General features: G+C 38.3%; 1 protein-coding gene across 1 annotated transcript; it reads left to right on the forward strand.

Moving 5' to 3' along the window:
- The first annotated feature begins 30,856 nt into the window (after positions 1–30,856).
- Positions 30,857–58,381, forward strand: PI4K2B (phosphatidylinositol 4-kinase type 2 beta). The gene is made up of 10 exons (XM_054582005.1): positions 30,857–31,291; positions 36,318–36,454; positions 38,119–38,319; positions 38,918–39,049; positions 40,486–40,639; positions 41,953–42,014; positions 44,530–44,629; positions 49,209–49,342; positions 49,881–49,940; positions 56,024–58,381. Exons 1-10 carry the CDS (start codon positions 30,985–30,987, stop codon positions 56,195–56,197), a joined length of 1,461 nt encoding a protein of 486 aa, XP_054437980.1. The 5' UTR covers positions 30,857–30,984; the 3' UTR covers positions 56,198–58,381.
- The last annotated feature ends 4,334 nt before the right edge of the window (positions 58,382–62,715 follow it).

Consider the following 62,715-nt stretch of genomic DNA (forward strand, 5'->3'; position numbering starts at 1 on the left):
AATGTTAGGGAGGAAATATTCCTCTAACTAGTTTCCCCCTCTGAAGCATCACTGTAGAATAATAATGCCTTGTATTCATGCGTCAGCTTTCCAATCACCAACTTATTTTAAAGCCATCACAAGAGAGATCTTTTAAATCATCTGCCCTGAGGCAAATGGTACATTTCTTAAAATTCCTTGAATGTTGAAAAATGTACTTTTGAAAACCACATTCCAAGTTCTTTGTAGCTTAGAAACATTTCCTTCTCAGGATGTGAGGTGATGTCCAGCTGAAATATAGTCAGTGCAAACTGAGGCAGCAAGCTGGTGAGCAGATTGTTAAGACATCAAGGAAAATCTTATGCCCATGTGACACTGTGTCATATCTGAATTTTTAAAAATTATGAAAACTATGATTTGCCAAACACTGCCCTGAACATTAATTAAAGAATACTTTTCTTTTTATACTCTTGAAACTCTGAGATCTGGTCCATTTTTAGAATTTGTGTTTGGAATATTCTTGGCTTCTCAAGGACAAAAGCCATAGTCTGTTGATTTTATATATTCCACATTTAGTACATGATCCAATGCATAGAAGATATTCAATAATGCTGAAAGAATGAGGTATGTTTTTCTCTAATGCACTAATCAAAGGGAATTCAGGAGGGAGTGGGAGGAAGGGAGGGGAAGGGAAAGATACTTCTTTGCCCGTTTCTCCCTTTTTGCTGATAATTTGTTCCAATCCATAGAGTTAACCAAGGTAAGTGAGGTGAGGGTGGGACTTCTCTAGGCCAGAGAATGCAGTGGAGAGTAAAAACGTGCAACTGTTCCCCCCAAAAGCTGGAGATCTTCAACAAACAGGACCCAGTTCCAAGGCAGGTTGCTCTAATTGGGCATTTGGAGCCACTTAAAAGTTAATAATAACTGCTGCACCAGACCCTTTATTTGAATTATTCCATTGAATCCACACAACAATCCTGTGAAATAGAAATTATTATTTGTAAGGGACTGTGTTTGTGCTTGCTCATCATTCCATCCCAGCCACTCCCACATAGTGGATGCCCAAATAATAGTATCTCAATAAATGAAGCATTGAGTGAGGAAAGCTCCGCCTTTGTGAGTAAAGAACTGAGGCTCAGAGAGGGAAAGGAACTTGCTCCAGTGGCACAGACGGTCGGCGGCAGAGCTGCGATCTGAAGGTCTGCCTTCTGAACAACTGACACTGCTCACCTGGCCTCAGCCCCTCACTTCATCTCCGCAGACAGGACGTGGCTTGGTTTTGCAACAATGGAACATCACTGATTAGCTGAGATTCTGGGGCTCATTTACCAGATCACTGTATCTCCAGGATAAGCTTGTTTCTTCAAATAACTAACAAGTCATGACTAGGGGACACACTGATGTCCTGTGAAATTGTTGTAGACTTAGCCTCCGCATTCACAGCAGAAGCTGCACTTTCAAGAGCAAATCATCGCCAACACGTTGCACCTCACAGTAGGCAGTTTCCGGAGAATGTCCCTAGGCCGACGATGTGCTCAAAGATAAAAAACGATACCCAGAGACTGGGTCTCATTGACCAAAGCAGGCCAGTTACTTATTTTCATAAACTTTTTTCTTATACTGAGGAAGTACAACTAATGGAAAGGAGGAGGGAAAAGAAAAGCTTTTCCTCTACCCTCTTATGTCCAGTGACTGGGACCCTGCAAATTAGACTGACAAGACAGATGAACAGGAGAAAGTTTTATTATTATGCCTATGGCCTTTTCCAAAAAGTGAAAACCCAAAGAAGTGAATGGGCCTGAGAATGAAAAAAGATATAGATATATATATCTGAGGTAGATATATGTATCTCATTTTTAACAAAATATTATAAATTGTGGAGATGTGGCAGGACAAAGGGAAGGGGGTTTGGGTTAGGGGCAGTAAAGTGTGGGAAAGTGATTAGGAAGTGTGGGAAAAGCTAATGGAAGGTAAGAGTTACTTTAGTGAGGTTGGTTTGCAGACCTGGCTGGGTACTGACTTTCTGTCTTCTTCATGGCCATTAGTGTTCTTGTATATATGCCGTGAACATAAGTGTAGGAAAGGAAAGGAAACCTGTGGGTTTTCCAAGAACTCTTGTGAACTCCTGTGGAACATACAGGACGTAACTCTGTCACCTTCTACTGGTGCCTCCACCTTAAATCAGCAGCACCATTTTATTCATTACGGTATCTCACTTGCTTTCCTTCCTTCCACCCCATTTTATTTTATTAAGTATTTTCATTGGTCATTTCTTCTATTCTCTTTACTTTTGCAAGCTTGGTCAAGTTTCTGTATATTCACAGAATTTCCCCCTTATTTTAGCCCCTAGTTTTCTGAAAGATCTAGGCTTTGGAATTCCTCTAGGATTTACTTTTCCCTCCTTCACCTGTATTTTTAGGGTTAAAAAATATGCATTAGTAAGCTGTTATGTGCCAATCCCTTTGTTAGGAACTATGAAAGATACACAGGCAGGGCCTCTCACTTCTGTAGGCTTCAAGATGTTGACAGTTTCATTACTTTATGGCAATAGCTTCCAGTCAATTACCACTCATCTTTGTACATTTTAGCTCACAAAATTAAGTTCCAGTCTTTTTTATTCTCTTTCTCCTTGTAGATTTACAATTTTTTAAAAAGTCATTTATTGTAGTTTTTAGTGAGGACTTTGTAGAGAACAGAGTAGAATTATGTGCTCAATTTTCCATTTTTAACCAGCATCCTTTATTTTTCAACTAATATAGAACAATTAAACAATGTTTATGCCTCACAAATAAGATATTTTCTTGCCCACTTCCTATAGGCTTTTAGAATTTTTTACTTATTTAAACAAAAATTGGTCATATAGTTGTTCAGAAAGACAATCTTTCTGAAACAGATTGTTTCTATAGATCGATTTCTCTAACCACAAGCTAATAAAATTATGTCAACAACAAAATTATGTCAAAAAACTTATGTAATTGAGAATTTTAAAACTATCCTTAGAAAATAAAATAAAATTAAACAACCTGGATCTAAGAGAGAACTCAAAACTCAAAAAGTATATGGAAATTAACAAGGAAAATATTTCATACCTAAGCACATGCATAGATGTAGCATTATACTCAAATGGAAATTTATAGACTTAATGCTGTTATTACTTTTAAAATCTAAAAACATAAAAATGGTCAATTTAAGAAACTAAATAAAGTGAAACAAAGAAAGTAATGCATAAAGGCTAAAACTATGAAATAGAAAATAAAATACAATAGAAAATACCCTACACTTATTATGTAAAGAACATTGACTAGGTTCTGGTCAAGATAGCAAAATTAATATTTACACTCATTAATAGTAGCAAGTGGTAAGCAGTCTTATAACTTCATAATTCTATTTTCAATTAAACAGATTTAGCACTTGAAAAAAATAAAAATGAACATTTAATATTAATAAATAAATTAGATAACTAATGAATTATTAGCAAATTAACCCAATAGCATGTTGAAAAGATTGTATACCACTTCCTTGGAGATTTTATCTCATCAGTGCTAGAATGATTCAACATTATGAAATATATAAGTAAAATTTACTATATCACTTTAGAGAAGAAAACTATAATTATATCAATAGATGCCAGTAGAACTGACCAGAGACGCTGAACTGCACCCAGCACTCCTCCGATTTTAAAGCTTATTCCTCATCTGAATTCTCTTTTACAACAGAGATGATATTTCTCCTAGGATAGTAGAAGCAGAATGTCCTGACTACAATCTCTCTTACCATTCTCCTCCCGCCAGGAATATTTCTTACAAAACAGTAAATGCATAGCTGTGTTTACTAAAATGCCATCTCCTCTGCTTCCTTCACCATGAGTCTCCGCAGGCATACAGTGAATGATTCCTCTGCAAATGCAAATTATCACATGGGCCCTCTGGCTTGTGCACAAGAGATTCTAGAAATCTATAAATGGGGAGAATGGCCATCTCAGAAAATGGCACCACTGCTCCCCCATGTACTCGGACCAGAAAACAAATGAGCCACTTTGATTTTTTCCCCACCCCACCCCCCTCATCTGACCCACCAGTGTCTTAGTCATAGACTGGATGGCTTGAACGACATAAATTGCTTCCTCACAGTTTGGAGGCTGGAGGTCTGAGATCAGGATGCCAGCACAGCCAGGTTCTTGTTATTCATAGCTCTCTTCTTAGTGCCTGGAAGGTACTTGGCTCATAGTAGATGCTCAATAAATAATTGTTGGATAGATAAGTGGGAATTGATTTCCTTGTTGTCATTTCTCTGTCCTGACAATCCCTAAAGGTGGGGGTCTTCGATTTTGAGGTATGAGTGGGATCACAGGTCAGGTTTCACAGGAAGCAGTGTATCAGTGTCTGTGCAAGGAAGGGGAGAAAGTAGGACTGGGCAGAGGGACAAGGAGAGCTGCGCCACGATCCTAGTAGGAGCCTCAACCAACTCTACCAGGAATTCTGAAAACAGATTGCGCCTTTGAAACTGTTGGAGCTTAAAAGTTGGAGCAATGAAACAAGACAGCCTCTTAGCTGATGCAATCCCTTTAGACATCTAAGGGCTAACTGCCAACAGCACACCCAACAGCTGGGAAGATAGCCCTTCACTTCTGAGTGGCACAGCAAAACTTCTTCCGCAAATGGGAAGACATGTTGCTTAATCGTAGTAACGCGGGGAAGTCTATATAGATCTTTACCCAGAAACCTCCTAATATGGCGTCTATTTCCTTGGCAACATTGCAACACTCCTGGGACTGGTTCTTGGCCTGCCAAATCCAAAAGTCAGATGGTGTGAGCACAGAGAAAATAGGACAGTAGCAGTGGTGGGCTCACATTAATTCAGGTTCACAGATAGCAATGCATACGACTGGATGCCAATTTAGTTTACAATGAATGACATAACTCTCACTAAAACTACAGGTATCAGCATGACTAGTCCATTATTTCCAGAACCACCTACCCATGGTATTCCAAGCTGCATACTTCAGAACCCTAGGTTCTGCCATTCCTGTGGACTGCAGAATGGATGGTACGCCCCCTGCCCCCACAATTGTTCCGTGCACTGGTGCCAAATTACTAGTAGGTTCATTGTTGAACATCAAACCAGAGGGAGGAGAGTCAGGAAGGGAGAATTGAGTAGTGGTCCTCAGATAAAGTGGCTTGAGGCATTCTTCTCCTCTGCAAAAATAACCTTGCCAATAGAACCACAGTATTATATGAAATCTGTTGGTCAAGTTTACATCCCATGTGTAGCTTTTAAATGAGACATGTTTAACATTTCAACATGTTTATAACCAAGAGCAGAGGGCTCACTTCACTGATGAATTCATTGCCTCTTTGCATGTAAGAGAGCTGAGATAATTAAATGCTAACTAAAGAAGTAAGATAAGCTATGGCTTCTTTTAAAATATTATTCTAATAAGGCTTAAAAGCATTTTTTATTTTTCAAAAAGCATAACAACTATATGCCAATATATACTATATTCCTTTTGGTTCTGTGCTAACTTTGGTAATTAGGAAGAACAATAGTTTGCACTTAGTTTGATGAGTGAAAAGTTTAACTCAGGAATCACACAGTTAGCAGTTCAAGTCCACCTCTGTGGGCCCTTTGTGATCCAAGACAAGTTACTTTGTTCTTTAAGCCTCAGTTTTCTCATCTATAAAATGGCAATAGTAATAACCAATTCATAGTGTAGCTTTGAGGATGAAATAAAACTATTGCAATATGGGAAATGGGCATATAAAACAACACTGCATCTAGCAGAATCAGGGGTTAGCAACCTTCTTCTGTAAAGGTCCAGATAGCAAATATTTTTGGCTTTGAGGACTACAGTGTCTCTGTCCTGACTCTTCAGCTCTGTAGCAGAGTGTAAAAGTAGCCACAAATAATATGTAAATGAATGGGCATGGCTATGTTCCTATAAACCTTTATTTACAAAAGCAAGCAGTAGACTACAGTTTGCCTGAGACCATAGCTTGCCAACCACTGGACCATGTGAACTGACTAATTTCATGGCACCATAGTACTATTTATGCACAACTCTTTCCATTTATTTTGTTGTAGACTCTGAATTGATGCTCAAGAATTCCTAGAGTTCATCTGCTTCTCCTTGCTTCTTCCTTAATGAACATGAAATATCATTAGCGCTAAGGGAAAAAAATGACTTCTATCCCTGACCCGTTCAAGCTCATGGGGAAAAAAAAAACTTTTCCAAGTATTCTTACTGGACTCAACATATCCAGTGTATTTGTATAGACATTTTACATTTTCAAATGTGCTCAAAAGTACCACATACTAGGTTTAATACCTGTGCCACCACAGTACTCTTGAGTTAAGTGCTATTAACTGCAGAGCTCTTCCAGTTGTGGATGTTAGCAACCAGTAGGTGGCGCCATCCTTTACTACGTGAGCGCTCACCCACTGGCAGCCACTTCAATTTGAGGAAAGAAGACCCCTCTCAAGCCTTTCAAAATAGTTATTTATACTATTTAAGGTGAAGTTACTATGTAACCCCCCTTAGAATTTTACCCCAATAGCTTTTATAAATGTATTTAAAATGACTATTTCCAGTTTCTGATGGGTTGACTTGTGCTCCACCCACCCTCCCAAAAAAGGAAAGGGGTCTTATTTGGCCTTATTTGGAAAGGGGTCTTTGCTTATGTAATCAAGTTAAGTATCACCACATGATGTCGTCATGAATTGCCTGGGTAATTACCTACACCTAATGACAGGTATCCCTAGAAGAGTCAAGAGACAGGGAAAAGCCACATGGAAATGTAGGCAGAGAATGGAGTGATGTCGCCACATTGCCAAGGAACGCCTAGAGCTGCCAGAAGCTAGAAAGGGCAAGGGAGGATTTTCCTCTAGAGACTTTGTAGGGTGCACAGATGTCAACCCGTTGATTTTGGACTTCTGACTTTCAGAACAGCAAGAGAATAAAGTTTGTTGTTTTATGCCAACAAGTTTGTGTCATTTGTTATGCTAGCCTTAGGAAACTAATACACAGTCCAAGTAAATAAAACCAAGGCCGAAACAAGGCAGTTTAACAAAATCATAACATTTTGAACTCAACTAATTAACCAAAATGTTCTCCCTAGTAAACTGTACATCTTCTATGCATATATCATCTTGAACGTGAATGTTCATATCATTTGTGAGGCAGAATTATATTGCATTATATTTTGATTTCCCCAAATATAACAAATATTGTCTCTTTTCTACTCCCATACATCATTCAGGAACAATGAGTCATTCAATCATCCCCAACAACTTTTCCAAGTGCAATATTAGAAACAAAGCAGGGACCACATAGAGATAAGCACGCTTTACAGCATCTCTGAATGAGCCATTCTTGTCAAATTTATTGTGACCTTGCATAGACGCTCAGTCAAATACATTCAGCAAGCATTAATTGCCTGTTTACCAGGTACCAGGCACACTACTCGGTGCTAAGGAGTCAAAGATGAATCAGGTGTAATTCTTGTGGTTCAGTTGAGAAAATCAAAGCTGACTGAGAGGGACAAAGGAGTCAGATAGGTGCATGTGACGCACGAAAAAGCATGATGGTAAGGGGAGCACAGAGGTGCCCCTCACCCAGAGGGGCAGAGAAGGAGGAGATGGAACCAGAGCTGAATCTTGAAAGTTTGGTCATCTGGACTAGAGGTTGGGACACATGGTGCAAGGTGGCAGAGTTAGACCATAGAGGTCTGGGGAACTGCCCAAGGGTCAGTGTATCTGGATTGGGGAATTATATTATGGAAAAGCTGGCGATGCAAACAGGGCTGCGATGGTGACGGGCCTTGGTAAGGGGTTCAGATTTCAGCCTCAAAACAGTGGAGTGCCGTTAAGAGGTTTGGTCTCTGTTGCTGAGTGCTAATGATTAGATTGTTTTTTGGAAATGTTCATTGGCTGGCATGTGGATTCTGGCTTTCACTGGGGCAGGAGCAGCAGGGAAACCAGGCGAAGAGGCTGCTGCAGCCATCGTCCAGCAACAAGAGTGAAGAAGAGGAAAGTCCAGAGCAGGTATTGAAGGGCCTTTAATACTTCAGCTCTAGATACGAGGGTGGGGGAGGGGAAAATCATATTCAAGATTCTGTCTCTCAAGTTTTTGAACTTCTGAAAGATTAAGAACTGCCTTTTTATTCATTTCTGTGCCAGCCCAGCCACTTGTACAAAATAAACCTCAATTTGTTAGTGGTTGAATCAAATTTCCGAGGTTTCCATCAGAAACTCAGGTCCCAGGTACTTTCCACGGTGCTCCGGATACCCTTCACTTTCAAGTACATAAAGCTGTTATGAGAGATAATTTACAGCTCTCAGAAGGGCCTCCTGTTTTCGTTCGTCTGCCCATTTAGCAGCTTCTTACTGGATTAATGGCCTGGTACATGAATCACGATGGCTACCCGTGCAGAATTAAGTGCTGGCTGGAGGTTTCAGGAGAGCCATCGCTGATGCCACCTGGAGTCCCAAGCAAAGGTCAGCCACGGCTGAAGCTCCCCCGCCCCAACACTAGGTCTCTCACAGGTGTCTTCAACATGCATATTTATACTCACTCGGTAGCAAGGACCCCTGTCTGTCTCTCCAGCTACAACCCCGAAAGAAATTTCTACTGTACGGCACTGCCACCGAAGCCTTTTTAAATCATCTTGTGACTGACGGAACAAGCATAACACTGTGCTCCTGGGTACAACTGCTGGGCACAACTGCATCACAGACTGGCTCCCTGAAGCCAGAGTGCCTCCAATCTGCTTCATCAGGTGGGTTTACACCAGGAAAAGAAGAGAACCAGAGAACATAGGAATGAAAGCTATGCAGCAGCAGCAGCAGAGGTAGCAACAGCCTGGTGTCATTCAGGAGGGAGGGGTATCTCGGGCTGGGCTGCGCTGGGCTGGGCAGATAAAGCCTCGCAGAGATGATTTGAGTTGGGTTTCTACCAACAGGATTTAGCCAGTGCTTGGAGCAGGGGGAGTGCTATAGTGCTCTTGGCGATTTGCAGCTGGGTTCATGCATGCTTCACACATGGCATCGTATGAGATTAACATCCCTGACTCCTGCCCACTAAGTACCAGTGGATCCCAAATTCTCCCTGACACGCAGGGTTTCTAACGACCCCTTAGAGGACTATGCTTTCCTGGGTCTGAACCACTGATGGAGAGCAAAAGGGAATGTTAGAGGGCGACTCAAATGGAAGACACTCAGGCACGGAGGAGGGGCCCGTGAGACGCACGCCCCACCCCTGGGAGAGCACTGTGATTGTAGCAGAGGATGTGATAGGAAACATTTAAAACAAGTTAAAAGTGAGGTCTATCATTAAATGCTAATCACAACATGTTCAAATGGCCCCAAAAGACCATGTTAAACACTGATGTCAGGTGCAATTAAGAAGTCAAAGGCATGTAGAGGATAGGATGTGAGCTTTGAACTCAGACCTAATTTGAATTCCAGCCTCACCACTTGCTAGCTATTTCCTTGGGCAAGTTACTCATGTTCTCTCAGCTTGCTTTATAATTTTCAAATGAAGATCCTACTTCCTCAAAGAGTTGGTGGAATGTCTTCAATATGATATTAAAAATATCTGAGCCTCAAAATCTGAGCTTTGTAAATCAACTTAAGTGTTATACCATTGTATAAAACTCTTTGTAAACAAATCCTTTGAATTTTGGTTACATGTTGTTTAAAGTAGTTGGGTTTTTGCCCTCTTTTTGTTAATCAAAATAACGTTTATTGAATTTAAGTGTCCAGTTTGGTGAATTTTTGTAATTTGTACAATCATTTAACCATCACCACAATCAAAATATACAATGATTTTCTTCACCCTAAAAAGTTTCCTCATGTTCATTTATATTCAGTCGTCTCCCTTCACTCTGGCCCCAGACAATCATTGGTCTGTTTTTATCATTAGAGTTTGGCATATTATAGAATTTTATAGAAATACTCATCCAGTGTAGAATCTTTGTGTTTGACTTTTTCCACAAAGCATAATATTGAGATGTATCTGTGTTGTTGTCTATATTTATATTTCCTTCCTTTTTACTGCTGAGTAGTTGTCCAAAGGACAACTTACGCTGTCCTTGGTTTATCCACTCAACAGTGATGAACATTTGGATTATTTCCAGTTTGGGGCTATTATAAATAATGCTGCTACACCAATTCATGTACATGTTTTGTCTGGGCATATATTTTTATATCTTTTGGGGAAATACCCAGAAGTAGAATTTCTGGCTTGTATGGTAATGAATCTTTAAGATTATAAGGTAATGCCATACTGTTTGCCGAAGTGACTATATTCCTACTAGCGAAGTCCAAGAGCTAAAATTGTACCACATCCTCGCTGATACTTGGTGGTGTCAGTCTTTTTTACTTTATCCATCCTACTGTATAGTGATATCTCATTGTGATTTTATTATTTTATTTTTTAAATATATTTTATTGATTATGCTATTACAGTTGTCCCAATTTTTTTCCCTTTTGCCTCCCTCTGCCTGATACCCCTCTTCCCTCCAGCAGTCCCACCCCTTAGTTCATGTCCATGGGTCATGCATATAATTTCTTTGGCTTCTCCATTTCCTACACTATTCTTGACATCCCCCTGCCTATTTTGTACCTTCTAATTATGCTTCTTAATCTCTACACCTTTTCCCCCATCCTCCCCTTTCCCCCTCCCAGCTGATAACCCTCCAAATGATCTCCATACCTGATTCTGTTCCTGTTCTGGTTGCTTGGTTTGTTTTTTTAGATTCAGTTGTTGATATTTGTGAATTTGTTGCCATTTAAGTGTTCATAGGTTTGATCTTCTTCTTTTTCTTAAATAAGTTCCTTTAATAATGGCTTGGTGATGATTAACTCCTTTAGTTTTACCTTGTCTGGGAAGTATTTTATCTGCCCTTCCATTCTAAATGATAGCTTTGCAGGACAGAGTAATCTAAGTTGTAGGTCCTTGTTTTTCATCAGTTTGAATACTTCTTGCCATCCCCTTCTGGCCTACAAAGTCTTTTGAGAAATCAGCTGATAGTCTTATGGGAACACCTTTGTAGGTAACTCTCTGCTCTTCCTCTTGCTGCTTTTAAGATTCTCTCTTTATCTTTAACCTTTGGAGTTGTTTTAAAAAGATTTTCTTTATTTATTTTTGGAGAGAGTGAAAGGAAGGGAAAAAGAGAGGGAGAGAAACATCAGTGTGGTTGCCTCTCGCATACCCCCTACTGGGGACCTGGCCCGCAACCCAGGCATGTGCCCTGACTGGTAATGAACTGGCCACCCTTTGGTTCACAAGCCAGCACTCAATCCACTGAGCCACAACAGCCAAGGGCTAACCTTTGGAATTTTAATTATGATGTGTCTTGGTGTGGTCCTCTTTGAATCCAACTTATTTGGGACTCTCTGTGCTTCCTGGACTCGTATGTCTATGTCATTCACCAAATTAGGGAAGTTTTCTTTCATTATTTTTTCAGATAAATTTTCAATTTCTTGCTTTTCCTCTCCTCCTTCTGGCGTCCCTATGATTCGGATATTGATACATTTGGAGATGCCCCAGAGGATTCTTATGCTAGTCTTGTTTTTTTTTAATTCTTTTTTCTTCTTGCTGTTCTGGTTGAATGCTTATTTCTTTCTATGTTTCCAGTAATTGACTTGAATCCCACTTCCTCCCTTCCACTGATGGTTCCCTGTAGGTTTTTCTTTATTTCACTTAGTGTAACCTTCATTTCTTCTTTTATGTTGTTGCTGCACTCAATGAGTTCTTTGAGCATCCTTATCACCAGTGTTTTGAACTCTGCATCTGATAGGTTGGTTATCTCTGTTTCATTTAGTTCTTTTTCTAGGGCGTTGTTCTGTTCTTTCATTTGAGTCTTCTCAAATTGGCAGCCTCCCTGTGTTTGTTTCTGTGTATTAGATAGAGCTGCTTTGACTCCTTGTCTTAGTAGCATGGCCTATTGTAGAAAAGGCACCTGTAAATTGGTGGGGTGGAGCCTTAAGTAATCACCAGGGTAGAGCAATCTTCTTCACTGCTTTGTAGCTCTTGTGTGTGGGAAGGGCTTGCAGAGGAGACAATGCTGTTGCCTGGCTTCTGGAGGTTTGCCCCATTTTTCAGTCACTTCACCCACTTCCTGTATGTGACTGGCACCCTTCCAGCTGTTGCCCTGGTAGGGAATCCCAAAGTGGGTGGGTTTGCGTGCATTCAAAGTCCATGTGGGCCCTTTAAACAAAGACCCCTGAAAATCTGGCAGTTTCTTCTGCCACCACAACATCCGCTGGTTTTTACAGCTAGAAGTTATGGGGAGTTATCTTCCTGGCACTGGAGGGGCCTGGGCTAAGCAGTCGGGACTGGGGCTGACCTCGGTTGCTCCCAAGGTGTACCTCCCAATTTTTATCCACCATACGTGACTGTGGGACTGTCCATTCCACTGCCACCTCTCTGTGCCACACCTCTGTGCCACACCGCATCTCCAAGACTTTGCCCCTCCTACCTGTCTGGATGAATGTGGTTTCTTTAAATTCTTGGTTGTCAGACTTCTAAACAGCTCGCTTTTCTGATGGTTCTGGGTGTTATGTATTTTGAGAGCTAGTTGTAATTCTTCCTATGGTGGTGTAAAGAGCCGAAGTGTGTCTACCTATTTCTCCATCTTGACTGGAAGTCTCTCATTGAAATTTTAATTGACATTGTTCTGATGACCAATAAAGGTGAACATCTTTTCATGTGCTTACAAAAGTTTTTAATCCAAGTATCAAATGAAATGCCAAAATGTAGTTATTGGAAGCAAGATTTGCAAACAGGGAGGCTAGCAATTTATCCTCTCATAAGCACAGGGGATACAAAACAAATTAAACAAGGAGCCCTTAAATGGTATACAATATTAATATTGAAATTCTGTAATTGCATTTTGGAATATCTCAACTTGCAGGATGACTCATTTCTTGAAGCAGCTACTTTTAATTAGATAAATTTATGTTCTGTACTGGAATTAAATGAAATTTAGGAGACCTATAATTATGCAGCATCTTAAGTAGAGACAACTTATTTGATGAGGTTTCTCTTATGAAATATTTGTTGAAGAAGGGTACTCTGAATTAAGGCAAAAAGGGCAATATCTGTGAAAATATTTGGGCTGACATATTTATATATTTCAACATGCAAAAACTTAAAATCATGAATAATATCCTTGTACAGTTTGCTAGGGCGGCCTTAAAAAAATACCACAGACTGAGTAGCTTAAACAACAGAACTTTATTTATATTCTTGAAGTCCAAGATCAAAGTGTCAACAGGTTTGGTTTTTTCCTGAAGCTGCTCTCCTCAGCTGGAAGATCGCAGCCTTCTCACTATCCTCACATGGTCTTTCTTCTGCCCTTGCACATCCCGAGGGTCTCTCTGTGTGTCCGATTTCTACTTCTTTTTTTCTTTTTAAGATTTTATTTATTTTTAGAGAGAGGGGAAGAGAGGGAGAAATAAAGGGAGAAAAACATCAATATACAAGAGATACATCAATCGGTTGCCCCTCCCACGCTCCCAATCAGGTACCTGGCCCACAACCCAGGTTTGTGCCCTGATCTGGAATTAAACCAGCAACCTTCCGGTTCATAGGCCGACACTCAAGCCACTGAGCCACACCAATCAGGGCTGATTTCCTCTTCTTAAGGCTACTAGTCAGATTGTGTTAGAACCTACCCTCACAAGCTCATTTTAACTTAATCGCTTCTTTAAAGACCCTATCTGCAAATATAGTCTCATCCTCAGCTGCTAGGGATTTGGGCTTTAACATGAATTTTAGGGAGATGCAATTCAGTCCACAACACTCCTCCCTGTAGCAGACCAGTTTCTGACATCTCTTTTATTTCCTTATATTAGAAAAGAAGACATGACCACCAACATCTCGTGAGGGGTATATCATGAGTCAGAAAGTGAACGCCCTCTGCCTGGAATGCGGAATCACCTTTGGACTGTGTGCTTTTCCACGTGTCATCACTGACCTGCCACACTCCAAAGTCTGCTTATTTAGAGCTATAATATTTATCTGACCCTGTCACATTGGCATATTTTTAAAAAATTGTTTCTTCTGTTTATAAAAGTAATGTATGCTTATTGAAAAAAAGAAAAGGAAAGATCAGATAGTGGTGAAGTATACAGAAGGAAGTAAGAATCACCTCCTAAAACATACCACCCAGAAAGAGCCACTGTTACCACATTGGGGGTATGTCCATCAAAGTGTTTTCTCTATGCAAACACTTTCATGCTTTTTAACATAAAAAAGTAGAAATCACAACATATACAATTTTTCAGCTTTGTTTTTTCTACTTCACGTATTATGGTGAACGAGACATTAGGCTGAAGTTTTTCCTCCTTTCTTCTTGAACAAAAGGATTTGTGGTAGAAAACAGGGACTGAAATAGCCAGGCCACACTCCCCAAACACACAATCACCACCGTTACAACTACATCATGCTTGAGGAGGATCAAATCTTGCCCTCCTACTTCTTATTAAGACTTTAGTGAAGCAAAGGAGATGAAGGGGAAAAAATGATGATGAAATGAAATAAAGGCTATAAAATGTATAATAGCAATTAACTCTTTGTCATTTCTCCTTCAAAAAAGTTTAACAGCAGGTACAGGATAGGCACTGCCCAATCTAGTGGCAACTATAAACTGTTGTCCCACATGTGTGGGTGCTGTCTGGCTCAGTATCAGCCCTGCCATTACCCCTCTTCCTGCAGAGTGGATACTTTTTCCTGGAACTAATAAGGAAAGAATGTGTTTCATCCTGCTGGGTTTGCTGAGGAGACAAATGTAGGTAGCTATCCTCTCACCGCTAGAGATCAGCCTGCCTGAAAATGGAACCACCATAGGGGAAAACAGGGAAGACACAAGACAAGCAAACCTATCCTTTGACAACATTCAAGCCTGGATCCAGCCATACCTGAGGTCAGTAAGGCCTAGAGTTTTAAGTTATATGAGCCAGTCAGTGTTTTGTTTTGTTTTGTTTTGTTTTGTTTTTGCTAAAATGTTAAGCTGGATTTCTTATTGTGGAATAAAAGAATCTTATCACACTCATATATTCTTCCCCCTTTTAAAGTTCCAATGCCAAAAAACCATTATATGCCTCACATAGGAATAGAGAAAGATTTGTATCTAAGAAATGAAAATAAGCCTAAGGAAAGTAAATGAAGTTCATGGGTGAACATACCAATTTCCTAGGCAAAAAACTCCTGAAATTATCACCTCTTATACCCGTACTTACAGCCTGCAATTTTTAGAAAAGCATGAATAGCAACAGAAAAAGGAATTGACCACCAAGATGCATGGAGAGACATCAGTATACTGAGTATTTTATCTCTCCACTAAAAAGATTTAGTACTAGCTGCAGTGAAGTTTCATATCCCTAAAATTCATTACAGCTATAAAAACACCACCATATTTTCATAAGCTATTAAAACAAACAGTTAAAAATAAAGCCCATTTGGTATCCAATATCCTTCATATGATCTTTTTTTTTCATGTATTTGTGAAGCAACAAAACTTGATTAACTGAAATACATCTTGTAACTGATTCAGATTTCCACATTCTCATTCTCCCTTTAAAATAATAAGCTACAATTTCTCTAGCCATATCATTTATAACTTACATAGGCTTGTATTATAACAGGAAATATACTCTTTGTATCTTCTCTTTGTCTTTCTCAGATGGTCTTTTCATTTTAACAATTCCTGATGAAATCTGCACAAACATTGAATGGCACGGGTGTGAGAATATTATAAAGGAAGGGTATTAACATTTATTTGCACTTATGTGCCTATTACATCACATGTTTTTTTATTTTATAATATTTAATACTAACTCTAATCTTTGGAGCAGGTTTTATTGCCCCCATTTTTCTAACATGAAAGCCTTTACCCAAGTTTTACTCAAGTTTACAAAGCTATAAAACAGCCATGGTAGACATTGTTAGTTGTTCATCCATAACAATTTTTCTTCTTTGCTGGTTGAACATGTTTTCTCATTAAATTGTTGAAAATGCTGAGCACACTTTATCCTAGAGTTCTCTGCTGCTAAAGCATGAGCATATGACCCACTCTAGTCAATGGGGCCTGAGGAAAAGCCTTCTGGATGTTTTTTGGAAAGTTTCTTTCCTGATTAAAAAAATAAAATACACACATATAAGAGGAGCCCTCTTTCCCCCTACTTTTTGTTTTTGGATGCAATCTTGTAATGATACAATACCTGGAGCTGCAGCAGCTTTCTTGAGACTATGAGGGTACGAACCCGAAGATGGAAGTTAACTACTCTAAAACTATGTAAAGATAGTGAAAAGGAAAATGGTCCTTAATGACATCTTAGAAATTCTAATTTAACTAACCCTGAATCTCCTCTACCTCAAAACTTAGAACAGTGCCTGATGAATATTAGGCACTTAACAAACATCTGTTGAATGAATAAATGAATGATTTTAACTTTTCTAAATGTGGTGGTTTAGTATGGTGGGTAGGAGTACAAAGTTGGTTCCTGAGTTGTCTTTCCTTCCATTTGTGTCTCTTACAAGATCTGTTAACTGGGGCTTGCATCTTCCCTCTTGGAGTCTCAGTTACCTTCTCTGTAAAGTGGTGCCATAGATTGAATATTTGTTTCCCCCCAAAAATTCACATGTTAAATTATACCATTAACGGGATAGTATTAGGAAGTGCGGCCTTTGGCAGGTGATTAGGTCACAAGGGTGGAGCCTTCATGAATGGGATTAGTGCCCTTATAAACACTACCGCAGAGAGATCCCATATCCCTTCTGTCACATCAGGTTCCATGGAGAACACTGTTGTCTATGAACCAGGAGGTGAGATTTTGGCAGACATCGAATCTGCAAGTGCCTTGATCATGACCTTCACTGCCTTCAGAACTGTGAGAAATGAATGCCTATTGTTTATAAGCCATTTAGTCTACAGTATTTTATTATAGCAGCCTAACAGGACTAAGACAAATAGGGGTAATGTTATATCGGAGGATATAGTCATTCATTCTTTCATTATGTGCCCAGGTCCATCCTCAGCAGTGTTATCAGGTAGCACAATTTCATGCATAATATGGACACAAAATATGTTCACTTTGCTTTCCAGGTTTTGAAGATGCAACGGAAAAAAAGACAGGTAAGATATTTTTGAAATCTTTTGTCCTAGTGCAACATCATTGGTGACTCAAAGATATAAGCTCATTCTCAAAACGAGCACGTTCTAATTGAAGAAAGCAGCACTTGGGTTCAAATTGCTGTTAATTGATCTTGGGAAGCTTCTGAACACTTCTCTCTCAATTCCCTCCTGAGCAAAATACATATAATGGTTTCTTCCTACCTACTTCCCAGAAGTGTCTAGGCAGTTACACATCCTAGCAGGGTGCCTATAGTTCAATGAGATCAGCTTATTTCCATGACTGCCCTATGTAAACTGTAAATATAGAAGTGGTAATCAAAATTCTTACTAAAAACCAATAAAATTTGGGTTCAAGGACCATGCCCTAAGGACAATAGCTTTAGAGATAATTTATGTGAAGACCCTTCTCTAGATATAACACACAGATAGTATAATAGGAGGAATATTGAAGAGGAGTTGGCAGCAGTGATTTGCTATTATAGTGTTCCATTGAAACAATTCATTTTACTTAAGATTTACTTCCAAAATCCTTAGTCTGACTAATGACAACCTTCTGAAATGATTTTTTAAAAAAAACGAAACGATTTTGCTTCTGAAAAATTCATATAATATACTTTATGACAGATTACCATAGCCATATATTTAGATTCCCAATTACCAGATACAAATAAAGGAGAGCGGGAAAGAAGATACCATACTTGCTTTTAATCAGGAAAGAAAAAGACCTCTGTAATCAGTGTCTTGCAAAAACCATTAACCAAAGTCCTAAACTGAAGCTCAAATAATTGAAAAATGAAAATGATCCATCTACTCTTGACAGGGAGATTGCAGTCCTATAAAAATGTTGAATGCACATATGGATGAAAAGGGTTGACACTGCCATTTGGTAATTGGCTAAATAACTGTCATAAACAAATGGAAGAAATAACGAAGTTGAGAGCAGAAGTCAGAATTTTCCCTATCATTGTCAAAAGACCACAACATACTCATCCAGAATTTTGATGCTTAAATCTTTAGTTATGTGGAATAAAACCAACAATGGCGAAAGTCATTACAATTCATCCAACCATTGTCTGTCTGTCCATACGTCGATCCACTCATCTATCCATCTACTGGGTTTAACCACACAAAAATGCCATTATTTGGTTACTTTTGACTTAGAAGAAAGGCAACTTCACTTAATTTAACTTAAAATATTCAATTAATAGTTATCGAACATGCTACCATCTTCAATGCACTATGCAAGGTTGGTGGATAAGGGTTTAATAAGAAATCTCTCCATCTCTGCACATCCCCAATGGGAAAACACATACCAACAACTATTTATAAGAGAGCTGTGAATGTTCAAAGCCCTATGGGATTACATTGATATGTATGCATAGAAAGAACATACAACAAATTATGAGTAGGGATATGGTTGTGGGAGTTTATACATTTTCCCTTTTGCTTAGCTCTATTTTAAAACTTTTTTATCAATAAAAATGCATTATTTTTGTAATTAAAAGTTTTTTTGAAAATGTACCATGGAAGTTACAGAATTAATGGCTATTAATAGATATGATTAAGGTAAAGGATTTATAAGTTAAAATAAATGAAGCAACCTAGGTAAAATAAGAAGTGAGGGACTGAATATACAAACACAGTGGCTAGACCATATAGAAAAACAGAACTCTGACCCACAACCTGCACCAACCAGGCCAGGAAACCAGCCTATTTTCTATAGTAACCAGACCAGGAAGCTAAACAATAATTTCGGTTTAGCTTCCCCAAAATGACTACTGACCCCAAACAAATAAGTACTTGCCCATTCTCATTTGGTTGGTCTTCATTTATTTCCAAAAGAGAAAGAGAAATGAATTCAGGAATCAGCTTAACACAGAGACTACAATGACAAAGCCATGTATGTTTTTGAGACGTAAGCATTGTAGCAACTTCCCATACCCCACTGACCACAGGGATCAGCTGGGTTCTGATTAAGCCCCGGCAGATGAAGTTGTTTTACCTCTTTTTCTACTTCCTTCTTCACATCCCCTTCTAGCATACTTTACCTGCCAGGCCCGTAACCTGAAAAAGGAAAATATAGAGCCACAGTATGCTTCTGTTTTGTTTTGACCTTTGAAAGCTGAGTCAGAATCAGGAAAACCTAGGAACCAGGTTCAATGACTAGAAGAATACCAACTCCATGAGGGAATGGAAGGAAGATGTCTGTCAGACCCTCTCCATGCACCCAGTTAAAGGATTGAAATAAACACATGGATACATCCAGGGCAACTAAAATGACTAGGTCAGATCAAAAAATCTATCTTGCTTCCCTCAAGTTCCCAAACCAAAAGAGTCAGAGAAAACCTATGGTCCTACACACCAAATGTGACCAAATAGGTACAGGAACCAAAGATTGGGGTCATCAGTCCCTAGTAATTTGTCCTATGATGCTCAGTGCTTACTCGGATACTGCCGCATTTCTAAACTCTATCTTCCTCTCGTGCTCACTGGATAGTAAACATGAATCGCTATTAATAATAATTTTCCACTGCACGTCCAGAACAATCCATCCAGAGAAAATTGGAACTTCTTCTTTGCTGAGGTCCGGTCCCATCAATTTGATGCTCATTTTATAGAAAGGCCATTGAGCAAAATTAATGTACCCAAACAAATAGAGTTTGTCCTTGTAGCTGATTCAGAGTGTGACAGGAAACAAGAGGGCTGCCGTAATAGCTTCCTCTGGGAAATTTATTTTCAGAACATTTGAGTTATTTTCTTCTACTCTACCAGATTACATTAAAATCTCTTTTTTTTTTTTAGAAAAAGGAAAGAAAGAAAAATAAAACTTAGTTGTCTGTTTTTATAGAAATCACTTTGCAATCTAGCTTCATTTAAATTCACTTGTTATTGTCCAAGTCAAAGACTGTTATAATCTCAGGGTTATTTTATTTCTTTACATTATTCATTTTTTCCCCATTTTCTTCACACTGCCCCCAGCGTGTTTTACTCCCAGCCTCTTAACCTGAAAAGGAACATCTAGAGCTACCATGTGCCAGAAATGAGAGAGCCTCTTTAAAATACTATACCTCAGATAACGGCCTCAGATAACACTTTAGACTGTTATCCAAAAACTCTGGTCATCATTTTTTCTGCATGTTAGACAAGTCAATTATGGTACCTGCCTCATCCTCAGTCACCGGAAGAGAAAACAAATGCCTCCCCCATTGTGACCTGTCTGCCTCTTGACACCCTCAATCACAGCTGATTGACCCTAAAAACAGCCAATTCATGGGCTGACCCGTAATGGCATGAAAGCCAGGCATAAAGTCTGAAAATATGTGTTTCCTACTATGTGACATTCTGGAAAAGGCAACACTATGCAGACAGTAAAAGGATCAGGGGTGAGGGAAGAAGAAGGGATGAAGAGATGTAGCACAGAGGATTTTTAGGGCAGTGAAAATACTCTGTCTGATATCAGATGGTAGATACATATCATTATACATTTGTTGAAGTCCATAGAACATGTAACAACAAGAGTGGACCCTCGTGTAAGCTACAGACTTTGGGTGATAACAACGAGTCAATATAAGTTCATGGGTTATAACAAATGAACCACCTTGGTGTGGTATGTTGACAGCGGGGAGGCTGTGCACGTGTGGGGACACGTGGTATATAAGAAACCTCTGTGCCTTCTGATCAATTTTGCTGTGAACTTAATACTTCTCCAAAAAAATAAAATCTATTTAAAAAAACCAATCAGGCATGAAAAACTCTATCCAGAAAGAAAAGATAGCAACAAAAGAAGCCAACCAGAGTGCCCAGATCAGAGATTAGATTTGGGATATATGAAGTGAGTCCGTTGGTTGACAGAAGGAGACACTGAAAACTTTCAAATAGAAGGCATGAGTGAGCCCACATTACCCACATTGCCCACAAGCAGCCAGGAAGGCACCAGCGGACGGCCGGGGAGTCGTCGGTGGGTAGTGGCAGGAAACGAAGAGCAGAGCTGAGTCAGTAGGATGGCAGAGAACCAGTGATCACTGGCTGCTGAGCGGCAAGGGGAGAACCCAGTTCCTCGTCAGGTTTCCCACAGGCTCTGCGGGAGGGCAGTTCCTGTCATGTGACCTTCCTATCATCCTGTATATACTTAAAAAACATAAAACCCATTTCAGGAACCTGAGTCTGCCTCTCTTTTGAAATAGAAGAGAGCTGAACACACTCTGAAAACTAAACTTCACCACATCTAATGGATCTTAACCCTCTTTACAAAGAGGAGCAACAAAGTGGAGAGGAGCCTGAGGTTACAGGCAAGAGCTGAGAGTTCTAATCCAGCTCTCCTACTAATCTTCGTGGTAATCAGAAGTAAGGGGCTTAGTAATTCTAAATCTATTACATCAATGATGAAGTGCAGTTGGATCAGATGCGTCCACTTGTTAACTACTGAGTGCCTGCTGTGCGGCAAGTTGTGTGCTGGATGGTGGGCATAACAGTGAACTAAGCACAGTTTTTGCTCTTCAGGCTTATGTTGTAGTTGGTAAATAGGTAAACAGGTTATTACAAACTTGTATAATGTTAGTGCTATGTTTAGAGAGTTCATTTAGAGTTAATGAGGAGGGGTCATCTGGTTGGTGAAGGAGGCCCTCACGGAAACCTTGCTGGGGGCATGGAGTCCCAGATGAGGGATGGGCACGATCTAGCTAGACAGAGGAAGAAAAGAATGGTCCATGTGATGGTTAATTTTACATATCTACTTGGTTAGGCTATATTCTCAGTGATATGATCAAATACTAAATTAGTTGTTATCATAAGGGTATTTTGGAGATGTGGTTAACATCTGTAATCATTTAACTCTAAGTAAGGGAGATTACTCCCAGTAACATGGGTGGGTCTCATCCAATCAGTTGCAAGGCCATAAGGAAAAAAGAAAACTGAGGTTTCCCAGAGAAGTTCAAGGCTACTGCCTGAGTTTTCAGCCTGCTGGCCTGCCCTCCAAAATTTGGACTTTACTAGCCCCCACAACTGCATGAGCTAGTTACTCAAAATAAACCTGTTCTATCCTGTTAATTCTGTGTCTTTGGAGAACACTGACTAATACAGTCCAGGCACTGAGACTTTAGTGAGCTTCCCTGGCAGACAACATTTCACACGTGTACTTTGCCACAACTTGTAGTTTGGGGAGTAAGAGCATCCTGTGTAACTACTGGGAGAGGGCTCTTGGAAGTAAGTGCCTGGTTTCCTCCTGACTTCATCTCATGTGCCCTTTCCCTTTGCTTATTCTGCTTTGTGTTTCTTTCACTGTAATAACTTGGAGCAGTGAAGCTGACATGGGCTGAGACCATGAGTCCTCCTAGAATTATCAAACCTGGGGGTGCTCTTGGGAATCTCCAATACAGGTTGTCTTGGTGGTGCTTGGGGAGTAAATATCAATACTACCGAAGAGAAGTTGGGGGCCGATGGCTTTCACCACAAAAGTCATTTACAGAACTTTAAATATAATTTTACTCATTTGTTTATTGTTCATTAATTTGTAAAACTTTTGTCATGCACACACTATGTTTTAGTCACTCTCCTAGGAACTGGAGGGAATGAGAGAAAAAATGGAGAGGGGAACATCACATCCTTCTGTGCAAGGGGCTCACAGTTTCAAGGCATCTTTGAATAGGGAGACACAGTTCAGAGAGACAGGGCTCTACCAGAGGTCACGGCAAGGCTTGGGGAGAACACAAGACAGAGACATGATGATCCCTGCGTAGGAAACTGGGGGCAGGGTTCCAAAAACATGGACACTAAACTAGGATTTAGTGGCCAGGCAGATGTTGCTCAAGTCAAGAAGAGGGTAAGGATGTCCTGCAAGCAAGAATAAAGACACTGAGTCATGAAATAGCTTGTTCTAGAAGTAGGAAGCTCAGGGTGGCTGCAGATGCAACGAGGTCAAGCGAGGTTTATGTTAGAGGTTAGAGCCGTCTGTGGGAAGAATTACATGCCATGGTCGATTTTTAGGTTTGTTTTTGTTCTGGTAAACAATGGAATAACATTAGAAGTCAGTGACAAGGATCAGAATTGTAATTTTAAAAGAACATCCCACTGGTTTCCTAAGCGAACAGAGGCGGTGTGGTAGAACGGCTAAGAGAATGGAGCCAGACCACCTGCATTCTAATATGACCTCTGCCACTTTGTATGGTCTGGGATGAGTTACTAAAACTCTTATATGCCTTAGTTCCTGCATATGTAAAGAGGGGACAACAAGGCCCCCTGCCTCAATGGGTTGATGTGAAGGTGTATATGCTAATATATTCAAAGCACATGGAACAGCATCTGCCCTCAGTAACCGGTAGCCTTCCTTGTTACCACACTAACGCAGCATTTGTTTCGTAAGAGTTTTATTCGTACATAAGTTTTTGGAAACAGATTCTGCTTAGAGCAAGATCCAATATTAGTATAATATAAGTTTTGGGAATGGCAGAGAAGTAGGAATTAAGTTTTTCCTAAATATCTCTATTTAAATCACAACATATACATGTAAATATTGAAATGGAGCAGAACAATCAGAGGACTTATCTGGAGGATCTTGGCGTTCCTTCAAGGTAGTAACAGACGCCCTTGAAGCAAAAGTCCACTGCAGCCAACTAACCAAAGCCAACACATATTATCAATTTAGTGGTTATTATGTTTTCTATGCATATTGATTGCTAATCAGATGAATCATAACCTTCAAAATCTGCCAAATTGAATTATGTGGCATCTAAGTCAAGTAGTTCTTGTTTCTTTTTTCTATTGCTATAAAAACCTTATAATGCACTAAAATCATTTCTAATGTAATTTTTTGGAAAAAAATCTTAAAACAGCTCAAAAATGTATACAGCAGTAGAGGCTCCAGAACTTCTGTAGAGAAGTGATTTAGAGGTAACCATGAATTTGGAATGTTCTTCTCCCAGGTGGCTTAATAGTCACCACCATCACCTTCAATTTTGTCAAGACTTTGAGTGTTTGACTACTATGTTAGTTTCTTGTGGAGGTTGGCCTAGTTTGGCTTCCTCAGCTTGTGGCAACATCATTGTTTCTGTGCCTCATCTGCACATGTCTCCATGTAGGTCCTCTCCTCTTCTACGTGTTTCAAATTTGTCTGTGCCTTTATTTTATAAGGACACTTGTCATTGTATTTGGGGCCAACCAAGGTAATCTGGGATGATCACATCCCAAGATCCTTAACTTAAATATATCTGCAAAGACCGTTTTTCCAAATATTCACGGGTTCTGGGGACTTGACATGGACACATCTTTTGGGGGAACCACCATTCAACTCACTACAACCACCTCAAATAAACTAGCACCCGCCCATTCACACTGCCATCCTTCTGTACTCCTCATCCTACACTCTTCTTTGTCATAGCATTTGTCATCATTTCACATTCTAATATTCTATTAATTGCGTGTCATTGTTTGTGTCCCGCATGAGAACAGAAGCTTCACGAGAGCAGAGATGTGTTTACTCCTCTCCCCTCAGTACTCAAATAGCACCTGGCACAATTTATTTGTTAAATGAATGAATGGAAAAACTAGGAAACATTCTCGAGTCTGTGTTTGCTTAGTAAGCATGGTTTTCTGCTTAGAATGTGTGTTCATTTGGGGTGCCCTGGAGGGAGGAGGGCTGCTGATGGAGCCCAACCAGTGATAAGCCACCCCATGGTCCTGCCACTTGTAGAGAGAAAAGCATATCTCATGCTCCCTTCCCCCGCCACTTTCTCATCTCAACCCCTCTCCAGAGGCTACCACTGTTATCACTTTTCTCTATATATTTCCAAAAACATTCAATGCTTGTATATGCATCTAAGATTAAAATTAACCTTCAACAGCTTTATACAGTTATCTGTTGAATTCACTCATTAGAGGAATCACGTTTGTTTAAAATGTCTCTTTAAGCAAAAGCTCTTATCCTTTTGAACTCATTGAATTTCCAATTGAATCCAAACTCTACTTAACTCATATAGTCCAACCTCATAAATCCCCTACATCTCTCACCTCATTTTGTGTCATTGTGTGCCCTGTGGATTGTAGACAAAGAGCAGCAGGGTGATCAGGACATTCAGCAAAAGGACTGAAAATACTGGCCTGGTATTTGTACTGAACAGCAGTGCAGTGAGGCCCTGGACCACCTCTTGGACCCAGTGTCTCGTTTCCCCCTCTCACCACCTCCACGCCTCTGCACTGTGCGCAGCCGCAGAGATGTCCAGGGCTGACTGCACACCTCAGGGGCTTTGCTCAAGCTCTTCCTTCTGCCAGGGACACTCTTTCCTCCATTCTTTCCAGATACAGCTATTTCTTATCACTCGTCTCAACCTAAATGTCCTCTGCCCTACGAGGCCTCCCTTGACCTACTTTCCCAGCAAAACTCAACAGCTGGATTGCTAAAAATAATGATAAAAAGTTTCAAGTGAGATTTTTACATCAGCCAAGTCCCTCCCCCATCCCTGTATTCTTTCTTAACTAACCCCTGTCCTTACCTTAGCACCTTTTATGTGCTCTCACAGCATCCTGCATGTCCTCTACCTAGTTCTCAGCATACTGCATTGTAACTGCCTGGTTCTTTGTCTGTTAAGTTCTATCTCATCATGATCTCCATGAAGGCAAGAACCTTGAGATCTTTGCTGAGTTCTGTAAGTTGCTCTAGCAAATCATAGAACCTGAGAGGATTGTGGGCCCCCCCAAATTCATAGTCAGTTGGTCATAAGTGGGGACTGCCAAAGTGAGGCTGGCTTCCGAAGTGATCACAGCGTTACGGAGGGCTGAACCCTTCATTTGCAGGACCTGTGCTAACTCTGGGTGGTTAGTGCCACAATTCAACTGCAGTGCACTAGTTGGTGTTGGAACGCCTGTCTTGAGTCTTCCTAGGGCTCCTTGCTCCAGGATCAAAAGACCCGAGTCTCCCTACAAAGACTGGCTTTGAAATATAGGTGTTGGCTAAGCCTCCTTTAACAGAAGCCCTCTACGGTAGTAGCAGTGCTTCATATTTTTTCTTATTAAAGGAGCATTATTTTAAAGGTGATGGTGATACTGGACATGGTGCATTCGGATCCATGTTAGGGTGTTCTACATAGGTATTGTAGAATGAGGTTGTAAGAGTGACGGCAGATTTCATTTAGAGATTTTGCCTTTTCTAAACCCTGAGTGCTATCAAAGAATAGACTCCTAAGAAATATTCCACAGAACAAAGTAAAGAAATTATCTGCGGGAAATGCTGAAGGCAGTAGAGCCTTGGAATTCAAAACTGAGATGTTGACGCACGGATATAATTTCACATGTTCACGTGAATTGAAAAAAGTTCGTTTTGGTCACTGATTTGATAATGAAGCCTGCCTTTGCCAATTGACTTTTAAGTTATAAGTTTTACATACAAGGAATAAGCCAAATCTGCAGTTCTAAGCTTTTAAAAATACATACTTAAAGCTCATGATATGATACATAATTTTAATAAATAATACTGTATTGGCAAAAGGTTTATAAAAATGTTAATATCTTTACTTTCTCAATTCTGAGTTAAAAAATAAGGTGCCTTGAAATGAAAGAGTTACATTAGTAATTTCATGTCTTTTAAAAGCCTTTTTGGTATACTTCCCAGAAATTGAGAGAGTAACTCAAACAAGGGACGACCTAAATAAGCTGCTTCATGATAAATCATAAAAAAATAATTTTTAGTGATTGAGTACTCTATGATTTTTAGTGTATTCTTAGAAGATTAAAGATTTTAGTGACATTGTTATTACAAAATGATTTCCATATTTACCAATATATTTGGATTTTCTCGGTGTTTATACCTATAAAAACTTAAACTATGAAGAGAACTAATGATGAATCCTGTCTTATCTAGCAATAACTAATATTCCTCTGCTAACATGTGAACTACTGACAAAAATATTGCACCATTAATATCACCAAAAGATACATTTCCAATAAAATATGTCATAGAAGGCAATATCGAACTAAACTTTTTATGGATAAAATTATAAACTTTGGATAAAATACAAGAACTATTACAGTCACACACCCCATAACAATGTTTCAGTCAATAGTGGACTACATATTTACATGAGAGTGGTCCCATAAGATTATAATGGGGCTGAAAAATTCCTGTCACCTAGTATCAGAGCTGTTGTAACATAGCTGTTGTCACATAGCTGTTGTCTCGTAGTGCAATGCATTACAATTGCCTACAGCATTCAGTACATTAACATGCTGCATAGGCTTATGACATAGAAGCAATGGGATGTACCATATAGCTCAGGTATATAGTAGGCTATACCATCTGGATTTGTTTAAGTGCACTCTACGATGTTCACACAACAATGAAATTGCCTAATGACACATTTCTCAGAACATATCCCCATTGGTAAATGATGCATGATTATATTTGGTGACACTAGAAAGTAATCAAAAGCCAGCTGGCAATAATTGATGGGATGGCCACTCTTCAAAGAACTGAAATATAATGAGTGTAATCTATGTTCATACATCTTTTCATCTGAGAACACCACTCAGTTTGCACTGTGAAAGGCACTGGAACTCAATCAAAAAGCCACAGTCTTAACGGCTTAAGGAATTAAAGGATGAAGTCTGGGGCTCCCAGAACAGCTAGAAATTGAGGTGGGAACTCCTGAAAAGGAAGGAGTAATACAGGGAAAGAGTTTCAAAATCTATACATACATTTTGCCCAAATCCTTGGTTAACTCCTGAATTCTGTATGAATGGGGGATATTCCAAAGAGCGCAGAAAAACAACAACAGCTGAAAGAAATTATTGGAAATTTCAGGTGGAATCTGACTTCAATTGAGTTAACTACCTACTAAAACATATCAACACTCATCAGAGGAACATAACAGAATCTAAGACTCTAAAATTATCCACGATATCCAGTAAACAGTTAAAAATTAACAGATATGTAAAGGAACAGAAAAGTTTGATTAATTGTTTAGAGAAAAAGTAATCAATAGAAACTGATTCCAAGATGACTCAGATGTAAGAGTTATTATACATAACTTTTAAAAAAGACTTTAAAAATAAGTGATCATAATGGATTAACAGATGGAAAATAGCAGAGATGCATACACTCTTAAAAAAGAACCAAGTGGAAATTCTAAAACTGAAAACGACAAAATTTCAAATTAAAAAAATCCACTGGGTGGGTTTAACAGCTAACTGGAAATGGCTGAAGAATTGGCAAATTTGGAAACATATGAAAAGAAATTATCCAATCTGAAAAAAGAGATACAAACTACTGGAAAAAATGAACGTATTCCTACTGACCTGTAGGATAATATCAAAGAGTCTAACATACATGTAACAGGAATGCCAGACAGAAAAAAATATTTGAAAAAATAATGGCTGCAATTTACCCAAATTTGGTGGGCTACATAAATTTACAGATTCAACAAGCCCAGCAAAACTCAGGCTGAATATAAATGCAAAAATTCATACCAAGAGCATCAGGTCGAACTATTGAAGACCAAAGATAAAGAGAAAATCATAAAGACAGCTGGAGAAAATGAACTCAGTACAAATTGGGTGGGTGGGTGAATGGATATGATTTATACGCAATGAAGGCTAGAGGACAACAGAATTGCATATTTGAAGTTGAACTTGGAGGCAGAAAGGAGGTTACCATTAATCCAGAATTCTATATCCAGAGAAAATATCCTTTGAAAATAATGGTGAAATAAAAATAATTTCAGATAAATAAAAATTTAGAATTTATCACCAGCATATCTGCATTATAAGAAATGCTTTCAAAAATTCTTCAGAAAGAAGGGAAATGATAATAGATGGAAGCTAAGACCTATAGAAAGGATTGAAGAGCACTGGAAATGGTAAATATGAAAGATTATCCATTGTTTTCTTAATTTCTTTTAAAGACATGGAATTGTTTAAGGCAAAAAGTGTTCACTGTATTTAAACATATGTGGGTCTAACATATATTACAACAATAATATAAAGAATGAGGGATAAATGGAACTACACTGTTGCAAGATTGTTACATTTTATGTTAGGTAGTACAATTTAAGACCTAAGTGCATTGAAATAATTTAAGGATATATATAATAAATAATAGAGTAGGCAGTAAAAATTAATGTCAAGACTTTTAGCAAAAGGTCAATAGAAGAATTAAGATGAAATATGAAGAGATACTGATTAACTGAAAAGGAAGCAGAAAAGGAGGAACAGAGGAACAAAAAAGGGTTACACAAATAGAATACAAATTGCAAAGCAATAGTACATCTAAATCCAACCACATTAATATTACATTAAATGTAAATAGACTAAAAACTGCAATTAAAAGGCAGAAATTATCAGGCTGGCTTTTTTAAAAAAACCAAAACCAACAATAAGCTACCTACCATAAATATTAAATATAAAGTCACAAATAGATTGAAAGGAAGTGGATGCAAAAAGATTTGCCATGCAATCAGTAAGCCTAAGAAAGGTGGAGTTGTTGTATTAATATCAGATAATGTAGCTGTATAGACTTCAAGCCTGGAGTACTAAGATAAGGAGGGATAGTTCGTAAGAAAGAGAGAGAAAAAAATAATCAGTAAAACATAAAAATCCTGTGTATGCACCTAATAACTTCAAAACTTACCAAAGCAAAACTTACTAAACTAAAACAAATAGACAAATCCATAATCATAATTAAATTGTAGTACCCTCTCAGTGAACAATAGAACAACTAAATTTAAAAATCCATACATGTAACCTGAACATTATCAATACTTAACTGAATTGATATGTATAGAAACAATTGATAGGTATAGAACCACTAAATTTGCAGAATACACATTCTTTTTAAAGTACACACAGACTGTCCACTGAAGTAAATATTTTGGGTTATTAAATAAGACTCAATAAATTTCAAAGGTTAAAATCTTAGAGTATCTTCTCTGGCACAACTAGAAATCGATAGTATTATCTAGAAAGGCCCCTAAGTATTTGGAAATTAACACTTCAAAGAAGTGAGTCAAAGAAAAAATGATAAGGAAAATAAAAAACTATTATGAACGAATTGAAAATGAAAGCGTAACATATGAAAAATTGTGGAATGCAGATAAAGCAGTGCTTAAAAATGCATAGCTTCATTTAAAAATAGCTTATATTAAAATACATTAAAAATAGAAAGGTGAAGGATTAATAATGTAATCTACTCTAAGAAGCTAGAAAAATAAGAGGAAGTCTAAGTCCAATTAATGGGATGAAAGAAATTAATAAAGAGCAAAAGTTCAGGTACTAGAAAACAGAAACTTAATGGAACAAGAGACAGGTTTCTGAAAAGACTGAAAAATTTGATAAACTTCTAGCTAGATTAGCCAGAAGGAAAAAAAAAAGAAAATAGAAACTCCCGCTATCAGAAATATCTGAACAAAAACAAGGTCCCTGCTCTCATGTACTTCTAGTGGAGGAAATAAATGTTAAACAGTCATCCAAGGAAATGTATAGGTATAAACTGTGGCAAACTCTATGAGAGAAATCTTCGGTGGAGAGGCCAATATAAGTTGGAGAGAGGCACTCTGCTTAAGTAACTTAACTCAGGCAGCAAGGGTCCACCGGCACTACCACCAGCCGTTCGCACGCGTCTCCCACGGAGCGGGGAGGCAGGTGGCGGCTCCGCGCCCTGTACCGCCCACCGGCACCTCGGCCCTGACGCGCAGGCGCGGGACGGTGCGAGACGGGGCGGGGCGGCCGGGCGGGGCAACCGCTGGGCGGGAACCGAGTGCGGCGGCACTTAGTGAGGTGGCCTCCCGTTTCCCACGCAGCGACTCCTGTTTCTCCGCGATGCCTAGATCGGACTCGGTCAGCTCTCCTCTCTGAGCCGGTCTCAGCGCGGAAAGCACAGAGGGAATCCATGGCGGAGTCCTCAGAGCCCGGGCGGCGGGCGGCCGCGGGCGGCGGGAGCCTGGACGAAGAAGAGGACGAGGAGCGGGAGCCGCTGCTGCCTCGGATCGCCTGGGCCCCGCCGCGGAAGGGCGCCCCGGGGACCGCCGTGAGGCTGGTGGACGCTACGGGAGAGGCGGGTGCGTTGTCTCCTGGAGAGGCGGACGACAAGGAGCTGCTGCTCCGGCCGGCGGACTCGCCCCGCTGCCCCTCCCGGAGCGTCGGGCTCCCGCGGAGCTCGCCCATCGACCTGGACTGGAGCCGCTCCGGGGGATCAGGTGCGACCCGTCTCTGCCCTTCCCATGGCCGTCCCAGAGCTCCCCGCTCCGTCCCGTCCCTCGCCGGGCCCCCTGTCCGACTCCCCGCCCTGCCCCCGGCCCATTCTCTGCCTCGCACTAGTGCTTGTCTAGAAGGAAAGGAAGGCAGTTGGCCAGGCATCCCGGCCGGAGCGCAGGCCGGGGGCCAGCCGCCAGGCGGACCTCGGACACCTTCCGCGCGTGTCCCTCCCGCCCCCGCGTCTCCTGCGCCTTTCCCCGGGGCTGTAAACTACTTCGCCTAAGGCCCGCGGTTGTCCTTCAGCTCTGATCCCTGAGGCCTTCCCTAAGAACTTAACTTTTAGAAGCAGGCACTGAACGAAACTTAACACAGTAAAGTGACGTAAGTTGTTTGCTCAAGTTTGGGCTTGAGTTTTGGGTTAAGAGCCCTGAAGTGTGCAGACGGTTCCCGGAGTTGTGAATTTGCAAGATGAACAGCAAGGACAGCCAGCTGCTACTGGGACACGTTTCAGAAACTTTTGCTATTAAATGTTATTGTGACGTTGGCCAGAGAGGGCAGAGGCAGTTGGCATTTCTCTACCTGCTGCCTCCTGCGAAGTTTTCTTCTTCTTGAGTCATTTCTACGGTTGTGCCTTAAAAAGAAAAAAGAAGTCTTTTCCGTACTAAGCGGGCTGATAGTCTCCCGTGAAAGAAAAGGCAACTGGAATAATGTTGAAAGTTAGTAAAATTTAGGCATGCTACTGCAGGCATGGATACGTATTAACAGAGCGAGTTTTTTGGCATGTCAAGTGGAGCTAGGCTAAGTTGGTGGTAATAGAGACTCCTAAGAGTCCTGCCTGAAGAGGAGAGCAAGCTAGTTTGTAAAATCGTGGTAACACCTGCTTGCTGGTGGTTAGGATGGTTTAAGTGAGGCTGTGTGTGCACTATGCCAGGAGTATCGTACCGTACACGGGAGCTTTTTCAGAAAGCCACAGAGCCCTGGCCAGGCACCCCAGGTGGCCAGAGCGCCCTTCGGGTACGCAGGGGCTGCGCTCAGGCCCGCGTGGGAACCACCAGTGGATGCATGAACAGGCGGAGCGGGGCAGTGCTCTCCTCTTCCCAAGTCCCCCCGCCACCCCCGCCTTCTCTCTCTCAACTCAGTTTTTACAAATCCACAGAAAAAGTAATTGTCATTAATATTGCTTAGTTTTCTGGAGTCATTCAGTTTTTTTTTTTTTTTTTTTTTTTTTTTTACCTGTGCTGCCTACGAGTACACTGATGGGCCTTCTACATTTTAAAGAATTTTAGATAGACTAGGTTATGCAAGTTGTCATCGGACTTAGAGAGTCAAACATATTCTAAAAAAAAGACAAATCAGAGAGGCCTAAGGGAAGCTGACTTCCAATTCAAGTGTTTCATGAACAGTAAGGCTTTAACAGCAGATCAGCTACCACTGTGTTAGCTAATGGATGCACTGACATGACAACAGGTAACAGAGCAAACACTTGAAGTTGGAACCAGATCACAAATGGACCCACATTCATCTAGCTACAGTGATCATTTGGATATTGTTACCTGAAATCCAGCCTGTGAAGTAACTAAAATCGGCATGGTTAGCTTGCCTTTTTCTACCCCAAACTTAACTGGGTGGCTAGCTAAATTTTAAAAGAGGCTAAAACCTTAAAAGAGCCTTTATTCTGTGAAAGTGAGTGAGGTTTTGTAAAAATGTAATATTAAGGCTAGAAAAATTAAAAACGGAAATGTGGTACTCAGAATACAAATGGATTATTAAAGAGAATCCCTACCTTTTTAAATTGTAATAACTTCTATCACAGTTTATGATTTAAGATCTTTTTTGTATATTTCATTAATTCTCACAATAACACAACATGATAGTTACCCCCACCGGTGTAGAGAGGATTCAAAGTGGATAAGAAACTGTAATGACTACTATTTAGTTATAGAACCTCGAGGTCAGCCAAAGTGTCCAGGAAGTGGTATAGCCAGGACTGAGCCGAGTTCTCCTTAATGTCATGCACTTTTTCCTTTTGCTGTAGATCCCCAAATGTTCTAAAATAATTGTTACTTTGGTTATATATTGTAGAAGTCTTATTTTAATGCATTTAGAAATAGCTTTGAATTGTAGAAGTTATTTATAATTTTAAACCAGTCTCCTACAAAGATGCTCTGAACAATTTAACTAGATTTTTAAGTTTAATTTTCAGAGTACGTTAACTTCCTCTAGCCTTTACCAACCAATTTCCATGAAGCCACCTTTCTAGTTCCAAGAAATTCTTGCCTTTAGATTAATAGCAACATAATTTATGACTATTCTGTTTGCATAATTTATGTACTTTAGCCAGTGGAAGAATGTCATATGTTTCTCATCTTTGACAAGGCATGTGACAAAGTCAAGAACCAGCTTAAACCATAGTGTTGGTGGATCAATATCAAAGCAGAAGGATTAGTGGCATTCCTTGGTCTGTCATTTTAATCAGTGAATGGGAGAGTAATAAAGATGGTAATAGCTAATACCTACATAACCGTCCCTGCAGGATATAGTTCTATGCACCTCACATATATTACTCATAACTAGCCCTGTGAAGGACTGTTTTTTTTTTTTTTTTAATTCTCATTTTAAGAGATGAGATGACTTCTCCAAAGTCCTGTTCATACAAACCAGGAGCACTTGCCAATTTTGTTAGTGTGCCTAACAATTAGAGAATTCACAAATAACTACTAAAGTAAAAATAAGAGTGTATTTATAAGCCATTTAATGATTTGTGGTGGCTTATAAACATAGGAACAAAATAAAATTAAAAAACGAAAGATGAGAATGGGAAATAAGGATAATAAAATACTTTAAGATAGAGGCTGGAATAAGTGTACAGAATGCATATCAGACACTTGATGCAGGCAGCCCATATCAGATTTGCTTTTCAGATTACCAACTTGAGATAAACACTATCACTGTGTTCATAAACTTAAAACAAACTGATTATTTGAAGCAAAACAACTCAGAAATGATAACTTGTCATGCATTCTCTTGGAGAAGAAACCATATGTTAGATAATACCTTTGTAATAAAAGTGATTGATTTTGTAGTACTTATAACTTCCCTGCAGCCCATTTCAATAGAAGTAATTCTTATGGGTGGTGCTGTCAGTAGTGCTGGATCTAGATTCAAGATGCTGACAATCTGGCTTAATTTAGAGGAAGGTATTAGAAGAGTAAATGTCCTTCCTGTGTCTTGACAGTTCAACATAACTGAGCTTTCGAAAGACACTAGGCAGTGGTGTGTTGGAGATTATTCCAGTCGTTAGAATACTCATATTCTTTGTTTTTCATTTATTGCAGGGATACAGCATTCATAAAATGTTTGCGTGTCTCCTGGGTACCAGTAGGCCTTGGGAAACAATGTTGACTGGGTATCAAGTGGCTATCCAGCTACCAGCCTTGTCCCCGCTAGCTTTATAGCCTAATGGAGGAATCAGTTAAAACAAACAGTTCTAACCAATGGGGCAAGCTGAGGGTTAGGTAGGTGGTGAGAGGCGGTTGGATTGGGGATATTTATTTAAGGCAGACCCACACAAGTTGCTGATGGATCGAATGTGGAGGGTGAGAGAGGAAAATTTTGGTGCAGGGATGAGTTACTGAAGAAGTGTGCTGGAGTAGGCCCCAAGACAGGGCCTCGTGCCCAAGGAGGAACAGTGGATCTCAGAGCTTGGACAGTTTATCCATAGTGATAGGATGCAGAGGATGGGGGTGAGGAGACGGGGCTGAGGGCTAATGGCATCTTTTTCTGCTCCCTTCTCTTTTCTGAGTGAAAGAGGAAACGACCATCTGCTGAGAGAGGAGCTGTTGGGAGTTTGAGGCAAGGAAAGAACATGAGGTAGTTGTTCAGGGGAGCGGGAGAGCCCGGAGACCAGGGGAGTTGTCTTGGTTCGGGCTGCTGAGACAAGACACCATAAACTGGGTGGCCTCACCATCAGCCATTTATTTCTCTCCGTTCTGGAGGCTGGAAGTGCAGGGTTAGGGAGCCAGCATGGTCGTGCCCCGAGGGCTCTCGCCCTGGCTGGCAGCTGGCCACCTTCCCACCTTCCCAGGGCACCCTCGCATGGCAGAGGCAGAGGGAGAGAGCTCGCTCTGGGCACTGGCTCCTTACGGACGCCCCAACCTCACAACGTCATCTAAACCTGATTACCTCTGAAAGACCCACCTTCTGATACAGTAACATTGGGGATTAGGGCTTCAGCATATTTTGGGGAGTAACAAACATTTGATTTGTTCCCAGAGCGTAGCATGCTTTCTGGGCAGCATGGAGCCCACCTGAGGTTTGTGGTGATGGATTTAAAGTGAGACCGGGCTTTTTGTTTGTGTGTGTTTGTCTTGTCAAGTCTGGCTCTCTGAGCATAGGTGTAGTCAGCTGACAGCGGGATTTAACCAGGGTAGGGGTTTTCCAGGTGACCTGAGCAGGAGAGTGATTATATGATGATTGACCATAATTTAAGGTGACCAAGGAGGGCAAGAAGGGCACAAGGAGGTAAAGATCCGTGACAATCTGGTAAATCAGTGCTTTGTGGTTCCTAGTGGGATGGAAGAATGTAGGGGCTCAGGATGCCAGACGGAGTGAATTAGAAAGGCATAAGGTGCTTAAAATTCAGACTATGGAGAGACGGCAGGTTTGGGTAATGACATGTCTGAGGTATGACTGTGCAGGTGGAGACTTCAGTAGAATGGGAAAAAAAAAACACTGGAAGAGAGGAGTTCAAAGTAATGTGAAATAGCGTGTGATTATGTCAACAAATAGGGATCTTGTGTTCCATGTGTCATTGCTTGAAGCTTCAGAGAAGCGGGGGTAGGAGAAAAAAGAACCAAAGCAGCCCATACAATACTTGATTACATTTTTATACTTTCATGTCCTAATGCTATTAACCTCATCCAGTATTACAGGTTCATATTACCATCATTTTCATAGCTGGTCTTTTTTCTTCTTTGTGTGCTATCTTAACATTGATTTTTTTTAATGCAATAATTATTGGATCCTCAGAGTTGAATGCATTCTTGGATGATCCAGGGTTTGCTGATGTTATATTGAAAGCGGAGCAAGCAATCGAATTTGGAGTTTTTCCAGAAAGAATCTCTCAAGGTTCAAGTGGAAGTTACTTTGTGAAGGATCCTAAAAGGGTAAGAATTTCACAGACCTCCTGTACATAACAGAAATTTTAGAAAACACTTAACTTAAATATGAAGTCATTGTGAATTTCTGAGATAGTTTTCTAAGGTGATTACACGCTCTTTTCAGAAATAAAAGTCAGTTTTTTGGGTGTTTTTTTTTTGTTTTTGCCTTTTTACTAAAACACTACTATTTAGAAATCGAACTCTTCATTTAAAGTTATAGTTTGCCATTCGATTATTTTACTATTTGGTTTCAAGTGTTTACTGAATATTCATTTTCAGCTGTAGACTTTTTGAATTTATCAAAAGTTCTTACCTTATAGTAGCCTATAACCATATTAGCCAAGAAAAGTAGAAGTTTAAACTTTCAAAATCTGTTTAATGTCATTTCCAAATGGCTTGATTTTTATTTCCAAAGTTTTATATTACCTTAGGAATATATTTTTCCTGCATTATACCAGGGTAGGAGCCTGGGAAGTTTGAAGTTATCAGAAAGTGACAAAGTGAAATGAACCAAAGCGTAATTTTAGGGCAGAAAAGAAAAGCTGATATGGGACTTTGTTCTACTTAGTCTAGAGTTTTTCAGATATCAGTGTTACAATTTGTAAAAGCTTTCTGAATGATGCATAGCCAGCAGTTCCTTTTTTGGGAGAAAGACATTATAATTTCATCCAGATATTTTCTGCAAAGATTGAAATTATATTTTAAAACATAATCTTTTTGAGGTTTAAATATATAGGTAATGATTTCTCAGTTTGGTCTGTCGACTTTCTTACTAGTGGTTCAGACTTTTTACATTATAAAGCAATTATATACTTAAAATTATAATAAAATTTTTATTTTTTTGTCTAAGGGACTGTAAATTCAGTTCCTAAATTTAATATTCATGTATTTTAGCAGACCAGTAGTACAGATTATAGCCTATTAGACATCCATGAGCAAAATTTTTTTAAGATGAGAAAATTTATTTAAAATTGGTTCTTAAAAAAATAATTGGAAAAGAGATTAAAGTAGGAGAATCTGATAACATAGATATTCACTATACCCGGGCATTACATTTGTATTTTATGTTTGTCATTATCTTTGTTTAGGGAACACCTTTTGTCATTGTATTTATTAATTTAACAAATGCTTGAATGCCTGTGTATTAAGTACTGTTCCGAATACTTAGGATACAGTCCTAAGAAAGTTCCTGCGCTTTTAGAATGTATGTCAAATGGGGAAAGTAGAAATAAACAAATAAACATGTAATTTGGATATTTAACAGATATTGAATAATAACTATTCAATCTAGAGCAGTGGTTTTCACACATCTTAAAATCAGTGGAATCCTTTAATAACTTGGAAACCCAGTAATATGAAATGGGTGGAATCAAAGTCTATCTGGTTAAGAGGCATGAGGTCTTAGAGCCCTGCCCCCACCTTCCCTTTCACCTTCCCTAAGGTTTCTCAGAGCAGAGTTTGAAAACGACTAGCCAAAAGGATTATTGATTTTTGACTCTTGAATGAGAATGAATGTAAAAATGTGAATGGAACTAAATCCCTTAATATTGGAGGGTTATGTCCAAGTCTGTGGTGGGAAGAAGTATAAAAGATTTATCAGAATGAACTTCATGGATTGTTATCTCTCTATATTAAAAATCTATTAAAATTTCTGCTTTTTTCCTTTATAGAAAATTATTGGTGTGTTTAAGCCCAAATCAGAAGAACCTTATGGTCAACTGAATCCAAAATGGACCAAATATGTTCATAAGGTCTGCTGCCCTTGCTGCTTTGGCAGAGGCTGCTTGGTTCCTAACCAGGGATATCTTTCCGAAGCTGCTGCCTCCCTGGTGGATGAAAAGCTTCATCTGGACATTGTACCGAAAACAAGGGTAAAGGAGAATTTGGTGTTAAGCATGAACTTCGGATTTACAACCTACTTCTCTGTAAACACATCTCTAATGATAGAGCCTAAAGTTGAGCCCGCTTTTTTTGGTAATCCATTCATGAGCGACTAACAAATTGACTAGTGTAGGTCCACAAAGTACCCAAGGGAATGTCTTTTGCACATATGAGATGATGCTGACAAAAAGGAAAAAGAACTAACGTTCAGAGAGCAGATAAAGATCAGGGATCTAGAAATTCTGTTAAAGGTAGAGATAGCTAATGTGCTCAAAGACTGTTTTTTTTCTATTTGTCCTTTATACATTTTTGCTCAAAAACTTCCTCAAAATATTCCTTCTTAATTGTACAGTTCAAGACTATTCTTTCTTTCACTGGCTAATTTGAGGCTGCCTCTCTCAGAGAGAAATATGTGTCATTTAACTGACTGCAAAATCCCTTAGCCTTTCTATTTTAGATTCTCTGAGGCATTTTTTTATAGGATTAAACTTTGCTAATTTACAGTACTCGAGTGAGTTTCATGATGTATATGAATATAAGTACTATCATGCAAATTCTAATAACCACTTTTCTAAATCATATTTTTAGGTGGTTTGGCTTGTCAGTGAGACATTTAACTACAGTGCAATTGACCGTGCAAAAGCTAGAGGCAAAAAGTATGCTTTAGAGAAAGTGCCCAAAGTAGGTAGAAAATTTCATCGGATAGGACTCCCTCCTAAGGTAAGTTTCTGTGATAAGCTTTATTTGGGGGGCAGTTCAGCACCTGTTACCTGAGCTCCATGTGCTCGGCATTGTGCTGTGGGCTGTGGATTTAACAGTAAAGAAAACAATTTTTCATCTTTCAAGAGCTTATAGTAAAGAAACAATCTCAATGCAATATAACATTGTTAGGATGGTTAAGTGCACGGAACTCAGAGAGGCTAGACGAGGGATGTCTGACCCATTTTGGAGGGCTGGGGAATGTTTGCAAGAGGAGGTTGCATCTAAAGTTTATGAAATAATGGCTAAAAGCACAGGTCCAGAATCAGAGCTAGGTTTCACTCCCAGCCTCTCTACCAGTTAGCTCTGAGACCTTAGGCTAGCTCCTTACTCTCCAAGCCTCAGTGTCCATTAAGAAAGGGAGTTATTAAAACTACCTCTTAGAGTTGTGAGGACAAAATGAAGAAAATTTATGTCAACTATTTAGTACAATCCTAGCACATAATGAAGTAAATCATAGTAACTATGTTAACTCATTAAATGTTAAATTTTGTTTTTTCTTACCACTTTCAAATAAACCTAAGGGATGATTAGCAGCTAGCTAAGCAAGGGTGGGGAGGGTTAATGGGAAAGGTATTTTAGAAAAAGCTCTAGGCTTTTAAAATATATATATATATAAAATTATAATATAAAAATATAATTATATAATATATAATTATATATATACATAATTTCACCTGTCGTTTTTTTGCATTGTAGCTGTGTAGTTACCTTTTCACACAGCTAATAGATAAAAGAATTTGAGTAGAAATTCATGGTCAGCCTTACTTTTTCTTAAAATTGTACTTGAAGTAATCAAGAAGTTGGAAAAATTTTACACGGCCTGTTACTTCCTGGGTATGCTGAAATAAAGGTCACTCAAAACAGATATTATTTCCCTATTTATGACTACTACAACTTCATTATAAATGCTTTAGAGAAAACCTTTAGGAAATCATTAAAATTTCATGCCAACAATGAGAACATAAATTGTTAAGAAAAGATAAGAAATAGATTTTCTTTGTGGTGATTTGCTTGTACTTAAGAGGCCAACTGTGTTACCCCATTACCTGTGTGCCATGGGCTGTTTAAATTTGTATTTCCTTTAATAACTTTTTTAATGTTAACAACCAGTAACTTTTAGTGATAGAAATGCCTTTTATCCTAAAATAACTGCTACACTCCTTGAACATGTAGGGTTGAACATTTTTTATTTGCTCTGTATTCTTTTTATGCGATTATTTCAAATTGGTGTGTAAAAATAGTGTTCTTGATAAATGTGGCTTATCTAAATTGGTGTTAACTCTTTTATTTTTCTTATTGTGTTATATATTTTATGACAGTATTGCTGAGAAATTAAAAAAATAATCCCTTTGTTCTTGTACTTTCTTTTCTAACTATAGTTCTTAAAATTATAGATTGGTTCCTTTCAGTTATTTGTTGAAGGTTACAAGGAGGCTGAATTTTGGCTTAGGAAATTTGAAGCTGATCCTTTGCCTGAGAATGTTAGAAAACAATTTCAGTCACAGTTTGAAAGATTAGTGATTTTGGATTACATCATCAGAAACACAGGTATTGAAGTTCTCTCATTTGTTCACTCAAACCTTGTTTGTTTTCAATGCATTATCCAAATCACAGTCATAAAGTTCACATGCAGAAGTCTTGAGTCCACTTTTTCTCTACCTGCCTGGTGGTGGTACTCTGTCCCTGTCCCTAGTGGGGTGTTCTTGGCAGTAGGACAAAGCCAGTTATTAGAAATGTTACCTGCATAATGCGAATAATTAAAACTTGATCATATAAATTATTTTAGATGCTCATTTTGACTGTAGATAACTTAGTGTATTGTATAAATACTTTAAACTCTTAATTTTGGGGGGGGTGGAAGGGAGCAGTGATGTAGGTAATGTAACAGTGTTCCCCAGATGGCGCCTGGCCTGTGAAGGTCAGTGTTATGTGGGGACTTGTTATGCATGCATCTTCTAGGAGCCCGCCCCAGACCTACTGATGCAGAAATGCATGTGGGAACCAGCGGTTTGTGTTTTAACAAATACTCCTTGTATTGCTGCTGTACTCTGAAGTTTGAGAACCGCAGGTTCAAAATGTTTACTCATTTATATTGGTTTCTCAACAAGCATTATATACTTTTCAGGATTTACCATCTTAATTAATGTGGTCTTAGGTTAATGTTAAAAATTAGTGTAAAGCCTAGAATACCCCTATACAGGTATTAGGTGAGAGCCTATCCAGCTATTTGCCTAGTGACAGGGTTAGATGCTTTTTCTGAGGTGAAGAGAAATTATTCTTGATTTTAATAACCTTGATTTAATAGTTCTTGACAATAATTGTACCTACCTCACAGAGTGGTTGTGAAGATTGAATGAATTAACATGTGTTAAGCACTTACAACAATGTCTGGCACAGAGTAAATGCTCAAAAATGTTAGCTAACATTTTTTTTTTGAGATTTTATTTATTTTTAGAGAGAGAGGAAGGGAGGGAGAAAGAGAGGGAGAGAAACATCAGTGTGTGAGAGAAACATGAACCAGGTGTCTCTCGAGTACCCCTAGCCGGGGACCTGGCCCGCAACCCAGGTATGTGCCCTAACGGGAATCAAACCTATGACTTTTCAGTTCTTAGGCCAGTGCTCAATCCACTGAGCCACACCAGCCAGGGCTCAAAAATGTTAGCTAACATTTATAAGTATTTTTTAGTTTGCATGTGTTAAATTGGAGCCTTTAGTATGTAAACATAAGTCACAGATAACCAATGAAAGTCTTGAAAATCAAAAGGTGACTAGATTTCTTCCTTGATTTAGGCTATGATATCCCTAAAAACAATGGAGTAACAGATTTTTGGTTTGTTTGGTTTTTTTTCCTATTTTGAAAGACAGGGGAAATGATAATTGGTTAATCAGATATGAAAAGCAGAAGCATGGAACAGAAATTAAGGTGAGAACATTTAAAAAGAATATATATGTATACACATACACACACATATATACCATGAGTCTCTGTAAAAGATTCCTTGAAGTTATTCTTCATTGTTTTCTCATTTCCTTCACTTAAAACCTTGGTTTTTATCTGTTTTTCTCATCTTTTTTTCTTCCTTTATTTACGTTACACTTTTAAATTCTATTTTTTAAAAAATCTCCGTGCACCTTATTTTTTATGTTGCATTAGAATAGAAGAATATTACCAGCTTGGTACTTTCTATAGAGCTTAGGAAATTTTTGTAGAACTACCAGATTTATTTTGCTTTTCTGTAATAAAGGCTTCTGATATTTTTGGTCATGTTTATATGTTGCTAATGTAATTCTTTCTGAGCCTTATGACTCAGTATTAGGTTATTACAAGTATTATGGAACATGCGTCCTTTACCTGTGATTCATATGCATTGAAATTAAAAAAAAATGTACTTCCACTTATAAGCATCTGGCTTTAAAGTATATACTGGACTGCATAGACCTGTAACACCATCAGAGTGATAGCTTTTTGATCAATTTTTGTCAGTTTTGGCTACCCAAGTTCAAATTTTAAATATTGACATGAGCTATTTTAGAATAGTTTTACTAGTTCAAAACAGTCTATACATTTGAGAAAGTTTTAACTAGTTAAAAAAATAATTTCTCCAGTACTTAAAATCTCTGTGTTCTCATCACTTAACACTATGGCATCACTTTAGAAAGTTTGTACTTTTCAGTGCTTATCAAAGAAATTTAAAACTTCATATTCATAGTACTTAGCAATAAAAAAAGAATTAACTCAATATAGACAGTAATGTGGATCAGCCTTAAAATCCTGCTGATTGAAAGAAGCAGTGAAAGAAGTTGCACACAAAGGGAACATACTGTCTGATCTCAGTTACATAAAAACCTAAAAAGTACAAACTAATCCCTATGACAAAAAGCAGACTGGTTGCCTGGGGTGGGGTAGAGGGAGAGAGAGACTGCAAACGGACACGAGAAACTTTTGGGTGACGGTTTCATACCTATCGATGCTTATCAAATTGTACATAAATGCCATTTATAGCAGAAATGGGTTTAAAGTACCGGCTTAAATATATATAACTATGTATATAATTTATACTAGTTCTTAAATATATTTTGTTGGTATATTTTGAGCAGTTAGATTTTACTGAAGACTTCATTATTTTGCTCTTAAGTATTTTGTGCATTTTTACTGAGATATTTGATATAAACTAAAAGAAATAAACCTGGCATATATCACGCAGACCTTTAATAGTTTCAATTTTTAAAAAAGATTATTAAATTTCTTGGGGTGATGGTTAATAAAATTATATAGGTTTCAGGAGTACAATTCTATAATAAATTATCCTTTATAGTATTTGTGTTTTCCACCCAAAGTCAAGTCTCCCTCCATCACCGTATATTCCCCCTACACCCCTTTCTAGCTCCCCCACCCCTTTTCCCCTCTGGTAATCACCATACTGCTGTGTGTTTTCTTGAGGTGCTTTTTTTTTTTATTTTTTGCTTAATCGGGTCACCTTTTTTTGACCCAGCCCCAGTCTCCCTCTCCTCTGACCGCTGTCAGTCTGTTCTATATCTAGGAGTCTGTTTCGATTTTGTTAGTTAGTTTATTTTGTTCTTTAGATTCCACATATAAGTGAAATAATATGCTACTTGTCTTTCTATGACTGGCTTATGTCATTCAGCATAATACTCTTCAGGTTCATCCATACTGTCGCAAGTGGTAAGATTTTATTCTTTTTCCAATGGCCAACTAGTATCCCATTGTGTCAGTGTACCACAGCTTTTTTTATCCACTCATCTACTTTTAATTTAAAAATTACTGATTTAACCTTTTATTATTTTATCTAGGCCACTTAATAGTGGCAACTCTATCTTTAAATAATAGGAAGTCTGCTTTATCATGAGAACCTTCTTGCTCCTGATGTCTTTGTTTCTGCTAAAGAAGAATGTAGAAGTTAGGAAAGGACTAAATTGTGTAATCAAGTTTCTCGAGGTTCCTTCTCATTAGACTTAGCTATGGTCTTTGGAGAGTTCTATTTAGAAACATTTTGTATTTGAAACTATTTCTATGGGACTCTAGGAAAGATTGGATTTTAATAAGGTAACTCTTTAAGTTGTTAAAAAATCCATATTTTGTAACTTTCATACATTTAAACAATGCATCTAGCAATATATTATCCAAAATAACACTTTAAGTCTTAATAATTCCAAGTGCTCTTTTATAAAGGGGGGAGGGGAAGAAACCATTACTATGCAAATTTATAATATCAAATTTCTAAATAAAATACTGATTATGAAATTCTTACTTTTAAGAGTCTGTGCCCTTCAACAGTGAATTTGTACTTTCTGGGAACTTATTTTATAGGCTCTTCAGATAAAATGTCTTTAAACCTCAATAATTACTGTAAATACTTTAACTGTTAAAAATATTTATATACATTTTTTTATCAACAGACCATTTTTCTCCTTTTTAGGAAGCAAATTGTATTGATGATAAAGAATCGCTTATTAAAATAGCTGCAATTGATAACGGTCTAGCATTTCCTTTTAAACATCCTGATGAGTGGAGAGCATGTGAGTATTTAAAACATTCTAGAGGTTATGTAATTACCTCTTTTCCAGAAAAGGAAGGGAAGAAAATTTTTGGTCATTAAACTAGCAGGAAAAACACTGGGTGAAGAATTAATCATTAGGACTCTGTTCTGGGCACTCGATACAGGGACGTGCACTCGATACAGGGACGTGCACTACATGGGTCTTGCCGTCTAGTGTTTGCTTTGGGTAATGGTGGCTGGTTTTGATTTTTGGCTCGTGTTAGCTTTGTAAGTTTGATAGCTTTCCACTTTTAAATAAATACACAAAATATTATAACGTGGAAATTATCTATTTAATATTTTGGTAGAGCTTTAGTTTAATGTTTTGGGTAATATTCACTGATAAAACAATTTAAGTCTTACCCCCTACACCCCGTTTTTAGTGAGTGGTATTTTAACTGCCTTACCAGTCTACTGGTTTGATTTCTATGTCTTAAAAGTCTGGTTTCTATGTCTTCTTAGACCCATTTCAGATTTTTTTCTTTTTCTTTTTTTTTAAGATTTTATTTATTTATTTTTAGAGAGAGGGAAGGGAGCGAGAAAGAGAGGGAGAGAAACATCTATGTGAGAAACACCAATCAGTTGCCTCTCCTACATGCCCCAGCCAGGGACTGAACCTACCACCCAGGCATGTACCCTGACCTGGAATCAAACTGATGACCTTTCACTTTGAGGGATAACGCCCAGCCAACTGAGCCACACCAGTCAGGGCGAGACATTTTTGTTTTGCTTAAAATTGTCCATATCTTGTGTTGTAGATTTGTGCGTATAAAGCTTTTTTATAGAATTCTCCCTAAAGTAAGAAAATTTCTTCCATGTATATTAAGTATTTGGGGGTGAAATGAAATGTCTGGAATTTGCCTTAAAATACTTGAGGAGAGAGAACCGGGGGTAGAGGAAGTTAATTTTGTAAAATTTTAGGAATAATTGAATTAAGTTATTCAGAAATGGCAACTCATACTAGTATTTTCATTTTTGTATATGTTTGAAATATGTGTAATAAATTTTAAAAGTAATCTCTGTATCTAGTACTATGCTTCTCTGAAATTCCCACCCTTCATTAGTAGCCTTTCTTCCTTCATTAAAGTTGCCAAAGATCTGTCTATTATAAAACATTGGCCTCTTTATGGTTTTTTATGTGTGTGTGTTTTAGCTAATTGGCCTTTTATTGATCAAATTTTCAGTTTATTTAGTTGCTTTTTATTTTTCACTGATATACATTTTCCTTCATTATAATTTTCTTCTGTATTCATCGTCTGTTACTTTTCTATATGCTTCTCTGTAGATTGGCTAAACCATAGATTGGTCGTGTTTATTATTCTGCTTTATAGAGTCATAATTTCAGATTTTCTTTTTGACAGGAGTAATTTAGAACTGTTGGTTCAATTGTAAAATTTCTAGATCAGTTGATTTTTTTTTAAACTGTCGATTGTTATTTTCAAGTTTTATTGCTTTTTGATCTGTGAATGTGGCTGTAATCTGATATATGGCCAGTTTGAAGGACTGTATTTGAAAAGAATGTTTGGGTGCAAAGTTGTGTTTCTCTCTACTAATTAAAGCTTATTAGTTGTCAGTCAAATTATATTCTTGATTTTTTTTAAAATTTAATCTGTTAATTTTTGAAAGAAAGTTAAAATTCACTGTGATTGCGATTTTTTCAATTTCTGGCATTTCTATACATTTTTTCCTTTGTATTTTACATTCCTAAAGGCCCAGCGTTTTATTTTGCTGGTGGTTCTGTTCTTTTATCACTGTGAAATGTATCCCACTTTATCCCTCTCGGTGTTTTTCTCTTTTCCGCTTTCTGTCTGTTGTAACTTGGTATAACCTCAGTTCTTTTTATTAGCATACCTGGTATTATTTTATACTTTTATTTTTAACCTCTCTCATTTTGTTTTAAGCATATGACTTATAAACATCACTTAGCTGGATTTTTTTAAACCAGCCTGAGATTCTTTTACTAGGTACACGTAACTCTGTAGTTTGTCTCAATAAACAATTGATATGTGTGAACTTTTACTGCCATCTTACTTATTTCTGTTTACTCTAAGTTCCAATTATTTCCTTTTTTTCTTTTCTGTCTTTCTTGAACTGACTTGAGATGTCTTTGTTCCATTTCTTTTTCCTCTAATGATTTGGAGTCTGTATACGAATTGCACTTTAAAAGTGCTAAGTTTAAGGTACCTGCATACATCTGGGGAATTTTATCAAACATACAGCTGGGGACTGAAGGTCTTGAAAGAGGAAATGGTATTGAGGATATACGATATTTCGTCATGTATAATGTGCATCCATTTTTTTGGCCCAAACTTTTAGGAAACAAATCTTCCATTTTAATTTTTTAATTCAATTATTTATTTATTTATTTATTTATATTTAGAAACAAAACTGATTATCATATTCCAGCATATTATTTTGCATACAAATATTGCCACTGCTTTCTAGAATTGTACTTTTAACACACAAGCATAAATAAAGAATTTTAAACATTTATATAGATACGGAATTAGTACTACCCATGTATAATGTGTATCCTTATTTTTCCCTCAAAAATTTGGGCAAAAGAGTGCATATTATACATGGCAAAGTACAATGGTTTTTTTATTTTTATTTTTTAAATATATTTATTGATTATGTTATTACAGTTGTCCCATACTTCCCCCTTTATCCCCCTCTGCCTGGTACCCTCATTTCCCCCCCTTAGTTCATGTCCATGGGTTGTACATATCAGTTCTTTGGCTTCTCAATTTCCTATACTATTCTTAACTTCCCCTGTCTATTTTGTACCTACAGTTATGCTTCTTACTCCCTGTACCTTTTCCCCCATTCTCCCCGCCCCCTCCCCACTGATAGCCCTCCATGTGATCTCCATTTCTGTGATTCTGTTCCTGTTCTGTTTGCTTAGTTAGTTTCTGTTTTTGTTTTTTAGGTTCAGTTGTTGATAGTTGTGAGTTTGTTGTCATTTTACTGGGAGTTTTGATCTTCTTTTTCTTGGATGAGTCCCTTTAACATTTTATATGATAACGACTCGGTGATGATGAAGTCCTTTAGCTTACCTTGTCTGGGAAGCACGTTATCTGCCCTTCCATTCTAAATGAGAGCTTTGCTGGATGGAGTAATCTTGGATGTAGGCCCTTGCCTTTCATGACTTTGCATACTTCTTGCCAGCCCCTTCTTGCCTGTAAGGTTTCTTTGGAGAAACCAGCTCATAGTCTTATGGGAACTCCTTTGTAGGTAAAGGTTCTCTTGCTGTTTTTAAGATTCTCTCCTTATCTTTAATCTTGGGTAGTTTAATTATAATATGTCACCATGCTAGTGGAAGCCATGGTGGTGGTTGCTATCACCCAAGGGAATTATGGTGAACAGGTACCATCACTAGGATAGGTCCAAGTGCATAAGTCCTGAGTATTTCATCAATGTCTGGTAGATGAATGAGAGAAAGGAGTAAGGATCGAATCTAGGGGAGCAGTGACATTGAGGAAGAGAAGGAAAGCCAGCATGCCAGAGAAGCGGCTTAAAAGACAGAAGGTAAACGTTGAGAGCGGTGTCTGCAAAGCCACAGAGGAGAGCATTTCACCCAAGGTGATGGTAGAAAACAGTGATGCAGAGGCAGAAGTAGATGAGGGCTGCAAATGGGCCTTTGGGAGACTCTTACGCGATGACCAGTGGTCTTGGGGGGAGAGGGATAGTTGAGGAGTAGGAACTGGAAGTAGAGGCAGGCATGAGAGTAAACACTTTTCTTTTACATAGTTGACCAGGAAAAGGTGAAAAGGACATTGGATATAACTTCAGAGAAACACGGGCCTGTGGAAAAGCCTTCTTTGGAATGGACTCTGAGGCAGATTTCATCCTCAGGGCTTTCCAAGCGGAAGCAGCCTATAAAGCTGGAGGTGCTCACCCAGTGCACCCACAGCACTATGGGTGATCACGTCATAAACTGCATGCTTCTGTGCAGGAGGCTGAATATGCGCTCTCTCTGGAAGATTCCACTATACAAATCTTTCTGGTCCTGGAACTGTGGAGGTAGTGGTCTGCTTGAGAGACAACTACAGTTAGCCTGGAATGATGGGTCTTTTGTCCCTTAAGGCCACCCACCTATTTACCTACTAATAATTTAAAATTTTAGAATATGGGGGCGTAGGGGAAGTGGCCAGTTCCTGAAGATTTGTGGCGAGAAGTGCAGGGAGACCTCAGCCAGGGTGTTTTTGATCTAGGGCGGTGAGCAAATTACAGCTTATCTCTTAATTTCCAAATTTAGGAACCAGAGATTCAGATACATGTTTTTATATAGGGCTGTTTGAAATAGACACATTATCAAAACTTGTTATTCTTTAAAACTCAGAAACCTAAGTAGTTCAGGTAATAACTTTCTGTGTTTTGCTGTCTGAATTAACATGCAAACTTGGAATCTGAATAATTTAGATAACACAAGATAATTGTTTTCTGGTAACTTGTTTCTCCTGCTTTTTGAGGACCTGGGAATTGTAGGAAAAGAACAGGATAAAGGTGGGTCAGAATAAACCCTTTCCCCCACTGATTAGAATACTTTTTTCTGTTAGATCCATTTCACTGGGCTTGGCTTCCTCAAGCAAAAGTTCCTTTTTCTGATGAAACAAGAAACTTGATTCTACCATATATTTCTGACATGAATTTTGTGCAAGATCTATGTGAAGATCTTTATGAACTTTTTAAGGTAAATACATTTTTAGTTTTAATTATTACATAAAATGAAATCTTAAAAGAGATTTTTCTCAATAGAGCTAATTTGCAATGTACTGCTTCTGGTATCACTTCTTACAGTAGAATTTGGCATAACAGGAAGGAATTAGAAGCATAAACTTAGGAAGTTACATTTACTATGAGCATTGTTTGAAATGAGACTTAGAACTTGAGAAATTGTTTTCTTCGAAGTTGAATATTTATAAGATGACTCTAAAATTATAATAAATGTTTGGTGACCTGCTATAATTCTCTCAAAAATCCTAAACTCATTGTCTGGAGTGTCATTTTAAATCCTTTTTGGAACAAGTTGGAGTACAAATAAACTATTCTTATTCTAGGGGTGTACAAAAATACCTCAGGTAAAAATACCCTTTCATACGTTATCAGTTAGGAAAGCTTCCCAGTGACCTTATGTACCAAGTTGAAAGAGTTCATTTATTTCCAAATATTTGTTTCAAAGATCTTGATTTTTTTAATTATAATGATTTTTTTTTTCCTTTCTGTAATAGATTGACAAAAGATTTAACAAAGCCACTTTTGAAAGTCAGATGTCTGTGATGAGGGGCCAGGTAGGTCACCTTTTTATGTTCTTGCAAAGAAAAGAAAAAAAAACTCTCTTTGAAATAGTAATCAACTTTCTCCTCCATTGTGACCCAAACCTGCAACTCTGGACACTATAGGTGAACCAAAATAGCTCAAATGATTAGAAATGAAGTTGATTTTAATAGTATCTTTCCTCTATTGTCTTATAAATTAGATATCCTTGACTTTGTTGTATTTTGTTGAATTAGCCAGTTTCCCCCTACTGAGAATTCTTTGTCCTCATTTTGGTAACATTTTCCTGATTGTTACTGTCTTTTCCTCCTCAATTTGACTTGCTTAGATGTACTGTTGCCTGTTCATTATTTGCTTCATAGAGCATGTTTGGCCTTTGCAAGTGCAGTCAGTCAATAACCATGTCACCAAGGCTGAGCACTGGTTGGGGCATAAAAGTACGAATTGTATCTCAATCCTCTCACCCCTTCTCACCTCCTTTAAGGAGAGATACAAGATACTTAGGTCTGCTGGTGTGGACCTGCAGGCTGGTGACCTACAGAGGACATCTGGTTCCTCCACCACATTAATAGTATTCAGAGTCCAAAAAAAAAGGCTTGAAGTGGAAATAAAGTATACTGTAAACATTGTCTTTTAGTGACTTACTAATTAACTTTTTTAAAAAATATATACATTTAACATAGGGTAGCTGTTTGCTGCATTCCTGTGGCAAAAAGACAAATTTAGATTTTGCACTATTATGTAATTATAATACATAAATATAATTAAGTTAAATAACATTTATTCACCAAATACGTATCGTCAGAACTAGTGCCAGAACTTGTTCTAGTCATTGACATAAAGCAGTGAGCAAAACCCAGTTCCATTTCTCAGGTCAGGGAGAGGGGACGGATAATAGCTTGTACATCTCTGTACTCTCTTGTTTTTAATGCAGTGCTTGGCTGCAGTCATAAGTTTTAAATAGCAAGGCAGAGGCCTGGGCAGCAGCAAAGATCCAGATCATGAAGGGCCTTCGGTGCCAGAATATAGATTCTACACGGAAGAGATTGGGACAGTTAAGAGATTTAGCATTAAAAGGGGTTTTGGTGAGACTGACATTTTCAGAGTGGAGACCACATCCTGGGTTTCTTCTCTGGACTCCCTGAAATCGTGTGTTAAATTCCATTTATAAGTGTGTTTTGGGTGTAGGGGGAAGCTATTGGATTTCTCTCTCTCCAAAAGACATCCCTGTCCCAATAAAGATCCAGAGCCACTGTAGAAGGTTAGGCTGGACAGTGGGGTGCAGGGAGCCTTTTGGGGATGCGTTTTCGGTAATTCAGACATGAATGAAAGGGTTAGATGATCAGTGATTGTAATTATGTTGCAGAGTCTCACCATCCCTACAATTGAATTTTCAGGCATTGATAATTATGCCCTAATTTGACCTTCTTGCTCGAAACAAATTAATTTATAAACATGTTCCATCTTCTGAAATTGTCATATTCCTAAATATACATCTTTATCTTAGGAATAATTTTTAAAAATAAAAGCTGTAAATAATTTTATAAGCTGTAATTGTTGATTAAAGTTATTACATGGGGAATTTAAATTTAAAAATGCTTATCTGAAAAGATATGGAGATATTCCAGTACTGAGGTCTGTTACAAAGCTATACCAGTATCTCTCTGCTATTTAACTTTATTTATTCATACCCTGTCTGTCTCATTCACAAAGGAGTTAAAGTATCATACAGATGTATGTAATGAAATAGGAAAATGACAGGATCAACATCTAGGGAAAGAAAAAAATAAAACCATACTTTCTTTACATGTTTTAATTTAATTTTATCATTTTTTTAAATTTGTTTTTGACCTTTCTGATAGCCAGAAAGAGTAGGGTACCTTGACCATGTACATGACTATGTAGTTCTCTAATTTTAACTGTATTTTTAAAAATCCGCTGTGAAAACTCAGGTAGTATATTATATTCTAAAGTAAATCAGTGCTTTTGAAACAGAAGATTGACAAATAAAAACAAATAATAGCAACCATGTTCTAAGCAACAGAAACATCATTTAACTAGTTCCTTAATTGAGCCAAAGTACTTGTTATTTCCATCATTTATAATTATCCCTTAAATCCCTCTTTTCTCCAGTTTTACCAATTAACTTCATGATTTGTGCTTTATACAACCAAGTCTTTTGCTCTAGTTTATAGTTAAGTCCTTAGTTTTATACACATAAGCAATGACATGCTCTAATTCGTCACATAAAGATGCGTAATGGAACTCAAAACTAATATGAAGGCATTTCTTTTAAAATCTGGGATATAATGTTTATGACAGTTAAAGATAAACCATGTTTTGAATTTTACATTAAATAGCAATAGGGCAAGAAGAGGTTCAATAAAATCATTCGTTTCTCTTTCTCCCTGTGCCAATTTGGAACTCTAGACCTCAGTAAATATTTATGGGCAGTGTGAAGTATATTTTGCATATGATCTGAAAAAAATGGCAGAAATAATAAATAAAACTGCTTTATGAGTATATAGTGAACTTGTATTCAGTGGTTTGTAAGCTACACCCTCATTTGCAGATTCAGTAATAATTAATGTTAAAGAAAATGAACTTAACGCCTTAGTACCTCCTGAGTACTTGACTCTTTACTAGATATTTTTGTTTGTTATCATTTATCCTCATAATGGCTCTCCATAGTTATCTGCATTTACATGGAGGAAACGTGGCTCTCAGGAGTTGGGTAACACCTGTAAAATAACATCTCAGCCTGGCTGGCCGGCAGCCCTAGGCACTGCCTCTGCCTGGGGCCTCTATCGCTGCCGCTCCGGAGCTCCTGATCTTCGCAGTGGCGTCCTTACCCCTTTTCCTGTCTCTCTTCCACACTAGACCAGAGCAGTTTCTCTCAAAGCAAATCCGATCCCATCTTCCGTGATGTAAAGCTGTGATTCACCAGTGTGTAGAAGCTCAAGTCCCGGTGTTGAGTGCTGTCGACAAGACCCTTCACAGTCGGCCTCCAGTCAGGCCACCGCCATTACCTCTTGTCATTGTCATTCGCGGCCTCCCCTAAGCCTTGCCACTCTACACTGCCGTCCTTCCCATTTTCGTTTCCTGGGGTGCCCTTGTGTGGGCTGTGCTGCTGTCTCTCCTCTGGTGCCTTTTCCCCTTCCTCTGGAGATTGCCTTCCTTCCAGCTCCAGCTCTGTCTTCCTAGACCCCTCCTGCCACCCAGGGGGTTCTGATTTCCACAGCACTCACTGGCAGTCCGCGGTGTCACATTTCACTCAGAAGTTTGATGTTAAAATCAGCATATTGGGCATATGCTTTTGAAAAAGTAGCTTAGCCCTGGCTGGGTGGCTCAGTTGTTTGAAGTGTCACCCTATATACCAGAAGGTTGGTGGTTTGGTTCCTGGTCAGAGCACATACCTAAGTTGCAGGTTCAAGCCCTGGTCATGGGTGTATGGGAGGTAACTGGTTGATGTTTCTCCCTCTCCCTCTCCCTCTCCCTCTCCCTCTCCCTCTCCCTCTCCCTCTCCCTCTCCCTCTCCTCCTTTCTCTCCCTCCCCCCTCCCTCTCTCCCCCTCCCCCCTCCCTTGCTCCCTTCCTCTCTAAAATTGCTAAACATATCCTTGGGTGAGGATTATAGCTTAAAATCAACCATAAAGCAGAATATGTGTGGCCTTATGGAGATAATACAGTAATTCTTATGCCCACTAAAATTTGAGGACCTGTGAATTAATTAATCTGCCCTTGAAACTGTCATCTCCCTACCAACTTATCACATGTGGCATAGGTGGAGAATTCTAAAGTGTTTCTCCTCGCCTGCATTGTTTAGTCTATTTCTGTAAATAATCTTCTCTGATTTAAACATATAACACGAGTGCTTTAGGTTGACTGTAACTCTACTGGGTTGTTCTCCGTTCTCATGGGGGAAATATATATAATAATGAAAAAAATGGTGATATGTAGGGAAGGGGAACAGACTTTTAAAATGAGGGCATAGGTGCACTGTTGTTAAAGTGTTTATCGCACAACATTGCCATTATTTGTTCATCTGGCTGTTGTTTCTAGAATGTGGGTATTTTTAGAGCTCACATGGTTCTTTTTATGGGACAGAGTCTTCTCCCTAACACAGTGCTTGCTTAGTAAATATTTATTTGGTCAATAAATGCAAGATTGTTAAGTGTTTTCTCAACTCTCAAAGAAATATTAATATTTAGGATAGTTTTAGGATAGAATAATTTTTACTATTAGTATATATTTGAAATTTATTAATCTTGTAGAATGACTTTTTATTTTCTTTGTACGATTCTGTTTTCCAGAATCTCTACAGTAATTATGCATTGTTTTTAGAGTCAGGAAAACATTAGATGCTATTTAAATTAGTGTGTTGAAACTAAAATTTTTAGAACAGAATTTTTACAACCAGTAGAGGGAACTAACCAGATCATTCCATTCCTTAACCATGCTGGTGCTCACATTTTATTTTCATGATAAAAACAATGTTTATAAATGTAAATTTAAAATTCTTTTTGTCTGTTTATTCAAATATGCCACCCTGGAAGATCTTAAGAGAAGAACTTAAGAGGGATCCTAAAACAGATGCAGTGAATAACTTACTGTTGCTAGAAATAACTGCCTGATGTGTTAAATACTTTTAAATCTAAGATGTAGCTCTGGCAGGTGTGGTTCAGTGGGTTGTCATCCTGCAGTCAGAAAGATCACCAGTTTGATTCCCAGTCAGGGCACTTACCTGGGGTGTGGGACAGGTCCCCTGCTGGGGGCGTGCGAGATGCCACCAGTTGACATATCTCTCGCACATTCATGTTTCTCTCCCGCTTTTTCTTCTTCCCTTCCCCACTCTCTGAAAATAAATAAAATCTTCTAAGATCTAAACCATCTAGTTTATACTATTTAAACATATTATGAAGTGTATTTATTATGGCTTTGTGTTACAACTTCTATGTTTATCACTATGAAAGAGTCTTTAATGAACCAGTAAAGTGCATATCATCTGTGTATTAGATATTTCCACGTACTTGAAGGAGACCTCCTTATTACTGAATACATAACAAAGGGATTTTTTTTTTTTGCTTGATACTCAGGAGAAAAAGAAAATGAAATATTAAAATTTTATCTGAACAGAGTAGAATAGGCTGTAAACTGTATATCGAGTTTCATAACCTTATTTTTATGCTCAAGTAGCAATTCCAAGAATATGTAAACACGGAATGTGGTATATTTCACTTCTCCTACTTTATGTTTCCTATTTAAGAGTTAGCTCTTAAATAAAACTTTATTTTAAATGGCTGCCTTCCCAAAATCTGTAACCCACTTGGGCACTGGCCCTTCATCATGGTTTTTCACGGCACTTTTACCTCCCAATAGGTGTCCATCCTGAGGCCTGTGGGCCTCATATGGTCCAACACAAAATTGTAAATTTACTTAAACATCATGAGATTTTTTTTGTGATTACATGTCACAATGTATTTATTATGTGGCCCAAGACAATTCTTCTTCCAGTGTGGCCCAGAGACACCAAAAGGTTGGACACCTCTAATACATGGTATAATTTACTTATTCATAACGTTTACTGACTCCTCCCTCTGCAAAAATGTAAGCTCTGTGAGGCAGACATTTGGTTTGTTTTTCTAGTGTTTTATCTCTAGCACTAGAACAGAGCCTAGCATGTATTTTGCTTTCAATAAATGTAGCTGTGGAATGAGTACATAGTTAAAACCAGACTATCTAGACCCGTATTGATTTAGGTTCTATGTCAAATGGAATATGTGGAACCAGTCACTTTTTTCAGTCTCTGATTTCAATTCTCCTGGATGTAGGTGCATTCTAGAATATTTTAAAGGTACCAGTTGGCAAAACGTATTTAATTCTAATTTTGAGCACTTGTGCGTATATGTGTCATATGTATAAACATACCTATATCCATATAACACATCATTAGAGCAGTTACTCCTCATCATAACCTATTGGGTATAAACGGATGAAATAAAAATTGGAATTATGAATGAATGATTAAACTTAGTGTCAGTGAACTCAAGGGTTTTTATCTTTTTTTTGAGCTGGTGAAATATTTCTTCTTTCCACAGATCTTAAATCTGACTCAGGCTTTGAGAGACGGGAAGAGCCCTGTCCAGCTGGTCCAGATGCCTTGTGTGATTGTGGAACACAGTCCAGGGAGAGGCCAGGGCCGGGTCGTCCACCTCAGCAGTTCCTTCACCCAGACTTTCCACTGCAGGAAGCCATTTTTTTCCTCCTGGTAGCAGATGTAGGAGAAACAAACTGGCGTTCTTCTGCTGTTAAAATGTAAAATGTATTTACATTACATTACAGTAATGTAAATCTGCTCTTAAGTGCTTCAGTTGCCAAAACCTCACATAATGCGTGTTTTAAAGGTTATGTTTTGAATGTACTCGGAAGTTTACAGTTTTTTTGTCCAAATAATAACTTTTTATTTCAGGGAAGAACTGATATATCTCCTATATTGTATTTTTGTAGAAAAATTGTACTTTATGTTGATGGTGTTAGTTGAAAGGTAATTTCATGGTTTACACATTCTGAAATGACTGTAATTATTTTAGAATTTCAGATAGGAAAATAAGATTTGTCGACTGAATAAAGTAACTTTTGATATACTTTTTAAATATTGAGAAGAATGTTTGTTAATTCTTCTTACATTATAAAAGGCCTTTGAATATGAAACCGCTCTTATGAACTTAATAGGTTAGTTAGTAGAAAAATAAATAAGAATAAAGCAATGTTGCCTTAATTTAAAAAGCTGCTATTTTAGAACTTGAATATTCCCAAAGTGACCATTGTGAGGGACCAGAAAATTATATCTTGTTTAAGTAATTGATGAGCATTTCTTTTTGTACTTCAGAATATTTTTGCTCAATTATTTTGTTATAATGAGAAAAAAAAATAAAGATATCCTTTTTTAAAAAAAATGAAAACACTCAACTGAGACTTGAGAATTATATAAAATTAAGGTAGATCTGTAATATTTTTGAAATTCCAAAATAGCATTAAAAATTCCTTTTTGTTCCTTGCATAGAATCAATTACATAATAACTACTCCAGACCACTAATCTTGTTCAGTCTAGTACTTCAGTTAGTATTATAAACATCACTGAAAAGTAAACCATATCTCAAGGTGCATATTGGATTATATTTTGGGGTCCAAGGATATAAACTCTTAATAGTAACAGGAGTATTATCAGTTACTTGAAATTCCCAATGTTATAATTAGTCAAATTTAGAACATCAGCCCTAATTACAGTGGACCATGACAGAGATAACCATAAAAACATTTATGTTTGATTTTGAATGTCAGTATGTCTGACATTCTGGGAACTTGTACCACTTTTAATTCATTCATTAAGTGATTTTAAATTATGATGAACCCAGTGTGAAGATGTGATTCTAAAGAAGCAGAAGTTTCATTCTCTCCTTCAGGCTCTGAACAAACACCACCACCACTCGTGCTGAACTGGGCAGTTTGTAGTTTTTGGCCTTTTGCTTTTTGAGCTTTCTGTCCTGTGATTTTTTTTTTTAATTAAGTACTTGTGCATCAAAAGTATTTCCTGAAGGTTTAGTTAGGGTGCAAGGCAGGTGTGCGGACCTCCCTCTCTCCACTCCTTTCTCTTGACCTTGACGGATGTGATGAGTGAGAATACTGCTCTCCACGCAGACGTGTTCTCCTACCTCCCCCGACCCTTCATCACCTTAGTGATGAGGTGATGGAAAACTGGAAGCTTAAAGCGCAAGCTACTACCTTTAGATAAATACCAGGAATTGAACTGTGCCTTTGAAGATGAGTTCTAAAAGAACTAAGTTGTTATGTGGGTACTGCTTTCATAAAACAGGTTTTTGGGGTTTTATGCAGTATTTTGAGAATTGCTATATTAATTTTTATAATGAAAATCTTAGTAAGTTACTACTGTTTTATATCTTAAAATTAAAGTAGTGTGGAAATATTTTTTAATGGCCTGACCAGGCCAGAAAAACTAAGTTGAAATATTTAAGATGTGATTATAAGTCAGAGTACATTGGTTATATTTTGTAAATTTTTATGAACTTAATTCTTATTTAAGTATTGTGCTAACTTTTTTCAGTGAATGTATTTATAGTGTCAAATGGTAGACTAAAAGTAGTAAAAATTGTTGTCTTAAGGCTAGATTTCTCCTTAAGTATGTATATTGAATATATAGGTTTATAAATATGTTTATGTTTATAAATATGTCAAACCGCCATTTTCTTACTTCATATCTTAGTAGTACAGTTTAATTCTTTATAATTCCAAAAGATATATCTAACTGGAACCTTTATAATTGGGGACATTTTAATTTTATTTAATTATATGCTGCCTTATTCTCCCTGGCATTTGTCAGCAATTGAAGACTCTGGAAACATGATGTTTTGCAGACTTGAAAACAATTTGATTCATAATTTTTAATAAATTTAAAATACTATACTAATGGAATTAAAACTTTATTTTAAAATGACGGTGACATGTTCTTTGACCAGATTACATACATCTTGAGTCCTTTACATACATATGAAGAGACAGGCAGCATCTTATGTTTTATAGTCTGCCTTCTTTGCCGAAGTTGCTTGGGCACCTGCACAAAGTTGTGGCAAAGATTCTCAGTTTGTTCTGTGTTTTCAAGCCTCCTTTACAGTTAGTTTGGGGCCCGTGACAGTTCTAGCCAGTGAGATGTGGGGACAAGTGATATATGTGACTTCCAGACCTGGCAGTAAAAGTCAGTGCCATCACAATCCGTGATTGTGTCTGAACACACTCTCCTGTCTTCCTGCTTTGCTATAAGTAGTTTGCAGACTGGAAGCATCCAGGGTCTATGAGTCATTGCTTGGAAAGGAGATCCTGCTGACATCATTAGACTATTACATGAACAAGAAATAAATGTGTTTAATCATGAAAATGTTGAATCTTGGGCATTATAATGTAAATAGAAAAAAACATCATTTTAAAATAAAAAAATTAATTATAGAAGGCAGGATGGCAGCAGCAGTGGGGAGTGTTTTAATCTCCCAAATCCCCTTGGAGCTATCCTATAGCAAAAGAAAAACACAGTGACATCATCCTCACTAAAATTAGGCGACGGGCTATCCCTGTGAATCCCAGAATCTGAGTGGCATGAACTAAAACCATCGATAGCTACAAGATCACATGGGAACAACAGCTTGGAGGAGCAAGCAGAGAGAAAGTAAGGGGGAATTTGCGATGTTTCTAAGAGGCCAAGAACACAGAATTTGCCAACATGCACTCAGCCCAAAGGAGGAGTCCACAGTAGAGGCATCCTTAGCCAGTGGATCCAAAAAACAGTTGGGAGAGGTCTTTCTGGCTATTAATTATCAGCTAGTTAAAAGGAGCCTGCAGAAAGGTATGAGAGCACTAGGGCAACCAGGTCTTTGGGATTCTCAGAAGTAGCCAATAAGAGCACACAGCCCCGCACAGGATGAAACTACTGGGTACATAGAACACACGTGGACAAGGGAAGGCCACTGGAGGGTAAAGGAGAGAAGGTTCTGACACTGAACAGGGAGCCAGTGAGAACAGAAGTCAGAAGTACCAAAGAGGAACACAGAAAACTGTTGTTTAATACTATTTAGTAACACAGAAGAGAACCCTAGGACCACAGAACTTGGGGAAACTGTCCTGGCTCACCTCACCTGGAGGAACACAGGAATCTTTGAAAAATACAGGAAGAAAAATAATTTTAAAAAGCCCACATCATGTAAACATGGCCACATCTAACAATATGCTCTAAAAAAGGCAGGATAACCCATCTAACATGCCCACAGAGAATGAAGATATCCCAGAAACATTTACAGAGCAGGGAAAAAATATCTTTTAAATGCTCAAGGAATTTAAGAAATGATAGAACCTAGGAACAATATAGTATTGAAGTCAGCAAAGTTCAGAAATGAGATGGGCAAGCAGTGGGGAGGAATAAAATGAGCTCACAGGAAATTGTAGAGTTAAAAATATGTTTCAGAAATAAAGTAACACAAGAACAGAGAGACAACATATCCACAAAAACCCCATAGGAAACATTGTAGTGTTGGAATCTAAAGCTTTCTGTAGTAGTTTTCTGTTGCTGCTGTAATAAGTTACCACAAACTTGAATGGCTTGAACAATACAAATTGATTATCTTAACAGTTCTGCAGGTTAGAAGTCTGATAGAGTTCACTTGGTCCAAACCAGAGTGTCCGTGGGGTTGCGTCCCTTTCTGGAGTCTCTAGGGGAGGATGCTTCCTTGCCCTTTACGGTTTCTAGAGGCCTCACTCATTCCTTGGCTTGTAGCCCCCTCCCTCCATCTTCAAAGCCAGCTATAATGAGTTTGGTTGAATCCTTTCCTCATCAATTCGCTCTTGACACCAACTTTTCTGCCTCTCACTTCCACTTTTTTTAAATATTTTTTTTATTTTTCAATTACAGTTGACCTACAGTATTATATTAGTTGCAAGTATACCACCCAGTGATTAGACATTTGTATGACTTACAAAGTGATTGCTCCCATAAATCTAATACCCATCTGACACCATCTGTAGTTAATATTATTGACTATATTGCCTATACTGTACTGTACATCCCCGTGACTCTTCTGGGAGTACCAACTTGTACTTCTGAATCCCTTCACCTTTTCCCTCTTCCACTTGTAGGGACCCCAGGGATTATATTGGGCTGCTCCAGGGAATCTAGGATAATCTAGATTAAGGCCTTGCTGGTCTGCAACCTTAATTCCATCTGCACCTTGAATTCCCCTTTGCCATGTAATATACCCCTAAATTCTGGCCATCAGGACATGGCCATCTTTGGGAGCCATCCTTCTGCCTTCCACACGCTCCCTCTAAGATCAGCTCCCTGCCAAGGTGCCTGTCTTCATCGGTCTTGCTCAGTAGTGCACTGGAGAGTCCAGCCAACACAGTAAAGCAGGAAGGAGGGAAAGGTATAACAGTCAGAAACTAATAAAACTGTCCTTATTGATAGATGGCAATTACCATTTAGAAGATTCGAAAGAACCTATCAATGACTATTAGTAAGTGAATTTCGTAAGGTTTTTGTACCAAAAACACTAGTTAGAAAATTTTAAAAGGTACCATTTATAGCAGTAGCAAAACATCAGATTCCCAGGAATCAGTCCAACCGAAGATGTGCAAGACCCCTACAGCAAACTAAAATAATTGAGAAAACCCTGCAACACATAAGACGAGATACCCATGTTTGTTAAAATCCGAGGGGCAGGTAGTTGAATGTTCTTTATCTTGTCTGTTATTTTCCATGTTTCAATCACTTCATTAAAAGAATAAGCCTTTATATGGGGGCATGTTTACATGCATGTTTGGTTTGCCACCTTCATTAGTTTGCCAGGGCTGCCGTAACACAATACCACAGACCAAGTGGCTTAAACAACAGAAATGGAGTTTCTCACAGTCTGGAGGCTGGGAGTCCAAGACCAAAGTGCCAGCAGGGTTGGTTTGACCTGCCTCCTTGGTCCAGAAAGCCACCTTCTCATCATGTCCTCGTGTGGCCTTTTCTTTATGCGCTCACAGCCCTGGGGTCCCTTCTTATGAGGACACCAGCCCTATAGGATTAGGATCCACCCATAGGACCTCATTTAACCTTAATTACCTTTTTTAAAGACCCTACTTCCAAATACAGTCACATTGGAGGTAAGGCCTTCAACGTGAATTTTGCAGAGAACACTTTTCAGTCCATAACACCACTCAAAGTAAAAAACGTAAGCGCCTACGTATGCATTGGTCTGTCAAAAATGGCCAAGGTCAGCCTCCAGCTTAGTCATGACTGCAGTCCCAGCCACCTTCTGAGCCATGTCCCTATGGAAGACTGAGATAATAGGAACGTCCACCTGTAAGTACCTTCTGAGATGAAGTCTGAGAGTTGTTCTTCTTCACGTGCAGGAACTTTTCAACCAGGATTTGTAATAAGTATTTTGACTGCGGAGATAAATGTTTTGCTTACTGCTGGGCTCTTGGTTCTGCCCTACATAACTGTGAACCAGAACCTCTCATTTCTCAGTCATGGCAGATACATGAATTTTGCTTTAGCTGTGTTTCATTTCCTTTATAAAACCCCAACTCCTGATAGATAGGATAGATATAAATCACTCATTGCATTCCAGACATTTCTGAAGTGCTCAGTGCATGCCAGATTCTCCAAAAGGTAGTAGGAATACAAAAATCAGCAAGATACAATTTCAGCTCCTGGATTTACTCTTTAAAGGCTGCTCATAAAGAGAAGGAAGACCTGAAAGTGGTGATAGATCTAAAATCAAATATTTTCTCAGGAATAATGTCCTCCATCATCTTTGACTACGTGTCCTACCCCAGCACATTTCTACCCTCGCCTCTCAGATTGTCAGCTCCTTGCACACAATGGAGGAACAGTAAATGCTTTGTAAACTGAATGCCTGACTGCCTTTGACTTGAGCTCTCAACATTTTTCACATTGATTATAGAAGTATATTTCCAATGTCTGCATTTGTCTTGGACTGTGGAGGGTATGACTCATTCACCCTCTTGTCCCATGGATCAAAAAGTTTTAGTATACGACAAATATGCATTTATTTAAGCAAATTGCATTATTAATCAGCACCATTTTATTCAGTAAGTCTTAGCCTGCTTCAGAATCCATGTAGAGTTCTTTGAGAAAAAGAAATCCTTAAATCTTTAAAGTTTTTAGTCTACCAGCAAGTAATGCAATAGATTTAACTTTTGTCACTTCAAAGTACTATG

Source organism: Pteronotus mesoamericanus, unplaced genomic scaffold, assembly GCF_021234165.1.
Source record: "Pteronotus mesoamericanus isolate MK-2021 breed Mesoamerican mustached bat unplaced genomic scaffold, CSHL_Meso_final contig_68, whole genome shotgun sequence".
Lineage (NCBI taxonomy): Eukaryota > Metazoa > Chordata > Mammalia > Chiroptera > Mormoopidae > Pteronotus > Pteronotus mesoamericanus.

What these genes read in the sequence shown, in the direction of transcription:
- PI4K2B (XM_054582005.1), top strand. Translation starts at nt 30,985, where the DNA reads ATGGCGGAGTCCTCAGAGCCCGGGCGGCGGGCGGCCGCGGGCGGCGGG. An exon ending in GAGCCGCTCCGGGGGATCAG is followed by an intron (nt 31,292 to 36,317) that starts GTGCGACCCGTC and finishes TTGGATCCTCAG; the next exon opens with AGTTGAATGCATTCTTGGAT. An exon ending in TTACATCATCAGAAACACAG is followed by an intron (nt 40,640 to 41,952) that starts GTATTGAAGTTC and finishes CTATTTTGAAAG; the next exon opens with ACAGGGGAAATGATAATTGG.